The following is a 68,898-nucleotide window of genomic DNA, read 5'->3' on the forward strand; positions in this document are numbered from 1 at the left end:
CAACACATTCGGCAGCCACGTGCAGGATGGTGAGAGTCCTCAGGAGGAACTTCCGGGATCTGGTTCAGAGCCAGGGGCTGCTCGAGGAGCACAGATTTCTGCCAGCCTACAGGAGAAACAAAATCTCAAAGACATTTTAATTAGAGCCAAACTTCCTCCCCCTACACAACCCAAATCCAGAGCACTCACCTCTTTTTTCAAACACTTGGATTGGATATGCAGCCACCACAACAAAAATGTGTTTCCGTCTCTATGCAGGGGGAGCCCCCACTCTCAAAACTGCATTTATGTTATCACCTGCTCCACCTGTGGGATACAGTACGTTGGGGAGACTGGAAACACTCTCTTAGTTAGATTCACCCAACACAGACACAACATCACAAAACACAAAAACACAGACACTTACCTGGTCCAACATTTCATTTCCCATGGATGGGATTCAGTTAATGCAACGATCGTGCAGATGAATCCCAGATGGTCAACCCCAGAGAGAAGGAGACAGGAGAGAAATTGGATCTCCAAATTAGACACCCTCCATCCTAGAGGCCTGAATGAGAAAAAAACACCAATATTCTAATTAGAGACACTTAACCGTTCTTCCCTATTTCGGCCAGCAGAGGGAGTTGCTAAACAGTCCCTCTCCATCACCAGATTTTTTCACCCCCTGTAAATTCTTTTTCCAGAATCTATTTTCATATGGCCCTGCCCCAAAGATTTTTAATCCTAACCCTAACCAAATTGAACCTGAGAGCCCTAAACCTAATTAGATTGTGATTGAATAAAATAATTGATTCCATATTACCCAGAGGGGAGAGCGAGATCTGAGTCGGGACAGAAATGGTCCGTGCACGAGGGCTCCAGGCGTACAGCTTGGAACCCTCGCCCCAACCCTAACACCTAACCCGCCTGAACCTTCTGATTCTCTGCAGGGTCTCTGTCTCTTCCTTCCCCACCTCTCAAAAATCACTATGTCATCTCCAAAGATGATTTCTGCCATTTTTTGTTGATTCATGACTGAATTCAAAACTAATTTTTATCATTTTTTTCTCTCAAAGGGATTGTGCTCACCTCTACCATGGAAGCCTTAATTCTATTTTAGAAAAAGTAATATACACACAATTTTTTTATTAATTTTTTCTGGGTCATTACTGTTACAGCAATAATTGCATACTAGGAAGTTACTTGTTTTACAGAATGTTTGTATTTCGTTTTCCAAGAAAAAATGTTAGATATTGTATATTGATTCCCAATAGGTTTTAAGATGTTACAATTTAATTTTTTATATTTTTAAAAAAATGCTTTATTTTCATATGAAAACCAAAAATTACAATGCATGTGAACACAACGCTCCAAAGCTACAAGCTCCTCTGACCAGTGAAGGCCACCTTCTACCCAGCAACGCCTCCTGATTGGAAGAGTAGCCCAAATGCATTATGGGAAATGTGACATCATCCCACGAACTCTTCCCTCCATTTTGATGAGAAGACGCATGCATGGAGCTGATCCTCGTCAGTATGTTCGCTTCTCATGTTTTTTGTTAAGCCAGCCTGAAGAAGACTAAGTTTGTTCGAAACGTTGCAACCTTGGCTTGTATTATTTTTTTATTAAACCGAAGTTGATCGGTAAAATCACGTTTCCTAGTTTATTATTAGCATAGCCTCCCAGTATTAGCATAGCTTGTTAGCCACGTGTGACGGAGGTACCTTCTGCAACGGGCCGAATTACACAAGGACCACAGTAAGCCATGCCACCGCGCCCACACGACGACGGATGGATACTGGTGCAGTCCAGAGGAGGCAGACGGAGGGAACGGGCCTATGAACGCGACAGGCCACAGAACAGACGTGCAGCTGCGGATTTTTCCAGCTACGGACGCCGATCTTATGCGGACGTCACCAGGGAGGGAGCCCATTTTCTGGAGCCGGCCTTCTACGGCAGACAGCAGGTGAGACATCGCCCTGCACCGCAGCCGTTCTATAGCGGGCCGCGCTACCCATTTCAAAATGGCGCTCAACGTGCGCCAAGACCTAGACCACGCGGTCCCTCCAACCAAAATGGCCGCTACGTCTTTGTACCAGCAGGTGCTCGGAATGAAGCCCCCCCCCACAGGGTACAGTCTAATGACCCTGATTTTACAGAGAAGGTGCGTGTAATGAACAGACTGATTAAAGCTGTACACCACCTCACCAATGTGTCCAGAGAGGCTCATCCTCCCTCCCTGGACAAAATAACAAACAATCTAGCTACAATTATCAAACCAGCATCCCCAAATCTACAAACACAGACTTTGATTGACGGCAATGCTAGAAATTGGGCCTTCACTACCGTTCTCATCCTCAGAGAGCATTATCAAAAGAACATTGACTCTGAAATGCAAAAGCTCACCCAGTTTCCTTCACCGGACTGGAGAGGCCCCTTTGAAATAGCCACAACGTGGGCGAAACGTAATTTAGGCAGACGCCTGAGACAGGATACAATAGACCGTGCCCAGGCGGTCATCATTGCCAGGACGACAGAAACAGCACCTCCTGCTCCTCTTCCTGCTGCTGCCGTTTCTTCTCTCCCAACGCAGACAGCTGACCAGACAGCAGAAGAGGACCCACATGCTGTGATTGAGCTGGCTCCATCATCACCTCCAGTGAACCAGCCTCCCTCCACGAGACCACGGAGCCCAGCTGCAGCACAGCCACCCCCTTCACCACAAAGCAGCAGTCATCAGATCACCACGATCGCCCAAATCCACGCAGCGCCTCCACCTGCGCCAATCTCCCGGGTTTCAGTGGAGACCATGACAGAACCACAACAGGAGGACTGGTCACCTCTGTTTGACCTGGAGGAGGCAAGTGAAACAGAACTTTCTCCTCCCACATCCCCATCTCGTTTTTCTCCTGTAATCCCTCTTCCACCACGCATAAATCGCTCTCAAATAAGCTCTACGGCAGAAAGTGTCGTACGAGTTCTCGACATGCAGAAGGCTGACTCTGAAGCCGAAGAGGAAATCACTCTGGAGCCAGAACCAGCAGATGAGCAGATCACAGCGCTGAGCCAGAGAAAAGGAAGCCAACGCTCCTCCCACAGAGAAGGGAGTCCTCCTCCTCCTCCCATCCAAACCAGCACCATGGAGAGCAGAGGGTACCACACACTCACCCCTGCCACTCTCTCCAAGCTGAGATCCAGCGTGCAATCTCGCCTAGCCATCGAGCGAGCAGAGCAGACGACAACTTCTGCAGCAGAAATGCAGGTGTGTGCTCCAACACGACACGACAACACACCCCGCAAATTTACAGAGTGGCACCTGCACATACATCAGAAGAAGGTCATCATAGGAGACTCAAACATCAGCCGCCTCCCACCTTTCAAAGGTGGAAATGTACAATTGGACAGTTTTCCTGGCGCCAGATGGCATCATGCAGAATTTCTCCTGAAGACGGCCACCTTCCAGACGGAACCAGAGGTTCTCCTGCTATCCTTTGGCCTCAACAACAGATCCCAGAGGGATAAAAAAGCTCCAGTCAAAGAGATGATCAAAGCCCTGACGGTGGCAGGACAGAGATTCCCAGACGCCACGATCCTCGTCCCTCACGTCAGTTTTTCACCTCACCTTTCACCAGATGAAAAAGTCGTCCTTATCCATTTAAATCAACACATCCAAGAACTGACAGACTACATCCCCCCACTCAGTGGCTTCTTTGAGACCCAAACTGACAGCATCCACTGGACGGCAGCTACCGCGAAGAGGATTCTGGAACACTGGGCTTCGTGGTTAAACTGAAGCTCCCTCTAAGCCTCTCACAGAGGGAGGGGAAAGATGGAGTCATGAATCTATGTGATAACTTTGTTCTTTCTCTTACACAGCTTTCCCTGCTGAGCAGAGGTCTTACTTTCATCCCTTCCAAATGTAACAGTAAGAATTTGACCTTTCAATCCAGACATGATTTACAGGAGTACCATCGCAGAATTAAGTTAACTGTTCACTATAAGGACAAAAGCAGCATCCAACCTCAGCCATTCACACTGAAATCTGACTGGACACCCCCATCTGCTACTCTCCCACCACAAATTAACCGTTTAATAGACCAGGATATTTCATACTTTGAGAATGATTTTAAAATCATTCATAACACTCCAAATTTGAGTGGTGAGGAAACCAAAACTCTAAAAGAATTAGCCCAAAATAATGATATAGTTATTAAGCCAGCTGATAAGGGCAGTCTAACAGTAATTATGGATAAAAAAGATTATTTATATGAAGGTTACAGACAGTTAAATGATGTAACTTATTATCATAAACTCAATAAACCCATTTATTTAGATACAATCCCTCTAGTAGATACAATTATTAATAATTTACTGAAAAAGAAATTTATTAATAAAAAACAAAAAACTTACCTGCAGGGCAACTCGCAACCGAGGCCCAGACGTTTTTATATGTTACCCAAAATCCATAAGGATCCCCAAAAATGGACCGTTCCATCTAAAATTCCTCCTGGCAGACCCATTGTTTCAGACTGTGAAAGTGAAACCTATTATACAGCAGAATATTTGGATTTTTTTCTGAATCCGTTATCTAATAAACATGACAGTTACCTTAAAGATACATATCATTTTATTGAAAAAATTAAACAACTAGTAATCCCAGCAGACTCCTTTCTGTTTACTATGGATATTGATAGCTTATATACCAATATTGATCACAAAGAGGGCATTGACAGTATTAAAAGAATTTTTCAAAAATACCCGGACAAAAAACGACCAGATAAAGAATTCTCCAATTATTAGAGATTAATTTAAACAGAAATGATTTTGAATTTAATGGGGAATTTTTTGTTCAAATTAAGGGCACAGCTATGGGGAAGAAATTTGCACCGGCTTATGCCAATATTTCATGGCAGAGTGGGAATCATCTGCATTACAGAAATGTGCTTTAAAGCCGCTCTGTTATTACAGGTACCTCGACGACATCTGGGGCGTGTGGACGCACTCTGAGCAGGAGTTTGGAACCTTCCTGGGGACTCTCAACAGCCACAACCCTTCCATCAAACTAAAATCAACATGCCACGCCTCTTCAGTCGACTTTCTAGACACAACCACATTTAAGGGAAGTGACTTTCACACCACACACAAATTGGACATTAAAGTTTATTTTAAACCCACAGACACACATGCACTGTTACATAAAACCAGTTTTCATCCCAAACACACATTTGCAGGTCTGGTTAAATCCCAGCTGCTCCGCTTCCACAGAATCTGCACCCAACAGGCAGACTTTAAAAAGGCCACCAAAATTCTTTTTTCGGCATTATACACAAGGGGTTATTCCCGCACCTTTCTAAGAAAGTGTTTTAAGTCATTTCAACAAATTAAACCTATTGATACATCCCCCCTTTTACCCATCGTCACAACATATTCGGCAGCCACGTGCAGGATGGTGAGAGTCCTCAGGAGGAACTTCCGGGATCTTGTTCAGAGCCAGGGTCTGCTCGAGGAGCATAGATTTCTACCAGCCTATAGGAGGAAAAAAATCTCAAGGACATTTTAATTAGAGCCAAACTTCCTCCCCCTACACAACCAAAATCCAGAGCACTCACCTCTTTTTTCAAACATTTGGATTGGATTTGCAGCCACCACAACAAAAATGTGTTTCCGTCTCTATGCAGGGGGAGCCCCCACTCTCAAAACTGCATTTATGTTATCACCTGCTCCACCTGTGGGATACAGTACGTTGGGGAGACTGGAAACACTCTCTTAGTTAGATTCACCCAACACAGACACAACATCACAAAACACAAAAACACAGACACTTACCTGGTACAACATTTCATTTCCCATGGATGGGATTCAGTTAATGCAACGATCGTGCAGATGAATCCCAGATGGTCAACCCCAGAGAGAAGGAGACAGGAGAGAAATTGGATTCCAAATTAGACACCCTCCATCCTAGAGGCCTGAATGAGAAAAAAACACCATTATTCTAATTAGAGACACTTAACCGTTCTTCCCCTATTTCGGCCAGCAGAGGGAGTTGCTAAACAGTCCCTCTCCATCACCAGATTTTTTCACCCCCTGTAAATTCTTTTTCCAGAATCTATTTTCATATGGCCCTGCCCCAAAGATTTTTAATCCTAACCCTAACCAAATTGAACCTGAGAGCCCTAAACCTAATTAGATTGTGATTGAATAAAATAATTGATTCCATATTACCCAGAGGGAGAGCGAGATCTGAGTCGGGACAGAAATGGTCCGTGCACGAGGGCTCCAGGCGTACAGCTTGGAACCCTCGCCCCAACCCTAACACCTAACCCGCCTGAACCTTCTGATTCTCTGCAGGGTCTCTGTCTCTTCCTTCCCCACCTCTCAAAAATCACTATGTCATCTCCAAAGATGATTTCTGCCATTTTTTGTTGATTCATGACTGAATTCAAAACTAATTTTTATCATTTTTTTCTCTCAAAGGGATTGTGCTCACCTCTACCATGGAAGCCTTAATTCTATTTTAGAAAAAGTAATATACACACAATTTTTTTATTAATTTTTTCTGGGTCATTACTGTTACAGCAATAATTGCATACTAGGAAGTTACTTGTTTTACAGAATGTTTGTATTTCGTTTTCCAAGAAAAAATATATACTGTTTAGGATATTGTATATTGATTCCCAATAGGTTTTAAGATGTTACAATTTAATTTTTTATATTTTTAAAAAAATGCTTTATTTTCATATGAAAACCAAAAATTACAATGCATGTGAACACAACGCTCCAAAGCTACAAGCTCCTCTGACCAGTGAAGGCCACCTTCTACCCAGCAACGCCTCCTGATTGGAAGAGTAGCCCAAATGCATTATGGGAAATGTGACATCATCCCACGAACTCTTCCCTCCATTTTGATGAGAAGACGCATGCATGGAGCTGATCCTCGTCAGTATGTTCGCTTCTCATGTTTTTTGTTAAGCCAGCCTGAAGAAGACTAAGTTTGTTCGAAACGTTGCAACCTTGGCTTGTATTATTTTTTTATTAAACCGAAGTTGATCGGTAAAATCACGTTTCCTAGTTTATTATTAGCATAGCCTCCCAGTATTAGCATAGCTTGTTAGCCACGTGTGACGGAGGTACCTTCTGCAACGGGCCGAATTACACAAGGACCACAGTAAGCCATGCCACCGCGCCCACACGACGACGGATGGATACTGGTGCAGTCCAGAGGAGGCAGACGGAGGGAACGGGCCTATGAACGCGACAGGCCACAGAACAGACGTGCAGCTGCGGATTTTTCCAGCTACGGACGGACGCCGATCTTATGCGGACGTCACCAGGGAGGGAGCCCATTTTCTGGAGCCGGCCTTCTACGGCAGACAGCAGGTGAGACATCGCCCTGCACCGCAGCCGTTCTATAGCGGGCCGCGCTACCCATTTCAAAATGGCGCTCAACGTGCGCCAAGACCTAGACCACGCGGTCCCTCCAACCAAAATGGCCGCTACGTCTTTGTACCAGCAGGTGCTCGGAATGAAGCCCCCCCCCACAGGGTACAGTCTAATGACCCTGATTTTACAGAGAAGGTGCGTGTAATGAACAGACTGATTAAAGCTGTACACCACCTCACCAATGTGTCCAGAGAGGCTCATCCTCCCTCCCTGGACAAAATAACAAACAATCTAGCTACAATTATCAAACCAGCATCCCCAAATCTACAAACACAGACTTTGATTGACGGCAATGCTAGAAATTGGGCCTTCACTACCGTTCTCATCCTCAGAGAGCATTATCAAAAGAACATTGACTCTGAAATGCAAAAGCTCACCCAGTTTCCTTCACCGGACTGGAGAGGCCCCTTTGAAATAGCCACAACGTGGGCGAAACGTAATTTAGGCAGACGCCTGAGACAGGATACAATAGACCGTGCCCAGGCGGTCATCATTGCCAGGACGACAGAAACAGCACCTCCTGCTCCTCTTCCTGCTGCTGCCGTTTCTTCTCTCCCAACGCAGACAGCTGACCAGACAGCAGAAGAGGACCCACATGCTGTGATTGAGCTGGCTCCATCATCACCTCCAGTGAACCAGCCTCCCTCCACGAGACCACGGAGCCCAGCTGCAGCACAGCCACCCCCTTCACCACAAAGCAGCAGTCATCAGATCACCACGATCGCCCAAATCCACGCAGCGCCTCCACCTGCGCCAATCTCCCGGGTTTCAGTGGAGACCATGACAGAACCACAACAGGAGGACTGGTCACCTCTGTTTGACCTGGAGGAGGCAAGTGAAACAGAACTTTCTCCTCCCACATCCCCATCTCGTTTTTCTCCTGTAATCCCTCTTCCACCACGCATAAATCGCTCTCAAATAAGCTCTACGGCAGAAAGTGTCGTACGAGTTCTCGACATGCAGAAGGCTGACTCTGAAGCCGAAGAGGAAATCACTCTGGAGCCAGAACCAGCAGATGAGCAGATCACAGCGCTGAGCCAGAGAAAAGGAAGCCAACGCTCCTCCCACAGAGAAGGGAGTCCTCCTCCTCCTCCCATCCAAACCAGCACCATGGAGAGCAGAGGGTACCACACACTCACCCCTGCCACTCTCTCCAAGCTGAGATCCAGCGTGCAATCTCGCCTAGCCATCGAGCGAGCAGAGCAGACGACAACTTCTGCAGCAGAAATGCAGGTGTGTGCTCCAACACGACACGACAACACACCCCGCAAATTTACAGAGTGGCACCTGCACATACATCAGAAGAAGGTCATCATAGGAGACTCAAACATCAGCCGCCTCCCACCTTTCAAAGGTGGAAATGTACAATTGGACAGTTTTCCTGGCGCCAGATGGCATCATGCAGAATTTCTCCTGAAGACGGCCACCTTCCAGACGGAACCAGAGGTTCTCCTGCTATCCTTTGGCCTCAACAACAGATCCCAGAGGGATAAAAAAGCTCCAGTCAAAGAGATGATCAAAGCCCTGACGGTGGCAGGACAGAGATTCCCAGACGCCACGATCCTCGTCCCTCACGTCAGTTTTTCACCTCACCTTTCACCAGATGAAAAAGTCGTCCTTATCCATTTAAATCAACACATCCAAGAACTGACAGACTACATCCCCCCACTCAGTGGCTTCTTTGAGACCCAAACTGACAGCATCCACTGGACGGCAGCTACCGCGAAGAGGATTCTGGAACACTGGGCTTCGTGGTTAAACTGAAGCTCCCTCTAAGCCTCTCACAGAGGGAGGGGAAAGATGGAGTCATGAATCTATGTGATAACTTTGTTCTTTCTCTTACACAGCTTTCCCTGCTGAGCAGAGGTCTTACTTTCATCCCTTCCAAATGTAACAGTAAGAATTTGACCTTTCAATCCAGACATGATTTACAGGAGTACCATCGCAGAATTAAGTTAACTGTTCACTATAAGGACAAAAGCAGCATCCAACCTCAGCCATTCACACTGAAATCGGACTGGACACCCCCATCTGCTACTCTCCCACCACAAATTAACCGTTTAATAGACCAGGATATTTCATACTTTGAGAATGATTTTAAAATCATTCATAACACTCCAAATTTGAGTGGTGAGGAAACCAAAACTCTAAAAGAATTAGCCCAAAATAATGATATAGTTATTAAGCCAGCTGATAAGGGCAGTCTAACAGTAATTATGGATAAAAAAGATTATTTATATGAAGGTTACAGACAGTTAAATGATGTAACTTATTATCATAAACTCAATAAACCCATTTATTTAGATACAATCCCTCTAGTAGATACAATTATTAATAATTTACTGAAAAAGAAATTTATTAATAAAAAACAAAAAACTTACCTGCAGGGCAACTCGCAACCGAGGCCCAGACGTTTTTATATGTTACCCAAAATCCATAAGGATCCCCAAAAATGGACCGTTCCATCTAAAATTCCTCCTGGCAGACCCATTGTTTCAGACTGTGAAAGTGAAACCTATTATACAGCAGAATATTTGGATTTTTTCTGAATCCGTTATCTAATAAACATGACAGTTACCTTAAAGATACATATCATTTTATTGAAAAAATCAAACAACTAGTAATCCCAGCAGACTCCTTTCTGTTTACTATGGATATTGATAGCTTATATACCAATATTGATCACAAAGAGGGCATTGACAGTATTAAAAGAATTTTTCAAAAATACCCGGACAAAAAACGACCAGATAAAGAATTACTCCAATTATTAGAGATTAATTTAAACAGAAATGATTTTGAATTTAATGGGGAATTTTTTGTTCAAATTAAGGGCACAGCTATGGGGAAGAAATTTGCACCGGCTTATGCCAATATTTTCATGGCAGAGTGGGAATCATCTGCATTACAGAAATGTGCTTTAAAGCCGCTCTGTTATTACAGGTACCTCGACGACATCTGGGGCGTGTGGACGCACTCTGAGCAGGAGTTTGGAACCTTCCTGGGGACTCTCAACAGCCACAACCCTTCCATCAAACTAAATCAACATGCCACGCCTCTTCAGTCGACTTTCTAGACACAACCACATTTAAGGGAAGTGACTTTCACACCACACACAAATTGGACATTAAAGTTTATTTTAAACCCACAGACACACATGCACTGTTACATAAAACCAGTTTTCATCCCAAACACACATTTGCAGGTCTGGTTAAATCCCAGCTGCTCCGCTTCCACAGAATCTGCACCCAACAGGCAGACTTTAAAAAGGCCACCAAAATTCTTTTTTCGGCATTATACACAAGGGGTTATTCCCGCACCTTTCTAAGAAAGTGTTTTAAGTCATTTCAACAAATTAAAACTATTGATACATCCCCCCTTTTACCCATCGTCACAACATATTCGGCAGCCACGTGCAGGATGGTGAGAGTCCTCAGGAGGAACTTCCGGGATCTTGTTCAGGACCAGGGTCTGCTCAAGGAGCATAGATTTCTACCAGCCTATAGGAGGAATAAAAATCTCAAAGACATTTTAATTAGAGCCAAACTTCCCCCCCTACACACCCAAATCCAGAGCACTCACCTCTTTTTTCAAACACTTGGATTGGATATGCAGCCACCACAACAAAAATGTGTTTCCGTCTCTATGCAGGGGGAGCCCCCACTCTCAAAACTGCATTTATGTTATCACCTGCTCCACCTGTGGGATACAGTACGTTGGGGAGACTGGAAACACTCTCTTAGTTAGATTCACCCAACACAGACACAACATCACAAAACACAAAAACACAGACACTTACCTGGTCCAACATTTCATTTCCCATGGATGGGATTCAGTTAATGCAACGATCGTGCAGATGAATCCCAGATGGTCAACCCCAGAGAGAAGGAGACAGGAGAGAAATTGGATCTCCAAATTAGACACCCTCCATCCTAGAGGCCTGAATGAGAAAAAAACACCAATATTCTAATTAGAGACACTTAACCGTTCTTCCCTATTTCGGCCAGCAGAGGGAGTTGCTAAACAGTCCCTCTCCATCACCAGATTTTTTCACCCCCTGTAAATTCTTTTTCCAGAATCTATTTTCATATGGCCCTGCCCCAAAGATTTTTAATCCTAACCCTAACCAAATTGAACCTGAGAGCCCTAAACCTAATTAGATTGTGATTGAATAAAATAATTGATTCCATATTACCCAGAGGGAGAGCGAGATCTGAGTCGGGACAGAAATGGTCCGTGCACGAGGGCTCCAGGCGTACAGCTTGGAACCCTCGCCCCAACCCTAACACCTAACCGCCTGAACCTTCTGATTCTCTGCAGGGTCTCTGTCTCTTCCTTCCCACCTCTCAAAAATCACTATGTCATCTCCAAAGATGATTTCTGCCATTTTTGTTGATTCATGACTGAATTCAAAACTAATTTTATCATTTTTTTCTTCAAAGGGATTTCTCACCTCTACCATGGAGCCTTAATTCTATTTTAAAAATAATATACACAATTTTTTTAATTTTTTGTATTATTAGATATTATACTAAATTATTTTTTACAAATGTTTGTATTTCTTTTCAGAAATATTACTGTTTGGATATTGTATATTGATTCCAATAGTTTTAAGATTTACATTTAATTTTTTTTTTTTAAAATGCTTTATTTCATATGAAAAAAAATTACAATGCATTGAACAACCTCCACTACAGTCTTACCATGAGCACTTTACCCAACGTCTGATTAGATAGCCAATGCTTATGAAATGTATCATCTTCCTCCATTTTGATGAGAAGACGCATGCATGGAGCTGATCCTCGTCAGTATGTTCGCTTCTCATGTTTTTTGTTAAGCCAGCCTGAAGAAGACTAAGTTTGTTCGAAACGTTGCAACCTTGGCTTGTATTATTTTTTTATTAAACCGAAGTTGATCGGTAAAATCACGTTTCCTAGTTTATTATTAGCATAGCCTCCCAGTATTAGCATAGCTTGTTAGCCACGTGTGACGGAGGTACCTTCTGCAACGGGCCGAATTACACAAGGACCACAGTAAGCCATGCCACCGCGCCCACACGACGACGGATGGATACTGGTGCAGTCCAGAGGAGGCAGACGGAGGGAACGGGCCTATGAACGCGACAGGCCACAGAACAGACGTGCAGCTGCGGATTTTTCCAGCTACGGACGCCGATCTTATGCGGACGTCACCAGGGAGGGAGCCCATTTTCTGGAGCCGGCCTTCTACGGCAGACAGCAGGTGAGACATCGCCCTGCACCGCAGCCGTTCTATAGCGGGCCGCGCTACCCATTTCAAAATGGCGCTCAACGTGCGCCAAGACCTAGACCACGCGGTCCCTCCAACCAAAATGGCCGCTACGTCTTTGTACCAGCAGGTGCTCGGAATGAAGCCCCCCCCCACAGGGTACAGTCTAATGACCCTGATTTTACAGAGAAGGTGCGTGTAATGAACAGACTGATTAAAGCTGTACACCACCTCACCAATGTGTCCAGAGAGGCTCATCCTCCCTCCCTGGACAAAATAACAAACAATCTAGCTACAATTATCAAACCAGCATCCCCAAATCTACAAACACAGACTTTGATTGACGGCAATGCTAGAAATTGGGCCTTCACTACCGTTCTCATCCTCAGAGAGCATTATCAAAAGAACATTGACTCTGAAATGCAAAAGCTCACCCAGTTTCCTTCACCGGACTGGAGAGGCCCCTTTGAAATAGCCACAACGTGGGCGAAACGTAATTTAGGCAGACGCCTGAGACAGGATACAATAGACCGTGCCCAGGCGGTCATCATTGCCAGGACGACAGAAACAGCACCTCCTGCTCCTCTTCCTGCTGCTGCCGTTTCTTCTCTCCCAACGCAGACAGCTGACCAGACAGCAGAAGAGGACCCACATGCTGTGATTGAGCTGGCTCCATCATCACCTCCAGTGAACCAGCCTCCCTCCACGAGACCACGGAGCCCAGCTGCAGCACAGCCACCCCCTTCACCACAAAGCAGCAGTCATCAGATCACCACGATCGCCCAAATCCACGCAGCGCCTCCACCTGCGCCAATCTCCCGGGTTTCAGTGGAGACCATGACAGAACCACAACAGGAGGACTGGTCACCTCTGTTTGACCTGGAGGAGGCAAGTGAAACAGAACTTTCTCCTCCCACATCCCCATCTCGTTTTTCTCCTGTAATCCCTCTTCCACCACGCATAAATCGCTCTCAAATAAGCTCTACGGCAGAAAGTGTCGTACGAGTTCTCGACATGCAGAAGGCTGACTCTGAAGCCGAAGAGGAAATCACTCTGGAGCCAGAACCAGCAGATGAGCAGATCACAGCGCTGAGCCAGAGAAAAGGAAGCCAACGCTCCTCCCACAGAGAAGGGAGTCCTCCTCCTCCTCCCATCCAAACCAGCACCATGGAGAGCAGAGGGTACCACACACTCACCCCTGCCACTCTCTCCAAGCTGAGATCCAGCGTGCAATCTCGCCTAGCCATCGAGCGAGCAGAGCAGACGACAACTTCTGCAGCAGAAATGCAGGTGTGTGCTCCAACACGACACGACAACACACCCCGCAAATTTACAGAGTGGCACCTGCACATACATCAGAAGAAGGTCATCATAGGAGACTCAAACATCAGCCGCCTCCCACCTTTCAAAGGTGGAAATGTACAATTGGACAGTTTTCCTGGCGCCAGATGGCATCATGCAGAATTTCTCCTGAAGACGGCCACCTTCCAGACGGAACCAGAGGTTCTCCTGCTATCCTTTGGCCTCAACAACAGATCCCAGAGGGATAAAAAAGCTCCAGTCAAAGAGATGATCAAAGCCCTGACGGTGGCAGGACAGAGATTCCCAGACGCCACGATCCTCGTCCCTCACGTCAGTTTTTCACCTCACCTTTCACCAGATGAAAAAGTCGTCCTTATCCATTTAAATCAACACATCCAAGAACTGACAGACTACATCCCCCCACTCAGTGGCTTCTTTGAGACCCAAACTGACAGCATCCACTGGACGGCAGCTACCGCGAAGAGGATTCTGGAACACTGGGCTTCGTGGTTAAACTGAAGCTCCCTCTAAGCCTCTCACAGAGGGAGGGGAAAGATGGAGTCATGAATCTATGTGATAACTTTGTTCTTTCTCTTACACAGCTTTCCCTGCTGAGCAGAGGTCTTACTTTCATCCCTTCCAAATGTAACAGTAAGAATTTGACCTTTCAATCCAGACATGATTTACAGGAGTACCATCGCAGAATTAAGTTAACTGTTCACTATAAGGACAAAAGCAGCATCCAACCTCAGCCATTCACACTGAAATCGGACTGGACACCCCCATCTGCTACTCTCCCACCACAAATTAACCGTTTAATAGACCAGGATATTTCATACTTTGAGAATGATTTTAAAATCATTCATAACACTCCAAATTTGAGTGGTGAGGAAACCAAAACTCTAAAAGAATTAGCCCAAAATAATGATATAGTTATTAAGCCAGCTGATAAGGGCAGTCTAACAGTAATTATGGATAAAAAAGATTATTTATATGAAGGTTACAGACAGTTAAATGATGTAACTTATTATCATAAACTCAATAAACCCATTTATTTAGATACAATCCCTCTAGTAGATACAATTATTAATAATTTACTGAAAAAGAAATTTATTAATAAAAAACAAAAAACTTACCTGCAGGGCAACTCGCAACCGAGGCCCAGACGTTTTTATATGTTACCCAAAATCCATAAGGATCCCCAAAAATGGACCGTTCCATCTAAAATTCCTCCTGGCAGACCCATTGTTTCAGACTGTGAAGTGAAACCTATTATACAGCAGAATATTTGGATTTTTTTCTGAATCCGTTATCTAATAAACATGACAGTTACCTTAAAGATACATATCATTTTATTGAAAAAATCAAACAACTAGTAATCCCAGCAGACTCCTTTCTGTTTACTATGGATATTGATAGCTTATATACCAATATTGATCACAAAGAGGGCATTGACAGTATTAAAAGAATTTTTCAAAAATACCCGGACAAAAAACGACCAGATAAAGAATTACTCCAATTATTAGAGATTAATTTAAACAGAAATGATTTTGAATTTAATGGGGAATTTTTTGTTCAAATTAAGGGCACAGCTATGGGGAAGAAATTTGCACCGGCTTATGCCAATATTTCATGGCAGAGTGGGAATCATCTGCATACAGAAATGTGCTTTAAAGCCGCTCTGTTATTACAGGTACCTCGACGACATCTGGGGCGTGTGGACGCACTCTGAGCAGGAGTTTGGAACCTTCCTGGGGACTCTCAACAGCCACAACCCTTCCATCAAACTAAAATCAACATGCCACGCCTCTTCAGTCGACTTTCTAGACACAACCACATTTAAGGGAAGTGACTTTCACACCACACACAAATTGGACATTAAAGTTTATTTTAAACCCACAGACACACATGCACTGTTACATAAAACCAGTTTTCATCCCAAACACACATTTGCAGGTCTGGTTAAATCCCAGCTGCTCCGCTTCCACAGAATCTGCACCCAACAGGCAGACTTTAAAAAGGCCACCAAAATTCTTTTTTCGGCATTATACACAAGGGGTTATTCCCGCCCTTTCTAAGAAAGTGTTTTAAGTCATTTCAACAAATTAAAACTATTGATACATCCCCCCTTTTACCCATCGTCACAACATATTCGGCAGCCACGTGCAGGATGGTGAGAGTCCTCAGGAGGAACTTCCGGGATCTTGTTCAGGACCAGGGTCTGCTCAAGGAGCATAGATTTCTACCAGCCTATAGGAGGAATAAAAATCTCAAGACATTTTAATTAGAGCCAAACTTCCCCCCCTACACCACCCAAATCCAGAGCACTCACCTCTTTTTTCAAACATTGGATTGGATATGCAGCCACCACAACAAAAATGTGTTTCCGTCTCTATGCAGGGGGAGCCCCCACTCTCAAAACTGCATTTATGTTATCACCTGCTCCACCTGTGGGATACAGTACGTTGGGGAGACTGGAAACACTCTCTTAGTTAGATTCACCCAACACAGACACAACATCACAAAACACAAAAACACAGACACTTACCTGGTCCAACATTTCATTTCCCATGGATGGGATTCAGTTAATGCAACGATCGTGCAGATGAATCCCAGATGGTCAACCCCAGAGAGAAGGAGACAGGAGAGAAATTGGATCTCCAAATTAGACACCCTCCATCCTAGAGGCCTGAATGAGAAAAAAACACCAATATTCTAATTAGAGACACTTAACCGTTCTTCCCTATTTCGGCCAGCAGAGGGAGTTGCTAAACAGTCCCTCTCCATCACCAGATTTTTTCACCCCCTGTAAATTCTTTTTCCAGAATCTATTTTCATATGGCCCTGCCCCAAAGATTTTTAATCCTAACCCTAACCAAATTGAACCTGAGAGCCCTAAACCTAATTAGATTGTGATTGAATAAAATAATTGATTCCATATTACCCAGAGGGGAGAGCGAGATCTGAGTCGGGACAGAAATGGTCCGTGCACGAGGGCTCCAGGCGTACAGCTTGGAACCCTCGCCCCAACCCTAACACCTAACCCGCCTGAACCTTCTGATTCTCTGCAGGGTCTCTGTCTCTTCCTTCCCCACCTCTCAAAAATCACTATGTCATCTCCAAAGATGATTTCTGCCATTTTTTGTTGATTCATGACTGAATTCAAAACTAATTTTATCATTTTTTTCTCTCAAAGGGATTGTGCTCACCTCTACCATGGAAGCCTTAATTCTATTTTAGAAAAAGTAATATACACACAATTTTTTTATTAATTTTTTCTGGGTCATTACTGTTACAGCAATAATTGCATACTAGGAAGTTACTTGTTTTACAGAATGTTTGTATTTCGTTTTCCAAGAAAATATATACTGTTTAGGATATTGTATATTGATTCCAATAGTTTTAAGATGTTACAATTTAATTTTTTATATTTTTAAAAAATGCTTTATTTTCATATGAAAACCAAAATTACAATGCATGTGAACACAACGCTCCAAAGCTACAAGCTCCTCTGACCAGTGAAGGCCACCTTCTACCCAGCAACGCCTCCTGATTGGAAGAGTAGCCCAAATGCATTATGGGAAATGTGACATCATCCCACGAACTCTTCCCTCCATTTTGATGAGAAGACGCATGCATGGAGCTGATCCTCGTCAGTATGTTCGCTTCTCATGTTTTTTGTTAAGCCAGCCTGAAGAAGACTAAGTTTGTTCGAAACGTTGCAACCTTGGCTTGTATTATTTTTTTATTAAACCGAAGTTGATCGGTAAAATCACGTTTCCTAGTTTATTATTAGCATAGCCTCCCAGTATTAGCATAGCTTGTTAGCCACGTGTGACGGAGGTACCTTCTGCAACGGGCCGAATTACACAAGGACCACAGTAAGCCATGCCACCGCGCCCACACGACGACGGATGGATACTGGTGCAGTCCAGAGGAGGCAGACGGAGGGAACGGGCCTATGAACGCGACAGGCCACAGAACAGACGTGCAGCTGCGGATTTTTCCAGCTACCGGGACGCCGATCTTATGCGGACGTCACCAGGGAGGGAGCCCATTTTCTGGAGCCGCCTTCTACGGCAGACAGCAGGTGAGACATCGCCCTGCACCGCAGCCGTTCTATAGCGGGCCGCGCTACCCATTTCAAAATGGCGCTCAACGTGCGCCAAGACCTAGACCACGCGGTCCCTCCAACCAAAATGGCCGCTACGTCTTTGTACCAGCAGGTGCTCGGAATGAAGCCCCCCCCCACAGGGTACAGTCTAATGACCCTGATTTTACAGAGAAGGTGCGTGTAATGAACAGACTGATTAAAGCTGTACACCACCTCACCAATGTGTCCAGAGAGGCTCATCCTCCCTCCCTGGACAAAATAACAAACAATCTAGCTACAATTATCAAACCAGCATCCCCAAATCTACAAACACAGACTTTGATTGACGGCAATGCTAGAAATTGGGCCTTCACTACCGTTCTCATCCTCAGAGAGCATTATCAAAAGAACATTGACTCTGAAATGCAAAAGCTCACCCAGTTTCCTTCACCGGACTGGAGAGGCCCCTTTGAAATAGCCACAACGTGGGCGAAACGTAATTTAGGCAGACGCCTGAGACAGGATACAATAGACCGTGCCCAGGCGGTCATCATTGCCAGGACGACAGAAACAGCACCTCCTGCTCCTCTTCCTGCTGCTGCCGTTTCTTCTCTCCCAACGCAGACAGCTGACCAGACAGCAGAAGAGGACCCACATGCTGTGATTGAGCTGGCTCCATCATCACCTCCAGTGAACCAGCCTCCCTCCACGAGACCACGGAGCCCAGCTGCAGCACAGCCACCCCCTTCACCACAAAGCAGCAGTCATCAGATCACCACGATCGCCCAAATCCACGCAGCGCCTCCACCTGCGCCAATCTCCCGGGTTTCAGTGGAGACCATGACAGAACCACAACAGGAGGACTGGTCACCTCTGTTTGACCTGGAGGAGGCAAGTGAAACAGAACTTTCTCCTCCCACATCCCCATCTCGTTTTTCTCCTGTAATCCCTCTTCCACCACGCATAAATCGCTCTCAAATAAGCTCTACGGCAGAAAGTGTCGTACGAGTTCTCGACATGCAGAAGGCTGACTCTGAAGCCGAAGAGGAAATCACTCTGGAGCCAGAACCAGCAGATGAGCAGATCACAGCGCTGAGCCAGAGAAAAGGAAGCCAACGCTCCTCCCACAGAGAAGGGAGTCCTCCTCCTCCTCCCATCCAAACCAGCACCATGGAGAGCAGAGGGTACCACACACTCACCCCTGCCACTCTCTCCAAGCTGAGATCCAGCGTGCAATCTCGCCTAGCCATCGAGCGAGCAGAGCAGACGACAACTTCTGCAGCAGAAATGCAGGTGTGTGCTCCAACACGACACGACAACACACCCCGCAAATTTACAGAGTGGCACCTGCACATACATCAGAAGAAGGTCATCATAGGAGACTCAAACATCAGCCGCCTCCCACCTTTCAAAGGTGGAAATGTACAATTGGACAGTTTTCCTGGCGCCAGATGGCATCATGCAGAATTTCTCCTGAAGACGGCCACCTTCCAGACGGAACCAGAGGTTCTCCTGCTATCCTTTGGCCTCAACAACAGATCCCAGAGGGATAAAAAAGCTCCAGTCAAAGAGATGATCAAAGCCCTGACGGTGGCAGGACAGAGATTCCCAGACGCCACGATCCTCGTCCCTCACGTCAGTTTTTCACCTCACCTTTCACCAGATGAAAAAGTCGTCCTTATCCATTTAAATCAACACATCCAAGAACTGACAGACTACATCCCCCCACTCAGTGGCTTCTTTGAGACCCAAACTGACAGCATCCACTGGACGGCAGCTACCGCGAAGAGGATTCTGGAACACTGGGCTTCGTGGTTAAACTGAAGCTCCCTCTAAGCCTCTCACAGAGGGAGGGGAAAGATGGAGTCATGAATCTATGTGATAACTTTGTTCTTTCTCTTACACAGCTTTCCCTGCTGAGCAGAGGTCTTACTTTCATCCCTTCCAAATGTAACAGTAAGAATTTGACCTTTCAATCCAGACATGATTTACAGGAGTACCATCGCAGAATTAAGTTAACTGTTCACTATAAGGACAAAAGCAGCATCCAACCTCAGCCATTCACACTGAAATCTGACTGGACACCCCCATCTGCTACTCTCCCACCACAAATTAACCGTTTAATAGACCAGGATATTTCATACTTTGAGAATGATTTTAAAATCATTCATAACACTCCAAATTTGAGTGGTGAGGAAACCAAAACTCTAAAAGAATTAGCCCAAAATAATGATATAGTTATTAAGCCAGCTGATAAGGGCAGTCTAACAGTAATTATGGATAAAAAAGATTATTTATATGAAGGTTACAGACAGTTAAATGATGTAACTTATTATCATAAACTCAATAAACCCATTTATTTAGATACAATCCCCTAGTAGATACAATTATTAATAATTTACTGAAAAAGAAATTTATTAATAAAAAACAAAAAACTTACCTGCAGGGCAACTCGCAACCGAGGCCCAGACGTTTTTATATGTTACCCAAAATCCATAAAGATCCCCAAAAATGGACCGTTCCATCTAAAATTCCTCCTGGCAGACCCATTGTTTCAGACTGTGAAAGTGAAACCTATTATACAGCAGAATATTTGGACTTTTTTCTGAATCCGTTATCTAATAAACATGACAGTTACCTTAAAGATACATATCATTTTATTGAAAAAATTAAACAACTAGTAATCCCAGCAGACTCCTTTCTTTTCACTATGGATATTGATAGCTTATATACCAATATTGACCACAAAGAGGGCATTGACAGTATTAAAAGAATCTTTTCAAAAATACCCAGACAAAAAACGACCAGATAAAGAACTTCTCCAATTATTAGAGATTAATTTAAACAGAAATGATTTTGAATTTAATGGGGAATTTTTTGTTCAAATTAAGGGCACAGCTATGGGGAAAAAATTTGCACCGGCTTATGCCAACATATTCATGGCAGAGTGGGAATCCTCTGCACTACAGAAATGTGCTTTAAAGCCGCTCTGTTATTACAGGTACCTCGACGACATCTGGGGCGTGTGGACGCACTCTGAGCAGGAGTTTGGAACCTTCCTGGGGACTCTCAACAGCCACAACCCTTCCATCAAACTCAAATCAACATGCCACGCCTCTTCAGTCGACTTTCTAGACACAACCACATTTAAGGGAAGTGACTTTCACACCACACACAAATTGGACATTAAAGTTTATTTTAAACCCACAGACACACATGCACTGTTACATAAAACCAGCTTTCATCCCAAACACACATTTGCAGGTCTGGTTAAATCCCAGCTGCTCCGCTTCCACAGAATCTGCACCCAACAGGCAGACTTTAAAAAGGCCACCAAAATTCTTTTTTCGGCATTATACACAAGGGGTTATTCCCGCTCCTTTCTAAGAAAATGTCTTAAGTCATTTCAACAAATTAAACCTATTGATACAGCCCCCCTTCTACCCATTGTCACAACACATTCGGCAGCCACGTGCAGGATGGTGAGAGTCCTCAGGAGGAACTTCCGGGATCTGTTCAGAGCCAGGGGCTGCTCGAGGAGCACAGATTTCTGCCAGCCTACAGGAGAAACAAAATCTCAAGGACATTTTAATTAGAGCCAAACTTCCTCCCCCTACACAACCAAAATCCAGAGCACTCACCTCTTTTTTCAAACATTTGGATTGGATTTGCAGCCACCACAACAAAAATGTGTTTCCGTCTCTATGCAGGGGGAGCCCCCACTCTCAAAACTGCATTTATGTTATCTCCTGCTCCACCTGTGGGATACAGTACGTTGGGGAGACTGGAAACACTCTCTTAGTTAGATTCACCCAACACAGACACAACATCACAAAACACAAAAACACAGACACTTACCTGGTACAACATTTCATTTCCCACGGATGGGATTCAGTCAAGCAACAGCCGTGCAGACGAATCCCAGATGGTCAACCTTTGAGAGAAGGAGACATGAGAGAAATTGGATTTCCAAATTAGACACCCTCCATCCTAGAGGCCTGAATGAGAAAAAAACACCATTATTCTAATTAGAGACACTTAACCGCTCTTCCCCATTTCGGCCAGCAGAGGGAGTTGCTAAACAGTCCCTCTCCATCACCATATTTTTTCACCCCCTGTAAATTCTTTTTCCAGAATCTATTTTCATATGGCCCTGCCCCAAAGATTTTTAATCCTAATCCTAACCAAATTGAACCTGAGAGCCCTAAACCTAATTAGATTGTGATTGAATAAAATAATTGATTTCATATTACCCAGAGGGGAGAGCGAGATCTGCGTGGGGACAGAAATGGTCCGTGCACAAGGGCTCCGGGCGTACAGCTTGGAGCCCTCACCCCAACCCTAACACCTAACCCTAACCCTAACCCTAACCCTAACCCTAACCCTAACCCTAACCCCCTCCATTTTGATGAGAAGACGCATGCATGGAGCTGATCCTCGTCAGTATGTTCGCTTCTCATGTTTTTTGTTAAGCCAGCCTGAAGAAGACTAAACTTGTTCGAAACGTTGCAACCTTGGCTTGTATTATTTTTTTATTAAACCGAAGTTGATCGGTAAATCTTGTTTCCTAGTTTATTATTAGCATAGCCTCCCAGTATTAGCATAGCTTCTTAGCCACGTGTGACGGAGGTACCTTCTGCAACGGGCCGAATCACACCAGGACCACAGTAAGCCATGCCACCGCGCCCACACGACGACGGATGGATACTGGTGCAGTCCAGAGGAGGCAGACGGAGGGAACGGGCCTATGAACGCGACAGGCCACAGAACAGACGTGCAGCTGCGGATTTTTCCAGCTACCCACGCCGAGACGGACGCCGATCATATGCGGACGTCACTAGAGAGGGAGCCCATTTTCTGGAGCCGACCTTCTACGGCAGACAGCAGGTGAGACATCGCCCTGCACCGCAGCCGTTCTATAGCGGGTCGCGCTACCCATTTCAAGATGGCGCTCAACGTGCGCCAAGACCTAGGCCACGCGGTCCCTCCAACCAAAATGGCCGCTACGTCTTTATACCAGCAGATGCTCGGAATGAAGCCCCCCCCCACAGGGTACAGTCTAATGACCCTGATTTTACAGAGAAGGTGCGTGTAATGAACAGACTGATTAAAGCTGTACACCACCTCACCAATGTGTCCAGAGAGGCTCATCCTCCCTCCCTGGACAAAATAACAAACAATCTAGCTACAATTATCAAACCAGCATCCCCAAATCTACAAACACAGACTTTGATTGACGGCAATGCTAGAAATTGGGCCTTCACTACCGTTCTCATCCTCAGAGAGCATTATCAAAAGAACATTGACTCTGAAGTGCAAAAGCTCACCCAGTTTCCTTCACCAGACTGGAGAGGCCCCTTTGAAATAGCCACAACGTGGGCGAAACGCAATTTAGGCAGACGCCTGAGACAGGATACAATAGACCGGGCCCAGGCGGTCATCATTGCCAGGACGACAGAAACAGCACCTCCTGCTCCACTTCCTGTTGCTGCTGCCGTTTCTTCTCTCCCAACGCAGACAGCTGACCAGACAGCAGAAGAGGACCCACATGCTGTGATTGAGCTGGCTCCATCATCACCTCCAGTGAACCAGCCTCCCTCCACGAGACCACGGAGCCCAGCTGCAGCACGACCACCCCCTTCACCACAAAGCAGCAGTCATCAGATCACAACGATCGCCCAAATCCACGCAGCGCCTCCCCCTGCACCAATCTCCCGGGTTTCAGTGGAGACCATGACAGAACCACAACAGGAGGACTGGTCACCTCTGTTTGACCTTGAGGAGGCAAGTGAAACAGAACTTTCTCCTCCCACATCTCCATCTCGTTTTTCTCCTGTAATCCCTCTTCCACCACGCATAAATCGCTCTCAAATAAGCTCTACAGCAGAAAGTGTCGTACGAGTTCTCGACATGCAGAAGGCTGGCTCTGAAGCCGAAGAGGAAATCACTCTGGAGCCAGAACCAGCAGATGAGCAGATCACAGCGCTGAGCCAGAGAAAAGGAAGCCAACGCCCCCTCACAGAGAAGGGAGTCCTCCTCCTCCTCCCATCCAAACCAGCACCATGGAGAGCAGAGGGTACCACACACTCACCCCTGCCACTCTCTCCAAGCTGAGATCCAGCGTGCAGTCCAGACTAGCCGTTGAGCGAGCAGAGCAGACGACAACTTCTGCAGCAGAAATGCAGGTGTGTGCTCCAACACGACACGACAACACACCCCGCAAATTTACAGAGTGGCACCTGCACATACATCAGAAGAAGGTCATCATAGGAGACTCAAACATCAGCCGCCTCCCACCTTTCAAAGGTGGAAATGTACAATTGGACAGTTTTCCTGGCGCCAGATGGCATCATGCAGAATTTCTCCTGAAGACGGCCACCTTCCAGACGGAACCAGAGGTTCTCCTGCTATCCTTTGGCCTCAACAACAGATCCCAGAGGGATAAAAAAGCTCCAGTCAAAGAGATGATCAAAGCCCTGACGGTGGCAGGACAGAGATTCCCAGACGCCACGATCCTCGTCCCTCACGTCAGTTTTTCACCTCACCTTTCACCAGATGAAAAAGTCGTCCTTATCCATTTAAATCAACACATCCAAGAACTGACAGACTACATCCCCCCACTCAGTGGCTTCTTTGAGACCCAAACTGACAGCATCCACTGGACGGCAGCTACCGCGAAGAGGATGCTGGAACACTGGGCTTCGTGGTTAAACTGAAGCTCCCTCTAAGCCTCTCACAGAGGGAGGGGAAAGATGGAGTCATGAATCTATGTGATAACTTTGTTCTTTCTCTTACACAGCTTTCCCTGCTGAGCAGAGGTCTTACTTTCATCCCTTCCAAATGTAACAGTAAGAATTTGACCTTTCAATCCAGACATGATTTACAGGAGTACCATCGCAGAATTAAGTTAACTGTTCACTATAAGGACAAAAGCAGCATCCAACCTCAGCCATTCACACTGAAATCTGACTGGACACCCCCATCTGCTACTCTCCCACCACAAATTAACCGTTTAATAGACCAGGATATTTCATACTTTGAGAATGATTTTAAAATCATTCATAACACTCCAAATTTGAGTGGTGAGGAAACCAAAGCTCTAAAAGAATTAGCCCAAAATAATGATATAGTTATTAAACCAGCCGATAAGGGCAGTCTAACAGTAATTATGGATAAAAAAGATTATTTATATGAAGGTTACAGACAGTTAAATGATGTAACTTATTATCATAAACTCAATAAACCCATTTATTTAGATACAATCCCTCTAGTAGATACAATTATTAATAATTTACTGAAAAAGAAATTTATTAATAAAAAACAAAAAACTTACCTGCAGGGCAACTCGCAACCAAGGCCCAGACGTTTTTATATGTTACCCAAAATCCATAAGGATCCCCAAAAATGGACCGTTCCATCTAAAATTCCTCCTGGCAGACCCATTGTTTCAGACTGTGAAAGTGAAACCTATTATACAGCAGAATATTTGGATTTTTTTCTGAATCCGTTATCTAATAAACATGACAGTTACCTTAAAGATACATATCATTTTATTGAAAAAATCAAACAACTAGTAATCCCAGCAGACTCCTTTCTGTTTACTATGGATATTGATAGCTTATATACCAATATTGATCACAAAGAGGGCATTGACAGTATTAAAAGAATTTTTCAAAAATACCCGGACAAAAAACGACCAGATAAAGAATTACTCCAATTATTAGAGATTAATTTAAACAGAAATGATTTTGAATTTAATGGGGAATTTTTTGTTCAAATTAAGGGCACAGCTATGGGGAAGAAATTTGCACCGGCTTATGCCAATATTTTCATGGCAGAGTGGGAATCATCTGCATTACAGAAATGTGCTTTAAAGCCGCTCTGTTATTACAGGTACCTCGACGACATCTGGGGCGTGTGGACGCACTCTGAGCAGGAGTTTGGAACCTTCCTGGGGACTCTCAACAGCCACAACCCTTCCATCAAACTAAAATCAACATGCCACGCCTCTTCAGTCGACTTTCTAGACACGACCACATTTAAGGGAAGTGACTTTCACACCACACACAAATTGGACATTAAAGTTTATTTTAAACCCACAGACACACATGCACTGTTACATAAAACCAGTTTTCATCCCAAACACACATTTGCAGGTCTGGTTAAATCCCAGCTGCTCCGCTTCCACAGAATCTGCACCCAACAGGCAGACTTTAAAAAGGCCACCAAAATTCTTTTTTCGGCATTATACACAAGGGGTTATTCCCGCACCTTTCTAAGAAAGTGTTTTAAGTCATTTCAACAAATTAAAACTATTGATACATCCCCCCTTTTACCCATCGTCACAACATATTCGGCAGCCACGTGCAGGATGGTGAGAGTCCTCAGGAGGAACTTCCGGGATCTTGTTCAGGACCAGGGTCTGCTCAAGGAGCATAGATTTCTACCAGCCTATAGGAGGAATAAAAATCTCAAAGACATTTTAATTAGAGCCAAACTTCCCCCCCCTACACCACCCAAATCCAGAGCACTCACCTCTTTTTTCAAACACTTGGATTGGATATGCAGCCACCACAACAAAAATGTGTTTCCGTCTCTATGCAGGGGGAGCCCCCACTCTCAAAACTGCATTTATGTTATCACCTGCTCCACCTGTGGGATACAGTACGTTGGGGAGACTGGAAACACTCTCTTAGTTAGATTCACCCAACACAGACACAACATCACAAAACACAAAAACACAGACACTTACCTGGTCCAACATTTCATTTCCCATGGATGGGATTCAGTTAATGCAACGATCGTGCAGATGAATCCCAGATGGTCAACCCCAGAGAGAAGGAGACAGGAGAGAAATTGGATCTACAAATTAGACACCCTCCATCCTAGAGGCCTGAATGAGAAAAAAACACCATTATTCTAATTAGAGACACTTAACCGTTCTTCCCTATTTCGGCCAGCAGAGGGAGTTGCTAAACAGTCCCTCTCCATCACCAGATTTTTTCACCCCCTGTAAATTCTTTTTCCAGAATCTATTTTCATATGGCCCTGCCCCAAAGATTTTTAATCCTAACCCTAACCAAATTGAACCTGAGAGCCCTAAACCTAATTAGATTGTGATTGAATAAAATAATTGATTCCATATTACCCAGAGGGGAGAGCGAGATCTGAGTCGGGACAGAAATGGTCCGTGCACGAGGGCTCCAGGCGTACAGCTTGGAACCCTCGCCCCAACCCTAACACCTAACCCTAACCCTAACCCTAACCCTAACCCTAACCCTAACCCTAACCAATTTATTGAAATATTAAAGCAAAATTAAAATATAGCCCAAACCCTAATCAAATCCTTTACAAATCAATACATTTTATAAATAATTAGTTTAAAACATCACAATTTAAAGATGGGATTGTTAAAAACATGCAATACAAAATAAAGATCCTAAAAAGATATATGTGTGTATATATGTATGTGTATATACATGTAAAGGGGTAAAAATGGCTTAAATAACAGTTAAATTGATTAAATTTTAAAATCCTTAACATTTTCTTTTGCGAAATTAATATATTAACTAAGTTTACATTTTAAAGACATTTAAATTTCATTTGGTAATTGATTGGTATATTAAATAAATTTAAAAAGTAACTTTAAAATGAAGGGCAGGAATAAAATGAAACAGTAAAAAATACAAGCTGGAAAATACTAGGGGGTGGAGCCCAGACCCTATATATACAGAGAGGCTGAGCAGGGCTCATTTCTGCTCTGCTCTTTGAAGGGAAAACATCTCTCCAAGTGCCAGCAAAACTAACCAGACTGAAACGCGTGCTTTATAGGCCTGAGGAAAGAACTACATGAAAAGAAATTTATTAATGAAAAACAACTTCAGTATTTAAAAGGAGATGTGGAACCACGGCTGAGAAGATTTTACATTCTACCCAAGATTCACAAGGATCCTAAGAATTGGACGGTACCTTTCAAAGTGCCTGCTGGACGACCTATCGTTGCAGATTGTGGGAGTGAAACTTACCAAACAGCAGAATATTTGGATTATTTCTTGAATCCCCTGTCTGTCAAACATCCTTCCTACATCAAAGATACATATCATTTTGTAAACATCATTAAAACCTTGACTATTCCTAGCAACTCTTTCTTTTTTTCTATTGATATTGAGAGTCTATATACAAACATTGACATTTCGGCCGGCATGAGATCAATCAAAAACATTTTTATTAAATATCCGGATGAAAATCGACCTGATGGGGAATTGCTAAATTTATTGGAGATTAATTTGAAAAGAAATGACTTTGAATTTAATGGGGAGTATTTTTTACAAATTAAAGGAACAGCAATGGGGAAACGATTTGCTCCATCTTATGCAAACATTTTTATGGCTGATTGGGAGGAAAAAGCACTACAAAAATGTAAAATAAAACCTTTGGTATATCTAAGATACCTTGATGATATTTTTGGAATCTGGACAAACTCTAAAGAAGAATTTTTGACCTTTATAAAAATACTGGATACACATGATTCATCCATTCACTTGAAATACACTTTTCATGAACGATCAATTGATTTTTTGGATACAACCGTTTACAAAGGAAACTCCTTTGAACAATCTGGTAAATTGGAAGTCAAAGTTTTTTTCAAAGACACAGATACACACTCTTTATTATTCAAAACAAGTTTTCACCCACAACATACACACAAGGGGCTAGTAAAGTCACAACTACTCCGATTCAGACGTATTTGTACCCAGGAAGAAGATTTTAGGGGTGCAATGAAAGTATTATTCTCTGCCTTGAGACATAGGGGATATTCCAGATCATTTCTACGACGTTGTGTAAAAACTCTTAAGGATTCTGAACAAAAACAAAATAATGTACAAGAAATAATTCCACTAATTACAAATTTTTCTACAGGAAGTAAAAAAATAAATCATATAATAAAAAATAACTTCAAACAAATTATTACGGACCAGGGATTGCTGAGAAAACATCAAGTCATTTCAGCATATAGACGGAATAAAAATCTAAGGGATTATTTGGTAAAAGCAAAAGTACAACCTTTGCAACAGAGCCAAACACATACAAACCTTCAAGACCATTTTATTAGGTTACAATACATTCAAAATAGAGTAAACAAAAACATTTTCAAAATTCCCGAAACATTTACTTTAAAATCAAAAAATTGTGTCTATGTCATTTTTTGTGCAAAATGCAAACTTCAATATATTGGAGAAACTAAAAACTCTATTTCCACAAGATTAACACAACACAAATACAACATTATAAATAAAAAAAACACAGACACTAATTTGGTTAAACATTTTATTTTACATGGATGGCACAACGTCAAGATTTCAGGCATACAAAATAATTCCAATTGGACTGACACAGAAAGAAAGAAAAAAGAGAGACAATGGATATATTTATTAAACACAAAAGAACAAAATGGTTTAAATATGAAAAGAAATTATCCTTTTATCTAGCCCTAATCCTAAATTACTCCATTTGATTGGATCTTCTTAACCTGGCCCCTTGAATCAGATCCTAATCCTAACCTAATCCCTTAATCTGATCCTAACCCTAACCAAATTGAGCATAAAGCCCTAACCCTAACCAAATTGAGCATAAAGCCCTAACCCTAACCAATTTATTGAAATATTAAAGCAAAATTAAAATATAGCCCAAACCCTAATCAAATCCTTTACAAATCAATACATTTTATAAATAATTAGTTTAAAACATCACAATTTAAAGATGGGATTGTTAAAAACATGCAATACAAAATAAAGATCCTAAAAAGATATATGTGTGTATATATGTATGTGTATATACATGTAAAGGGGTAAAAATGGCTTAAATAACAGTTAAATTGATTAAATTTTAAAATCCTTAACATTTTCTTTTGCGAAATTAATATATTAACTAAGTTTACATTTTAAAGACATTTAAATTTCATTTGGTAATTGATTGGTATATTAAATAAATTTAAAAAGTAACTTTAAAATGAAGGGCAGGAATAAAATGAAACAGTAAAAAATACAAGCTGGAAAATACTAGGGGGTGGAGCCCAGACCCTATATATACAGAGAGGCTGAGCAGGGCTCATTTCTGCTCTGCTCTTTGAAGGGAAAACATCTCTCCAAGTGCCAGCAAAACTAACCAGACTGAAACGCGTGCTTTATAGGCCTGAGGAAGACCTGAAAACAGGTTGAAACGTTGCCGCTGAAGCACGCTCTTTTCATTTGTATTGAACACTTTTCTTTTTTTTCTTTTTTTACTTTTTTCACAATTTTTTGTTCTATTTTCTTTTTCAAAAAAATAAAAAAAGCACACAAAAAAATAAAACTTATAAAAACAGACAAAAAAACATACATTTCATTGACATCTGATTAAATTAGAATAACAAAGGTGAAATTAAAAGACACATGGACAGTGACTGGATTCTGGTCCGTCCACGGCGGGGAAGGAAACGGGCCTTCCAACAGAACCAATGGGGACGTAGTAGCGAGATCCGCTTAGGGATGGACCGCGCACCGCCCAACTTCCGCGGAAGGGGGGCCACAGCCTTTCGACCTAACCCTAACCCTAACCCTAACCCTAACCCTAACCTTAAAGATACATATCATTTTATTGAAAAAATTAAACAACTAGTAATCCCAGCAGACTCCTTTCTGTTTACTATGGATATTGATAGCTTATATACCAATATTGATCACAAAGAGGGCATTGACAGTATTAAAAGAATTTTTCAAAAATACCCGGACAAAAAACGACCAGATAAAGAATTACTCCAATTATTAGAGATTAATTTAAACAGAAATGATTTTGAATTTAATGGGGAATTTTTTGTTCAAATTAAGGGCACAGCTATGGGGAAGAAATTTGCACCGGCTTATGCCAATATTTTCATGGCAGAGTGGGAATCATCTGCATTACAGAAATGTGCTTTAGAGCCGCTCTGTTATTACAGGTACCTCGACGACATCTGGGGCGTGTGGACGCACTCTGAGCAGGAGTTTGGAACCTTCCTGGGGACTCTCAACAGCCACAACCCTTCCATCAAACTAAAATCAACATGCCACGCCTCTTCAGTCGACTTTCTAGACACGACCACATTTAAGGGAAGTGACTTTCACACCACACACAAATTGGACATTAAAGTTTATTTTAAACCCACAGACACACATGCACTGTTACATAAAACCAGTTTTCATCCCAAACACACATTTGCAGGTCTGGTTAAATCCCAGCTGCTCCGCTTCCACAGAATCTGCACCCAACAGGCAGACTTTAAAAAGGCCACCAAAATTCTTTTTTCGGCATTATACACAAGGGGTTATTCCCGCACCTTTCTAAGAAAGTGTTTTAAGTCATTTCAACAAATTAAAACTATTGATACATCCCCCCTTTTACCCATCGTCACAACATATTTGGCAGCCACGTGCAGGATGGTGAGAGTCCTCAGGAGGAACTTCCGGGATCTTGTTCAGGACCAGGGTCTGCTCAAGGAGCATAGATTTCTACCAGCCTATAGGAGGAATAAAAATCTCAAAGACATTTTAATTAGAGCCAAACTCCCCCCCCCTACACCACCCAAATCCAGAGCACTCACCTCTTTTTTCAAACACTTGGATTGGATATGCAGCCACCACAACAAAAATGTGTTTCCGTCTCTATGCAGGGGGAGCCCCCACTCTCAAAACTGCATTTATGTTATCACCTGCTCCACCTGTGGGATACAGTACGTTGGGGAGACTGGAAACACTCTCTTAGTTAGATTCACCCAACACAGACACAACATCACAAAACACAAAAACACAGACACTTACCTGGTCCAACATTTCATTTCCCATGGATGGGATTCAGTTAATGCAACGATCGTGCAGATGAATCCCAGATGGTCAACCCCAGAGAGAAGGAGACAGGAGAGAAATTGGATCTACAAATTAGACACCCTCCATCCTAGAGGCCTGAATGAGAAAAAAACACCATTATTCTAATTAGAGACACTTAACCGTTCTTCCCTATTTCGGCCAGCAGAGGGAGTTGCTAAACAGTCCCTCTCCATCACCAGATTTTTTCACCCCCTGTAAATTCTTTTTCCAGAATCTATTTTCATATGGCCCTGCCCCAAAGATTTTTAATCCTAACCCTAACCAAATTGAACCTGAGAGCCCTAAACCTAATTAGATTGTGATTGAATAAAATAATTGATTCCATATTACCCAGAGGGGAGAGCGAGATCTGAGTCGGGACAGAAATGGTCCGTGCACGAGGGCTCCAGGCGTACAGCTTGGAACCCTCGCCCCAACCCTAACACCTAACCCTAACCCTAACCCTAACCCTAACCCTAACCAAATTGAGTACATAGCCCTAATCCTAACCAGATTATTGAAATATTAAAGCAAAATTATAATAAAGCCCTAACCCTAACCAAATCCTTTACGAATCAATAAATTATATAAATAATTAGTTTAAAAACATCATAATTTAAAGATGGGATTATTAAAAACATGCAATACAACATTAAGATCCTAAAAAGATGTATATATAAATATATAGGGATAAAAATTGGGTTAAGTAACAGTAAAATTGATTAAAATTTAAAATCATTACTATTTTCTTTAACAAAATCAATATAATATTTAAGTTTACAATTTAAAGGCATCAAAATTTCATTTGGTAATTGATTGGGATATTAAGTTTAAAAAGTAACTTTAAAATAAAAGGCAAAAATTAAATGAAACTGTGAAAAATAGAAGCTGGGAAAATACAAGGGGTGGAGCCCAGAGGCTATATATACAGAGAGGCTGAGCAGGGCTCATTTCTGCTCTGCTCTTCGAAGGGACAACATCTCTCTTAGTGCCAGCAAACCCAGCCAACTTGATCAGCGTGCTATATAGGCCTGAGGAAGACCTGAATACAGGTCGAAACGTCGCCGCTTAAGCACGCTATTTTCTTTTATTGAACGCCTTTCTTTTTTTCTTCTTCTTTTTCTTCTTTTTATGACATTTTTTTCTTATTTTCTTTCACAAAAAATAAAAAACACCCAAAAAAAACTTGAAAATACAAAACTAAAAAACATAAATTTCATTTACATTTGATTAAAATTAGAATAACAAAGGTGAAAATAAACTAAATATGGACGGTGAGTGGATTCTTGTCCGCCCACGGAGGGGAAGGAAACAGACCTTCCAGCAGGACCCCAGGAGACAACACAGTTATGCCCGCATTGGGATGGACCGTGCACCGCCCAACTTCCTTGGAAGGGGGGCTAAAACCTCACGACCTAACCAGCCTGCGCCTCCCTTTGCTGGGTATCGCTACCACGAACAACAGTCTCGCTCCTATGCATCAGTGGTCCGAAATGGCCCGAGGAGAAACCAAAATGCAGTACATTTTGGTAGACCTGGACAACAGGACATTCGGAGACCAGAACAAACCGACCCACGTTTCAGACAGTTGGTCCGCAAGATGCATATGGTGATAAAAACTGTTCACCACTTGCAAAATGTTGCTCCTAAGCCTGGAAAGAACGAGCCAAAGATGATCTCCCGTATGGTTGATGTTCTGTCCTCTATGATCAAACCTGCAGCTCCAACAGACGACACCATGGATTTAATCAGAGGCAATGCTAAGAACTGGGGTTATAATACCTTAGTGATCTTGGAGGATCACTACAAGACAAGTCTTAAGCACCAGATGCAGGATTTGAAAACAGACCTGGTTACAAACTGGAGGCCGGCCTTTGAAGTGGCCACAAGATGGGCCTACAGAAACCTGCCACGTATGTCATCTAGTGTAGTGGATCATGTAGAGGCACTCATTACTTCTACTATGGAGGACAGTGAACAAGAAGTAAGAGCAGTGCCCGAGCAAAGAACATTTGCTGCACAGGTGGAACCACCAAGACATGAAAGAAATAAAAACAGGACTGCAGTTACTGGAAAGAAAACCTGCACTCGAGCAGTTGCTACCATGACAGAACAAGTCATACAAGAGGAGGACTTGGAAATTCAATCCCTCCCAGAGGAAATTCCATCACCTGAGAGAGTTCGTTGGAATAGACGCCACGTGCAAGAAGACAGCAACGCAGTCATCATGGAAGTCTCCAACCTTCAGGATGTCTCTGAAAACAGCAGCAGTCCACTTGAAAAGAGACCTCCTCGAGTAAGAAGACGCAGGGAAACACCAAACATTTCTGAGGAAGAGTCAATCACTTCTGACTTCGAAGAAGTAGAAAACATACAACAGACTCTACTAAGTAGGAGCACATCTCCAAATGTGCAAAGAGTGTCGGCCATAGTCCATGCTTCTTTTGATGTCTCTCATGATGATTCCCAAGCGGGGAATTCGGAGGATCTTTTTTCCACACCCAGGCCGCACTGCTATAAAGTTAAAAGACATCCGAACTCTGATCGTAAAATGATTGACTGGGACTTGAGCATACGGAAAAAGTGGCTGATACTGGGAGATTCCAACCTATCTAGGATTCAGGAACACCAGGTCCGGGACCTACAGGTTGAGAGTTACCCCGGAGCCAATTTTCGTCATGCTCAAGCACTGATGGAAAAATCAACCAGCCATGTGATTGTGGAGAAAGTGGTCCTGTCTTTTGGTATTAACCATAGGGGACAAAAGGCCAAACAGACCACAATCAAGCAAGCACAGGCTGCATTGAGAACTGCTAAAAAACAGTTCCCATATGCAGAAGTGTGGATACCAGTCTTGAACTTTTCCGAGGACCTACGTCATGCAGAACGAAAAACTCTGCATTTGCTCAATCAACACATCAGAAGGAACTTCCCATACATTCCCCCTCTTCCGGAATCAGACTTTGAAACAGAACCAGACGATGTGCATTGGACTCGAACAACAGCTCGAGCAATGCTTAAACATTGGGCAAGTTATTTAAACTTGACATCCCCATAAGTCTTTTTGAAGAGGGGACAAAAGGTTCTACACCACTTTTCCTTCAGAATGTTCTAGTTTTAGCTGAGAATTTCACTCTAACCCAGGCTCAGTGGAACCTTCTGAATAGAGGACTAACCTTTGTTCCCACTATCACAAAAAGTATATTTAACACAACCCAACTTCAATATGATATTCAAAACTATCATAGAAAACTAAAATTAGCTGCATATTTTGTGGATAAAAATGATACTAACCAACAACAACAAAAATTTATGCCCACTTCTATTTGGACCCCTGACAATGACAAATTGCCTCCAGAAATCAAAACTTTAATTAAGAAGGATGAAAAGGACTTCTACAAACACTTTAAAATGCAAGATGAAAAACCAAACTTATCATTACAGGAACAAAGGGCACTTAAACAATTAACCCAAAATAAACATATAATTATCAAACCTGCTGATAAAGGTAGTACTGTAGTAATATTAGATAGAGACCAATATATAATGGAGGCAAAAAGACAGTTAAATGACAGAAAATATTATGAACAACTGAGAAAACCTATCTATCTAAACACAGTGCCCAAGGTACATAAAATTCTGGCCCAACTACATGAAAAGAAATTTATAAATGATAAACAACTAAAATATTTGAAGGGAGATGTAGAACCACGACTGAGAAGATTCTACATTCTACCCAAGATTCACAAGGATCCCAAAAATTGGACGGTACCTTTCAAAGTGCCTGCGGGACGACCAATCGTAGCAGATTGTGGGAGTGAAACTTACCAAACAGCAGAATATTTAGATCATTTTTTGAATCCCCTGTCTATCAAACATCCCTCCTACATCAAAGATACATATCATTTCATAAGCATCATTAAAACCTTGACTATCCCTAAAAACTCGTTCTTTTTTTCTATTGATATTGAGAGTCTCTATACAAACATTGACATTCAAGCAGGCATGAGATCAATCAAAAACATCTTTATTAAATATCCAGATGAGAATCGACCTGATTGGGAACTACTACAATTATTGGAAATCAATTTGAAAAGAAACGATTTTGAATTTAATGGGGAATATTTTTTACAAATTAAAGGGACAGCAATGGGGAAACGATTTGCTCCGTCTTATGCAAACATTTTTATGGCTGATTGGGAGGAAAAAGCACTACAGAAATGTAGAGTAAAACCTTTGGTATATCTGAGATACCTTGATGACATTTTTGGAATCTGGACCAATTCTAAAGAAGAATTTTTGACATTTATAAAAGTACTTGATACACATGATTCATCCATTCGCTTGAAATATACCTTTCATGAACATTCTATTGATTTTTTAGACACAACTATTTACAAAGGAAACTCTTTTGAACAATCCGGTAAACTGGAAGTTAAAGTTTTTTTCAAAGACACAGACACACATTCTTTATTATTCAAATCAAGCTTTCATCCACAACATACATACAGGGGGTTGGTAAAGTCACAACTACTCCGATTTAAGCGTATTTGTACCCAGGACATAGATTTTAGGGTTGCTGTGAAAGTATTATTCTCTGCCTTGAGACACAGGGGATATTCCAGATCATTTCTACGACATTGTTTCAAAACTCTCAAGGATTCTGGACAAAAACATAATGATGAAAAAGAAAAAATCCCATTGATTACAAATTTTTCAACAGGAAGTAAAACATTAAATCATAAAATAAAAAATAACTTCAAACACTTTATTACGGACCAGGGATTACTGAAAAAACATCAAGTAATCTCTGCGTATAGACGGAACAAAAGTCTAAGAGATTATTTGGTGAAGGCAAATTTACAACCCTTACAACAAAACCAAAAACATACAAACCTTAAGGACCAATTTATTAAATTACAATACATTCAAAATAAGGTAAACAAAAAAATTTTCAAAATTCCCCAAACTTTTACTTTGAAATCGAGAAATTGTGTCTATGTCATATTTTGTGCCAAATGCAAAATTCAATATATTGGAGAAACTAAAAACTCAATTGCCACAAGAACTGCACAACACAAATACAACATTATAAACAAAAAGAACACGGACACTAATTTGGTCAAACACTTTATTTTACATGGATGGCATAATGTAAAGATTGCAGGTATACAAAACAATTCCATTTGGACTGACAAAGAAAGAAAGTCAAAAGAGAGACAATGGATATATTTATTGAACACAAACGAACCAAATGGTTTAAACATGAAAAGACATTATCCATTATCATAAAGTCCCATTTTGCAGTTTCAATGATTAGTCCCCTTAATTTTGTCGAGCCCCTAATTAGTAATTTAATCACTTACCTTATAAATTACTTACCTTGAATGAATAACTTACCTTGATTGGATCTTCTTAACCTGGCCCTTTAAATTAATCCTAACCAGAGTAATTAGCCCTAACCCTAACCAAATTGAGTAAATAGCCCTAACCCTAACCATATTGAGTATATGACCCTAATCCCTTAATTTAGTCGAGCCCCTCATTAGAAAATTACTTACCTTGTAAATCACTTACCTTGAATAAATTACTTACCTTGATTGGATCTTCTTAACCTGGCCCTTTAAATTAATCCTAACCAGAGTAATTAGCCCTAACCCTAACCAAATTGAGTACATAGCCCTAATCCTAACCAGATTATTGAAATATTAAAGCAAAATTATAATAAAGCCCTAACCCTAACCAAATCCTTTACGAATCAATAAATTATATAAATAATTAGTTTAAAAACATCATAATTTAAAGATGGGATTATTAAAAACATGCAATACAACATTAAGATCCTAAAAAGATGTATATATAAATATATAGGGATAAAAATTGGGTTAAGTAACAGTAAAATTGATTAAAATTTAAAATCATTACTATTTTCTTTAACAAAATCAATATAATATTTAAGTTTACAATTTAAAGGCATCAAAATTTCATTTGGTAATTGATTGGGATATTAAGTTTAAAAAGTAACTTTAAAATAAAAGGCAAAAATTAAATGAAACTGTGAAAAATAGAAGCTGGGAAAATACAAGGGGTGGAGCCCAGAGGCTATATATACAGAGAGGCTGAGCAGGGCTCATTTCTGCTCTGCTCTTCGAAGGGACAACATCTCTCTTAGTGCCAGCAAACCCAGCCAACTTGATCAGCGTGCTATATAGGCCTGAGGAAGACCTGAATACAGGTCGAAACGTCGCCGCTTAAGCACGCTATTTTCTTTTATTGAACGCCTTTCTTTTTTTCTTCTTCTTTTTCTTCTTTTTATGACATTTTTTTCTTATTTTCTTTCACAAAAAATAAAAAACACCCAAAAAAAAACTTGAAAATACAAAACTAAAAAACATAAATTTCATTTACATTTGATTAAAATTAGAATAACAAAGGTGAAAATAAACTAAATATGGACGGTGAGTGGATTCTTGTCCGCCCACGGAGGGGAAGGAAACAGACCTTCCAGCAGGACCCCAGGAGACAACACAGTTATGCCCGCATTGGGATGGACCGTGCACCGCCCAACTTCCTTGGAAGGGGGGCTAAAACCTCACGACCTAACCAGCCTGCGCCTCCCTTTGCTGGGTATCGCTACCACGAACAACAGTCTCGCTCCTATGCATCAGTGGTCCGAAATGGCCCGAGGAGAAACCAAAATGCAGTACATTTTGGTAGACCTGGACAACAGGACATTCGGAGACCAGAACAAACCGACCCACGTTTCAGACAGTTGGTCCGCAAGATGCATATGGTGATAAAAACTGTTCACCACTTGCAAAATGTTGCTCCTAAGCCTGGAAAGAACGAGCCAAAGATGATCTCCCGTATGGTTGATGTTCTGTCCTCTATGATCAAACCTGCAGCTCCAACAGACGACACCATGGATTTAATCAGAGGCAATGCTAAGAACTGGGGTTATAATACCTTAGTGATCTTGGAGGATCACTACAAGACAAGTCTTAAGCACCAGATGCAGGATTTGAAAACAGACCTGGTTACAAACTGGAGGCCGGCCTTTGAAGTGGCCACAAGATGGGCCTACAGAAACCTGCCACGTATGTCATCTAGTGTAGTGGATCATGTAGAGGCACTCATTACTTCTACTATGGAGGACAGTGAACAAGAAGTAAGAGCAGTGCCCGAGCAAAGAACATTTGCTGCACAGGTGGAACCACCAAGACATGAAAGAAATAAAAACAGGACTGCAGTTACTGGAAAGAAAACCTGCACTCGAGCAGTTGCTACCATGACAGAACAAGTCATACAAGAGGAGGACTTGGAAATTCAATCCCTCCCAGAGGAAATTCCATCACCTGAGAGAGTTCGTTGGAATAGACGCCACGTGCAAGAAGACAGCAACGCAGTCATCATGGAAGTCTCCAACCTTCAGGATGTCTCTGAAAACAGCAGCAGTCCACTTGAAAAGAGACCTCCTCGAGTAAGAAGACGCAGGGAAACACCAAACATTTCTGAGGAAGAGTCAATCACTTCTGACTTCGAAGAAGTAGAAAACATACAACAGACTCTACTAAGTAGGAGCACATCTCCAAATGTGCAAAGAGTGTCGGCCATAGTCCATGCTTCTTTTGATGTCTCTCATGATGATTCCCAAGCGGGGAATTCGGAGGATCTTTTTTCCACACCCAGGCCGCACTGCTATAAAGTTAAAAGACATCCGAACTCTGATCGTAAAATGATTGACTGGGACTTGAGCATACGGAAAAAGTGGCTGATACTGGGAGATTCCAACCTATCTAGGATTCAGGAACACCAGGTCCGGGACCTACAGGTTGAGAGTTACCCCGGAGCCAATTTTCGTCATGCTCAAGCACTGATGGAAAAATCAACCAGCCATGTGATTGTGGAGAAAGTGGTCCTGTCTTTTGGTATTAACCATAGGGGACAAAAGGCCAAACAGACCACAATCAAGCAAGCACAGGCTGCATTGAGAACTGCTAAAAAACAGTTCCCATATGCAGAAGTGTGGATACCAGTCTTGAACTTTTCCGAGGACCTACGTCATGCAGAACGAAAAACTCTGCATTTGCTCAATCAACACATCAGAAGGAACTTCCCATACATTCCCCCTCTTCCGGAATCAGACTTTGAAACAGAACCAGACGATGTGCATTGGACTCGAACAACAGCTCGAGCAATGCTTAAACATTGGGCAAGTTATTTAAACTTGACATCCCCATAAGTCTTTTTGAAGAGGGGACAAAAGGTTCTACACCACTTTTCCTTCAGAATGTTCTAGTTTTAGCTGAGAATTTCACTCTAACCCAGGCTCAGTGGAACCTTCTGAATAGAGGACTAACCTTTGTTCCCACTATCACAAAAAGTATATTTAACACAACCCAACTTCAATATGATATTCAAAACTATCATAGAAAACTAAAATTAGCTGCATATTTTGTGGATAAAAATGATACTAACCAACAACAACAAAAATTTATGCCCACTTCTATTTGGACCCCTGACAATGACAAATTGCCTCCAGAAATCAAAACTTTAATTAAGAAGGATGAAAAGGACTTCTACAAACACTTTAAAATGCAAGATGAAAAACCAAACTTATCATTACAGGAACAAAGGGCACTTAAACAATTAACCCAAAATAAACATATAATTATCAAACCTGCTGATAAAGGTAGTACTGTAGTAATATTAGATAGAGACCAATATATAATGGAGGCAAAAAGACAGTTAAATGACAGAAAATATTATGAACAACTGAGAAAACCTATCTATCTAAACACAGTGCCCAAGGTACATAAAATTCTGGCCCAACTACATGAAAAGAAATTTATAAATGATAAACAACTAAAATATTTGAAGGGAGATGTAGAACCACGACTGAGAAGATTCTACATTCTACCCAAGATTCACAAGGATCCCAAAAATTGGACGGTACCTTTCAAAGTGCCTGCGGGACGACCAATCGTAGCAGATTGTGGGAGTGAAACTTACCAAACAGCAGAATATTTAGATCATTTTTTGAATCCCCTGTCTATCAAACATCCCTCCTACATCAAAGATACATATCATTTCATAAGCATCATTAAAACCTTGACTATCCCTAAAAACTCGTTCTTTTTTTCTATTGATATTGAGAGTCTCTATACAAACATTGACATTCAAGCAGGCATGAGATCAATCAAAAACATCTTTATTAAATATCCAGATGAGAATCGACCTGATTGGGAACTACTACAATTATTGGAAATCAATTTGAAAAGAAACGATTTTGAATTTAATGGGGAATATTTTTTACAAATTAAAGGGACAGCAATGGGGAAACGATTTGCTCCGTCTTATGCAAACATTTTTATGGCTGATTGGGAGGAAAAAGCACTACAGAAATGTAGAGTAAAACCTTTGGTATATCTGAGATACCTTGATGACATTTTTGGAATCTGGACCAATTCTAAAGAAGAATTTTTGACATTTATAAAAGTACTTGATACACATGATTCATCCATTCGCTTGAAATATACCTTTCATGAACATTCTATTGATTTTTTAGACACAACTATTTACAAAGGAAACTCTTTTGAACAATCCGGTAAACTGGAAGTTAAAGTTTTTTTCAAAGACACAGACACACATTCTTTATTATTCAAATCAAGCTTTCATCCACAACATACATACAGGGGGTTGGTAAAGTCACAACTACTCCGATTTAAGCGTATTTGTACCCAGGACATAGATTTTAGGGTTGCTGTGAAAGTATTATTCTCTGCCTTGAGACACAGGGGATATTCCAGATCATTTCTACGACATTGTTTCAAAACTCTCAAGGATTCTGGACAAAAACATAATGATGAAAAAGAAAAAATCCCATTGATTACAAATTTTTCAACAGGAAGTAAAACATTAAATCATAAAATAAAAAATAACTTCAAACACTTTATTACGGACCAGGGATTACTGAAAAAACATCAAGTAATCTCTGCGTATAGACGGAACAAAAGTCTAAGAGATTATTTGGTGAAGGCAAATTTACAACCCTTACAACAAAACCAAAAACATACAAACCTTAAGGACCAATTTATTAAATTACAATACATTCAAAATAAGGTAAACAAAAAAATTTTCAAAATTCCCCAAACTTTTACTTTGAAATCGAGAAATTGTGTCTATGTCATATTTTGTGCCAAATGCAAAATTCAATATATTGGAGAAACTAAAAACTCAATTGCCACAAGAACTGCACAACACAAATACAACATTATAAACAAAAAGAACACGGACACTAATTTGGTCAAACACTTTATTTTACATGGATGGCATAATGTAAAGATTGCAGGTATACAAAACAATTCCATTTGGACTGACAAAGAAAGAAAGTCAAAAGAGAGACAATGGATATATTTATTGAACACAAACGAACCAAATGGTTTAAACATGAAAAGACATTATCCATTATCATAAAGTCCCATTTTGCAGTTTCAATGATTAGTCCCCTTAATTTTGTCGAGCCCCTAATTAGTAATTTAATCACTTACCTTATAAATTACTTACCTTGAATGAATAACTTACCTTGATTGGATCTTCTTAACCTGGCCCTTTAAATTAATCCTAACCAGAGTAATTAGCCCTAACCCTAACCAAATTGAGTAAATAGCCCTAACCCTAACCATATTGAGTATATGACCCTAATCCCTTAATTTAGTCGAGCCCCTCATTAGAAAATTACTTACCTTGTAAATCACTTACCTTGAATAAATTACTTACCTTGATTGGATCTTCTTAACCTGGCCCTTTAAATTAATCCTAACCAGAGTAATTAGCCCTAACCCTAACCAAATTGAGTACATAGCCCTAATCCTAACCAGATTATTGAAATATTAAAGCAAAATTATAATAAAGCCCTAACCCTAACCAAATCCTTTACGAATCAATAAATTATATAAATAATTAGTTTAAAAACATCATAATTTAAAGATGGGATTATTAAAAACATGCAATACAACATTAAGATCCTAAAAAGATGTATATATAAATATATAGGGATAAAAATTGGGTTAAGTAACAGTAAAATTGATTAAAATTTAAAATCATTACTATTTTCTTTAACAAAATCAATATAATATTTAAGTTTACAATTTAAAGGCATCAAAATTTCATTTGGTAATTGATTGGGATATTAAGTTTAAAAAGTAACTTTAAAATAAAAGGCAAAAATTAAATGAAACTGTGAAAAATAGAAGCTGGGAAAATACAAGGGGTGGAGCCCAGAGGCTATATATACAGAGAGGCTGAGCAGGGCTCATTTCTGCTCTGCTCTTCGAAGGGACAACATCTCTCTTAGTGCCAGCAAACCCAGCCAACTTGATCAGCGTGCTATATAGGCCTGAGGAAGACCTGAATACAGGTCGAAACGTCGCCGCTTAAGCACGCTATTTTCTTTTATTGAACGCCTTTCTTTTTTTCTTCTTCTTTTTCTTCTTTTTATGACATTTTTTTCTTATTTTCTTTCACAAAAAATAAAAAACACCCAAAAAAAACTTGAAAATACAAAACTAAAAAACATAAATTTCATTTACATTTGATTAAAATTAGAATAACAAAGGTGAAAATAAACTAAATATGGACGGTGAGTGGATTCTTGTCCGCCCACGGAGGGGAAGGAAACAGACCTTCCAGCAGGACCCCAGGAGACAACACAGTTATGCCCGCATTGGGATGGACCGTGCACCGCCCAACTTCCTTGGAAGGGGGGCTAAAACCTCACGACCTAACCCTAACCCTAACCCTAACCCTAACCCTAACCCCTAACCCTAACCCTAACCCTAACCCTAACCCTAACCTCTGGTCTTCGAAGGGACAACATCTCTCTTAGTGCCAGCAAACCCAGCCAACTTCACCAGCGTGCTATATAGGCCTGAGGAAGACCTGAATACAGGTCGAAACGTCGCCGCTAAAGCACGCTAATTTGGTTTCAATTTTGCACTTGTCTTTTTTTCTTTTTTCTTCTTTTTTTACAAACCTTTTTTTTTTGCTTTCATTCGGCTGTTTTATTTTCTTTCACAAAAAATAAAACACACACAAAAAAATTAAAAACATTATAAAAACATACAAAAAACAAATTTCATTTACGCCTTATTACATTATAATAACAAAGGCGAACCTGAAAAACAAAACATGGACACTGAATGGATCCTTGTACAGCCACGGAGGGGAAGGAAACATACCTTCCAACGGAACCTGAGGGGACGTAGCAATGATGCCCGCTTAGGGATGGACCGTGCACCGCCCACCTTCCGTGGAAGGGGGGCCAGAACCCATCGACCTACCCCTAACCCTAACCCTAACCCTAACCCCTAACCCTAACCCTAACCCTAACCCAACCCTAACCCTAACCCTAACCCTAACCCTAACCCTAACCCCTAACCCCTAACCCCTAACCCTAACCCCTAACCCTAACCCTAACCCTAACAGAGCTCATTTCTGCTCTGCTCTTTGTAGGGACAACATCTCCACAAGTTCCAGCCAATTTAGCCACAGTGATTTGCGTGCTGTATAGGCCTGAAGAAGACCTTATTAGAGGTCGAAACGTTGCCGCTATAGCACGCTAATTTTGGTTTCTATTCAATACTGCTCTTTTTATTCTTTTTTTCTCTTTTCTTCTTTTTTTATATATTTTTTCAAAAACCTTCTTTGCTCTAACTTGACTGTCTTATTTTCTTTTACGAAAAATAAATTAAAAATACAAAAAAATTAAAACATTACAAAAAACGTACAAAAAAATAATTTTTATCCACGCCTTATTAAATTAAAATAACAAAGGTGAACCTGAAAACCAAAACAATATGGACGGTGAGTGGATACTTGTCCGTCCGCGGAGGGGAGGGAAACGAACCTTCCAAAACCAGAGGAGACTTGGCAATGATGCCCGCTTGGGGATGGACCGTGCACCGCCCAACTTCCACGGAAGGGGGGCCATAACCCTTCGACCTAACCCTAACGCTAACCCCTAACCCCTAACCCTAACCCTAACCCAGCAGGCCAGTGCTAAGAAAATACAATCGTATTTCTCCAAACCCCAACCCTAACCCAACCCTAACCCTAACCCCTAACCCCTAACCCTAACCCTAACCCTAAAACTTTATTAAACCATCCAGTCCGACAGAAGACACCTACAAAAAAATCTACAATAATACTGCTCAGTGGATGCAAAACACTATTCTCATATTACAGCAACATTACTCTCTGGCAATAAATTCTTCTCCAATCAATGCATTTAATCCACTAGCCCTACAGATAGCCACCGGCTGGGCCCGAAAGCGCTACGGGCCAAAATTGACTGCAGAAACTCTCACTTCTGTCAACACCATTCTTCAGACCATACCATCTTCGGATGGTTGTGATGTCCAACCCCCAACTCCGGGGGACTTGGAGAATTTTCCACCTTTGCCTGCAGCTAAAGCACCCCAGACACTGGTACATTTCTTCAGGCCTCTTTCTTCACCAGTATCCTCATGCCACCAGAACAATCTAACTGTTGAACCATCATATGCTTCCAAACTCACTCCCAACAGGCAACCACCAGCTAGAAGTGGACCCATAAAAGTCTCAACCTCTCTTCTACCAGCCTCTTCAGCAACCTCCACTATGCTGCCTCTGCCTCTTATTAAGGGACCAACTCAGAGGTCTCCACCATCATCTATCCCTCCCTTATTGCCTACTATCACCCCCAGACCACAAAGAACCTCAGAGATTTCCAGGAAAGACTCCTCAACCCAGGAGGACCGCCCTGAAGAAAACTCCATGGTTCCCTCCATTTCTGTCTCATTTAACCAGACACCTCAACCTTGCTCCAAGGTGGCGTTTCCGCTTCTACCACAGGTACATCCACCTCCACGCTCACCCATGCAAATCCAAACTTCACAACCTGTTCTTTTGAAACTGCATTCAAATGTTTCAGTTTTCACTTCTGATGAAATTTATCCATCTTCTCAGCAGTCTGAGGGGACTGGCTCCCCAGGCTATCCGGCTGGGTGGCACCCTCCCTCCCTAAAAAATACACCCCTGCAAGGGGAGGAGACGGCAAAAATGATGAGAGGGAATGTGAAGGTCAAACAAGACCACCAAACAACCCAATCTGAGCCCTCCTCAACCAATCAGGTTGGGACGACGCTGCCCAGCTGCATCCCAGATCAGTCTACCTTGGTTCCCCTTCCTTCTTTGGAACCAACCTCACTACTAGGCCTTTCAAACATGGATTACTCTTCTCACCAGTTTTCTTCTCAGCCCCCACAGACCCCTACACCTTCGTCCCCTCAAACTTCTTCTTGTGAACCAACTCCGGCTCCTCTTTCTCATTCTGATCCTCCACATCCACCTGAATCAGGTACCTCACCTATACTAGAGGTCTCATACTTACAGGACAACATTTCGCAACAAAACCCCATTTCTGTCTACCACAGGACCCTTGGCCCCGTGACCACGGAACCCAGGCCTAAGCTATCTGTTTTCACCCTATCTAGTCCAATCACTTCAAAGCTCTTTGCCCCCACTTACCATCAAGCACGCCCCAATCGCAAAATTCAATCATGGTCTTTCAAGCCGCGGAAACCAGTCCTGATTCTGGGGGACTCAAACATTAACAGGATTCCTCAACACAACTATAGCCAGATCCAACTGGACAGTTATCCTGGGGCCACGACCTATCATTTTCTAAAGGTTTGTGAAAAGACCCCCCCAAACCCACAGGTTAAAATAGTTATATTCTCCGTGGGAATTAATAATAAGGATCAGGACCCCAAGCAGACCTCCATCAAACAATTGAAGGGCCTCTTCCGACAGGCTAAGTCGACCTTCCCTAATGCAGACCTTTACTTTCCCATCATGAACTTTTCGCCCCACCTAAGCCCAGTTCAACGCCACAACCTTAAACTCATCAATAACACCATGACCATAACGGTTCCTTTCCTCACAGAAATCCCCCATGATACATTCTATACAGAGAAGGACAACATACATTGGACCTCTGAAACAGCCAACCTCATTTTTCATAACTGGATCCAGCAACTAAATTTACATTAAATTCACAGGCCCAACCGGTACCTCACACCCCTAGACACCCAGAGTGGGACCTGGGCTGGGACTCCCAATCCTCAATTCTCAATCTCTCCACCCTCTTTACACCGTCAGATTCTCAACGCCATCTTCTTGAAAGGGGGCTCACTTTTATCCCTCGACCCATCCACTTTGATCGGGAGGAACTTCAGAGGGACCTCTGTCTCTACCACAGGAGATTAAAACTCATTGACCACTTTTCCAACAACCCTACTGCCTATCAACATATCCCATTTACACACCCATCCAATTGGGAACCGCACGACTCTGGTCTTCATCCCAATACACTTAGACTACTGCAGACTGACCGGAGGGCCCTAGCACGCTACCATTTCCCAGCAGATGTCTCAGACAATCTATCTGGGGAGGAGCGCAGGGCCCTGACCCAAATCATTCGCAACCCCAACATCATCATCAAACCAGCAGATAAAGGCTCCAAAATTGTAATCATGGACCGGCACCAGTACCTCTATGAAGCCAACCGCCAACTTCAAAACTCCAAATATTATAAACTCATAGCTGACTCATTACAACCACAAACCCAGGTCACTCTCAGGAATATAATTCAAACACTGTATATGAAAAAACACATAACGGCCAAACAACGCGACTTTCTCTTTGGACCTGATATCCCAAGACCCCGCTACTTTTACTTACTCCCCAAAATACATAAAGAACCTCCCTCCTGGACGGTTCCCTTTGAAGTTCCTCCTGGCAGACCAATAGTTTCCGACTGCAATAGTGCCACCTATAACATCTCCCAATACATTGATCATTTTTTGGGCCCCCTATCCATACAACACCCAAGCTATATCAAAGATACCTACCATTTTCTGGACATCCTACGGCCCATGATCGTCCCAAAATCATCTTTCCTCTTCACTATAGATGTAGACAGTCTTTATACCAACATAGACACTCACCTTGGCCTACGTACAGTCAATAACACATTTATTAAATACCCTAATCCTAAACGCCCGGACAAAGAATTATTACAACTTATTGAACTTTGCTTAAACAATAATGATTTCTTATTCAATAATCAATACTACCTCCAGATCACCGGGACGGCCATGGGCCAGAGGTTTGCCCCCTCTTATGCTAACCTTTACATGAGCGAGTGGGAGCAGGAAGCCTTAACCAAATGCCCAATCAAACCAACCCTCTACCTCAGATACCTAGACGATATATTTGGTATTTGGTCTCATTCCCTCTCTCAATTTACAGAATTCTTCAATATTTTAAATAACCATCCCCACATCCATTAAACTCAAACATACCATTGACGCCCATCAAATAAACTTCCTGGACACCACCGTCTTTTTCCAAATCACCAACAGTACGCACTATACTCTACAGACCAAGGTTTACTTCAAGCCCACAGACACGCATTCACTTCTGCATAAAACCAGTTATCACCCTAGGCACACCTTTAAAGGTCTTATAAAATCTCAAATCATCGGTTTTTATCGAATCTGTTCCAACCCCATTGACTTTCACTCTGCAACCAGTATCCTTTTTAAAAGCCTCCGGACCAGGGGCTACTCAAAACGCTTCCTGAGATCCATAAAATCATCAACCTTGGCTTCCCTTACTCCCACTCGCTCTCAGTCCACCCCATCCCCTGCCCAGGTCCCAGAACCCGGCCCTCGTTCATTTTCTTTATCATGTCCCCCATCTTCTACTTCACAACTGGTACCATTTGTATCTACATTTTCTCACAAATCAACAGATCTCCATCATATTATCAAACGGAATTTCACCTCTTCACAGGCTCACCATCCAGCATTCAACAATCTCAGAATTATATCAGCCTTTCGAAAACATAAAAGCCTTCAATCTCTTTTAGTCACATCCCTTTACAGTGAAAACAAAAGCACACGCCAACCACAACTAAATCACCATTACAAACTCAGAAAAATCATCCGTAATACCAGAACCGGCTCATTACATCCAATTTCAGGCCCACTATCCATAAACACAACAAATGTTGTTTACATTATCACCTGCACCCTTTGTAATAAGCATTATATCGGAGAGACCAAACATTCAATTCAAACACGCTTAAATCAGTATCTTTATAATATCAGGGGAGGTCGACTCACCACCCACCTGGTTTCTCACTTTACATCCCACCCCACAACTCACCTAATAATTTCTGGACTAGAGCATAACGACAGATGGACATGTGCACAGAGAAAAAGAGCGGAAAACATCTGGATCCGGAGGCTTGGGACAATGGCCCCGGATGGCCTAAATGAAGATTGAAACCTTCACAACTGACCACTCCGGGGGCTTCCGCTCCCCGCCACGGTGTTAATTTTGCGCTGGCCCCCTACCCCATCTCCACACGCACGCCCCCTTTTTTAATTTTATTTATTTTATTTTTTAATTTTTTTTTCTGTTATTTATCATCAGTTATCCCTTTCCTTACCAGTTTCTTCACAGCTTATAGCTCAACTGGTAAAACGCCTGACATGATTATTGGCATCCAGACTTTTAGGGTTCACATCCCCTCTCCCCCTTAGTCTAAAAAATATGCATACTATTTTATTTCCTGTTATATTCTTCCCTCTCTTTTAAGGTTCTCCAAGATTTTATGGTTGTCTGTTTTTATACTAACCCCTTATGAATTACTTACTTTTAGCATGCTGTACATATATTTTGTCTTGTGTGTTCATATTGATTTTAGCACTTTTTACAATTTATAGCACTTTTTATACTAACTTTTTATAGCACTTATCTTGGAAAACCCCTTTTATCTTTCCACTAAACAAAAACAAGTTTTTCTTAAATAAGATACATCTACCTTGCTTAAACCCCCCCCCCCCCCTTTTTTTGTCACTGGGATTATTATTATTCCTCAATAAAGTACTTTTTTATATTTTTATACATATATATATATATTTTTTAACGTTTTATTTATTTATTTATTTATTTTATTTATTTTTTATTATTTTTTTTCAATATGAAGTGAATTAGAGGGATTTCTGTTTCTTAAATCTCCACCAGGTCTTTGTAGCACACCCTGGAAAAAACTGGCCTTCCACCCAGGAAACCCAGGATCAAACCCCAGTGGAAGGTCTACTTTTATTTGTGTTCAGCCAGTTGGCCAGTGCAAATAAATATAACCCTAACCCCAACCACTAAACCCTAACCCTTTTCTAACCCTAACCACAGTAACCTTCCAAATTTCACTCCAACAGGTACTGACATTCACAGGGTCAATTACAAAGTACCCAAGTACATACATAAGGGAGATACTTGCGATTGCTGGGCCCAAACACCACACAGCACATCTCAAATCACCAGACACCATACACTACTGACGAGGCACCTGTGGCTGTCCGTTACCTCGACTGAACAGGAGTGAGTGTGCAACCCCCACCCCCTAGAGATCTCAAGGCCGCCAGGCTGACCTCTTTGGGGCTCCAGTTTCGCTTCGCGAAACTGTCGCAAACACCTAACCCTAACCCTAACCCTAAACCTATTCTGAGAGGATTTTTGGCAATCAGACCAGGACTTATGGACAAAGGATTTTTATTCCATCCAAGCTCTCATGTACAAGGGATATACAAACAAATTCCGCTCAGTTCAGCACCTGAAGAAGGACCATAAAGTCCGAAATATCGTGCACAAGCTCTGAGTGACAAGTGATGCCAAGTGGAGCCCTAAAAGGAAAAATATCCTGCAAAGAAAAGGCTACTTACCTGAGGAAACAAAAGAAATGTTCCTGCAAAGAAGAAAGAAGAGGAGACAAAATTGAACATACAAGTTGTCCAGGGACGTGAGAGCCCAATTTTTGAATATGTAAGTCCTTTCATCCTAATTTTTGAGTGTGGGGCAAAGAATTCTGGTTTTCTGGACGGGGGAATGGCCTATGCATTTTGAGTTTCACTGCCTTTGGCGGTGAGATTCTAATTTTCTAAACCTGACACGCTCGTGCCCCTCTGTCGGTCTGGTGCTGGAGTTCGGAGCCCCAATTCCATGCTGAGAAGAAAAACAACTTTCTCTCAGACATGATGTTGGACTTTACATGCTTTCCAAGTCATCCTTTCCTAATCTTAACCTCAGTGAAGAAGTGAGAAAAACCTATTCTGAGAGGATTTTTGGAGGAAAAATGACTGAAGAGGAAAAAGAAAATTGTTTGTGCAAGCTGGGTGATTTCCTTAACTGTTTGGACCTCATCTTGGTGAGGGGGGGTGTGCTCCCACTCCTAAAAACAATATGTGAGAATATACTTCAAAGAGCCATAAAGCTACGGACAATTTCGGAAGAGCATGGATCCACAGCCATTCAGAAGCAAAACAAAGGCTAACTCCGCCCACCTGCTCTATTTAACTGGACCTGCTTCTTTCAACTCACTCACTCACCTCACAGTCCTGTCATATGGAGACACAATAAAACAGAAGGCAATCAGACCAGGATTTATGGACAAAGGATTTTTATTCCATCCAAGCTCTCATGTACAAGGGATATACAAACAAAATTTGCTCAGTTCAGCATCTGAAGAAGGACCAGGAAGTCCGAAATAATGCATTATTCTGGGCAACAAGTGACTCCAGGAGGAGCCTGAAGATTATCCTGCAAAGAAAAGACAAGGCTACTTACCTGGGGAAATAGAGGAAATGTCCCTGCAAAGAAAAAAGAAGAGGAGACTAAATTGAAAATACAAGTTATCCAGGACGATGAGAGACTAATTTTTGATCATGTAAGTCCATTTATTCTAATTTTTGAGTGTGGGGCGGATGACTCTGGCTTTATGGACGGAAGGAAGGCCCATGCACTTGAGGTTTTCTCATTTCTAATCTTCAACCCCTAACCCTAACCTATCCTAATCCTAACCAGATTTCAACACCCACCCCCCCCCACCCCCCATTGCCACCTTTACGATTCTTAATCCTAGCCCCAACCGTTCCGCACTACACAAAAATAACTGGATTGGACTTGTCCGTACCATGGCATCCATACTACATAGCCATAGGACTTGTCCCTTTGCATCTTAATTTATTTGCATCTTAATTTTACAAAATCTGCTCCACACGCCACACCACACACAAATAACTGGACTGGACAGGTCTGTTCCATTGCATCCATACTACATACTTACAGAATCTATCTTTTTACACCACACTATTTTTAGTATACCAGACTCACGGGAATTATCCCTTTGCACCCCATTTTTATAGTTCACCAAACCACTCTTCCATTTCTCGTTTCAAAACACTTCTCTGCCCCCTCTCCTCCTTTCCCTTCCCTTCTTAGATTCTCCCCTAACTACCCTTAGTAGACTCTTCATCCTGCTAAGTATCCTAGTTTTTAACCAAGGATTTATACAGAACGAATATCACTATTTTCTCACAGATGAAACTACCCTAAGTCCTTAGACCACACCACACTTAGTAACTCCATTCTTTATTCACATGGTACCTGTATGACGTCAGTTGCCTCGACTGAATAGAAGTGAGAGTGCCACCCCGCTTCCCTTCTATGTCCCAAGTCCGCAAGGCTGACATAGCTTGGCTTGAGTTTTGCTTCGCGAAACTCTCGCAAAACACCTAACCTTAACCCTAACCCTAATGGCACAGATATATTAATATTGAAATTCCTTCTGATTTGGAAAAGTTTCTTCCAAAAATGGTTAAATCTCTGATTAACCATTGATTTAAAGATCTCTGCATTTGGTCAATGTTTTCCATTTTGGTATTTTCTTCGTTTTGTTTTTTATTTTAATTCTAAAATAAATCACTTCATGTTAAAAATACATAAAATTCAAAGTCAGAATTCTATCATCAATAAAGTTGAATTTGTTTTATTGCTTTCACTCATTTGAAAAATAATTTTAAAATGGTGTGCCTAATAGGTAATGTTTAGAAAAAAATGATGACGTGCAGATTCATAGACGTCAATGACTCACGATGCATAATTTCATCTGTCAGAATGTTTTGCCAGACCATCAAAGCAAGCACTCACATTATGTTCGTTTGGAAGTCATGAATTTTATTTGGTTTAAGTTACAAAGTTACAGGAAAAAAAGAAAGAGAAAAACCCCATAAGATTTAAAACCCATAATGCAGTGCTTCTCAAATCTTTTTATCAAGCCCCCCCCCAAGCATCCTGGGGGGCGCGCCCCACTATTTGAGGTGCACTGCCACAATAGAGCAGACCTGTGTTGGTCTTTGATATCATCTAAATTCCAAAAAGTCAATGTAAAATAAATGAATGAAGCTGATTTTATTGAGATGAAAGAATTGCCCTCTCCCGCATTAATAACCACATTAAATGCTTATACTGTTTTCCACCTGATTTGGGTCTAGGTAGGGATATTTGCACCGTAGCTCTTGGTTTCCTGTCTGGATGATGTTACTGAGCTCTGCGAGTTTCTCCTGGAAATTTTTAATCTTCTGGCGGGGTGCGTGCTCAGTGAAATCCTTAAAATCGAAGTCAGGAAGGTAATTCTGTGAATACGAAAAATAATCATTAAATCAAGTTATAGTGATAGCTAGATATTTATGTCAAGTTTAATTTCTTGCTAATTTACACCTTAAACTCTGATTTTTTTATTTTTTTATTTGGAGATTAATGACAACGTTTAAAATGCAGATGTGCATTTTCAGTAAAAAAAAACGCACTTAAACTTAATTTGTTACTAAGCCTTTGCACAGAAATCATCCAAAGATGCTTTGTTTCTTCATCAGTCCTGACGAGCACATAAGCAACAGGTATAGAAATACAAATACACACATCTGCTGGCTGTTTTTAATATCTGTGGTGCATTGATGCTTGTTTGGTCAGATGTGAAAACTAGAAGCTCCTATTCCTCCACTCTTTTGTGTTGAATTATTGAAAGATTAGAATTAGACAACAGACAAAAATATTGCTCACTGAATTAGTCAGATGAGTAAAAAAACATATTTAACCCTCAACAAGAGAGTGAGAGCAAACCTTTAAAGGGTTGACCCCAACCGAAAAACTCTTATGGTTACTGGAGTTGATGAGTGGATGCGTGCGCCTCTTAGTTGATAATATCATAACATTTCTATCATTATGCAATTTTACCTCCTTTTGGGCTCTAATGTCTAATCCGTTTTCCACACACCATGTGCCTTGAAATCACAGGGTTGTGTCAGTGTAGCAAAGGGATTTTATTTTTAATGAACATTCTCAAAACGTCACAGTGATGATTTGATTTTGAAATTATTTTGAGTCAACACATCATAGTAATAAATATGTTAAATATTTTATTCGAGAAATTAGTTCCAAACTGTTGCATGTTGTGCAGGGAAGGTAATTAGTGCGACACACCCTCCATTCACCACTAGGCCACTGCCCTTCCCTGTTCAGTTGGAGTGAGTAGTGCAAGCTGGGGAGTTGTGTTTTCTGCAGTCTCCCAATATTCTAAGTTAGCTGTTAAAAACTGGTATTCGCTTCTTAAATACACTGACCAAAAATATAAACGCAACACTTTTGTTAACAATATTTCAGAGAACTGGTTATTTTGTGTATTTGGAAAATGTTTCACATCTTTGAGTTCACATCATAAAAAATGGGAGCACTAATGCTGTGTTCTTTTGCTGTGTTTTAAAGGTTGGGTTACACCATTTTGTTTTATCCTGTTGGAGACTGTTTTATTTTAAATGCTGTTTTATTTACCAAATATGTGTCTTCTTTTTGTGTTATTGTTGGGCAATGTGTGTGTATTTATTTGTGTAAATTGCAAAATTGTTAAACCTTTTGGATGAATGCACATTTTCAGTTGGAGTGATCAGTCTGAGAAGGGACCTGTACTTGTACTGTCCACTGATGCCATTTTCGTTTGTGCTGTTTTAAAGGCATTAAAGACGCAGTAACTAGACTTGAGTCTTGTCCTCTTTACTGTGGATCTACGACCAAAATGAATCCGTTACATCAGGAAGGGCATCGGGCATATAAATCTCAGCCAAACCACCTATGTGAATCACTGAAACCTGATTCCTGACCCCTGAATTGATATGCCAAAAGGTGAACAAACTGGCAAAGGGAATTTGGATCACTCACCTTTTCAGGAGTTGGCGCGCTGAGCAGCCAAACAGTTTCCATGCTTTTTACTGCAATTCTATAGTCTGGTAAGGCTTTCAGGAGTTCAAGAAGAGCGTCTTTGTCTTCGATCTTCCCTTTCTCTGTGGGAGGGGCCACCTGCATTGTGGAAGGGCCATTTGGCATCCATCCATAAAAGTCAAACTAGAGAAAATATAGCATAATGTTAAAGAAAATTGATTTTAGAAGATTGTTATTGTTTATTGATGAAGGGAATGTTTTTGGACATTTCATAACTTTTTTTGTTCAAAATGTCTTTATTGTGTTTTTCAAACCTTTAACAACATAATTGTATAACTTTTATAACTATAAGTGGAAATCCTGGTTTTGATGCTTGTACAGGAGAACAATTGAACAGAAACATTGGCCACTCCTCACTAAGTTTAGGATGTAACCATTGTTTATCCTAGGCACTTTAACATTGGGAGTGGGTCATCTAGACCCACTAGACAGAGCTCTGAACCTTTTTTCTTCAATGATTTGTGATCTTCACTGGTGTCCATGGATCACATGAAATCCTCTCCACCTTTGTCATGGTAGGAGAACACCTTAATGGAAGGGGAGGTTGATCTAAAATAGCACAAGGGTTAAGGGATCTCTTCCGCTCTTGTCTGTATTCGAAATTTTAAGTTTCCTGCGGATGTTTAGAAGTATGGAGACATAAAATTTCTAAAAACAAAAGAACAAGTTTAAAGTGAAAAAGACTCACTTGACCAAAATTCACAGCTGCATGCTGTGCAGAGCAAGTGAACATCACCATAGTGACATACTTGACCAGGTCAACCAGGGAGGTGATTTCTTTTGGGATTCCTGAGGATTTCAGAAGAATAACTGGATCAGTTAGGCAATCAGACAAGAACCCTTTAATTTTTGTTTATTAGTCAAATTGCATGAACTTAGAGAACTCTTTTTTTGCTTAAGTTAGGGCAAAAGCAATTTAAAATTCTATGTGTCACTCACACACTGGTGGTTGGGGTGCTGCCAGTGATGCATGGCACAACCATGCAATGTGTTTGCCCAAGGACACTAGCATGTTTTTTGAGAATCCAGGATCCAAACCCACAGCCCTTTCGTGGGGAAAAACTCTACCCCAGAGCCACATCCTCCTTTTTCTCTGTCTTCAATCTTTTTTGTCATTGTAAAGAATGGCTATACACTCTTCTGTTTTTTTCTATTTGTATTTGTTAGTTCTTAACATGCATTTACTCAGTTTGAGGAAATTCAAGTGTAATGTTTGTTTGTGTCCTATTGAAATGATTCCCACCAGACTTTTCCTGGTCAAAACATCCATGTTGAAAGATGTCTTTAATCCAGTCCTGCAGCTCTTCGTCGTTCTTCACCAAGTCATCATTTTTATAATAGAGCCCAAGAATGTCATTCACAAACCTTTAAGAAAATTAAAACACTCAGTAAAAGTTATCATAACTGCTGCTTAAGGAAAAACGGGAAAACATCCCAAAATATCAGACATTTTAGGTAAAGAGTAAATATAATCACTGGTGCATGCAGTCCCACAGTTTGCGTCCATCATCTCTGTAGTAGAAGTTTGGCACATCCTCCAGATCTCTCTCCTTGATGTCATCAGGGAAGCAGAGAGAAGCGTAGGTCATCGTTTGGAGAGCTCTCTGAACGATGGTGTTGATACCGTCTTTACCTGCTGCTGAATTCTGCACAACAATCAAAGTAAAGTCAGAGATTTCTGTCAGCCTGAACTTCTTGTCCCATGGCTTTTTCTGTACAGACCTCCGTCAGAATTCCATTATCTGATACAAGAAGAGTTCGAGCCCCATTGTTGATCTGCAGAGTGTCTAGTGTGTGGCGGACAAGAAGCTGAAAGAGACAAATGTTTTCATGTCCTTTGTTCATATCATGTACTCACAGTTATTTGTGCACAGTGATGCATCAGCTTTAGGTACCTTGTAAATAGGGTGAACACTGGGGAGGTTCCTGTTCAGGGAAACAATGAAAACCTCAGCCAGGAGGTGAGTGCGAAGCAGGTGATAGTCGATCTCATGCAGGTTGAATTCTGCACTTCTCACAAACGTCTTTGCCAGCAGCCAGTCATATTCGGAGTCAGTGGGGAGAAAGATGGGATTGTTTTCTCCTTCCTGCTTCAGCTGCAGAAAAGGTTTAATATATATGTGGCTTAAAATTGATCATGTTTCTATAGTTAGGTTATAAAAAACAGTTTTTCATATGTGACTGTCCACCTTTCTCTTCTTTGTAGAGTTTTGCAGGGAAGATAATCTGAAACTTTTTGAACCAAAGTATTTTTCTATTTTTTTCAATCTTATTCAGCTCATTTTTTTTAAATCTTTTGTCAAGATTTGAAATTAATTTTGAGGTAAAAAATAATAAGAATAAGAATAAAGGTCAAAATCCAGACAAACGCACACAAACATGTATTTGTCTTTATTTGTCTTCTGTTATTGTTAACTGGAAAAAAACTGCAGCTCGAGTTTCATCTGAGCTTTTGCTTACCTGGATGGCAATGGGCATCATATTATCATTCTCATCCTTGTGGAGCAAAACCAGGGGAGCAGCCAAGAACTGCTCTTTATCGTTGATGGTACTTGTTGACACATCTTCCAGAATCTTGTAGTCACACAGGAATATGTTTCCCTTCTGTTGGGAAATGGTGAACGAATGGAGAGGACGCAGGTGAAAGCTCAACAGGTGTATGGAGATTTCTCTGCTCTGTTTGTTACGGTTTATATATGCATTTAAAATCAGTCTTTTATGGGTGGCTTTTATCCACAGCAACTTACAAAATGAACAAAACAAGCAAGAATGTGAGACATTGAACGTAAAGAAATGGAGCGTCCTGTTTGATGGAGTCAAATAGACAGGACTGAACACAAAAGGGCTGATCTTTAACAATCAAAACAGACTGAAAATGGTTGGACAAATTACATATCCATAAAAATAAAATTAATTTTTCTACCATTTTATCCCTTTTGGGGTCACAGGGCTCTCTGAGCCTATCCCTGCCACTTGTGGGCAAAGGCAGGGGACACCCTGAACAGGTTGCCAGTCTGTTGCAGGGCCACAATCACACACCATGCACTCTCACACTCACACCCAGGGACAATGTAGAGTTGCCAGTTGACCTATGAAGCATGTTTTTTGGTTTAGGGCCCCCAGCTGGGACTTGAAACGCAGGCCTTCTTGCTGTGAGGCAAGAGCGTTAACCACTGTGTCACCATGCAGCCTAAACATATAATAGATGTATAAAAAAATTATATTCAAAATATATAAGTATGAGAGTTTAAAGTATGAGATTTTAAAATACATACAAAATGAGAAAATGCAATTAGGTTAAAATTACATAAAATAATTCATACATTATGTCTATAAATATTTGATACCAATGAAAGTCACTTGGCAGAAAATCTCACGAAACTTTCAACAATAAAAAACAAGTGAAACCTTTCCCAGTCAGACTACATGTCAGAACAGTTACCTGCATCTCAGAGTTCAGAGTGAATAAGCCATTGCTGAAGACCATTTCATCAGTGACAGGAAAGTTTCCAGGCAGAGCTTTGATGCGTCTGATCACCATGGGGTTGACCCCGTTTAGAAATTGGTAGCCAAAGAAGTCGTCCTCCTTCCAATGGTTCATGACGTACTCTGGAAAACAAGGTGCTTTGACTTTGGTGAGGTGAAACTCTTGGATTATAAGTACTCCTTCACACAATCTGAACTTCATATTATCTTTTGACCAACAACAGCAAAAAATAAACCTTTAATTGTGTACACTGGTTTAATAAAAAATAGCTTTAATAGGCAGAAATGTGACAGTACCAGATGTTGGAGTCATGTGATGCTTGTGGAGATCTTCAATTTGACTCATCTCTGTAAAGTTGTCAGCGTGCATACCTTTGGTTAATTCCAGCTCCACCACACTACATGGCCAACAAAAAATTACAGTCACTTCTTGAGTTAGAAACAATGTTCATATGCTGGGGGATTATTTGAGAAGCAGCTATATGAAACAAGGACCATACCCTGCAACCGCAAGGGGTTCACGCTTCGTAATTCTTGTTATAAGGTCGCACTTGCCAAGGTGTAGAGATGCTGCAGATTCTGCATCTATGCAACTTGGCCATTTGCTTTTGTAAGTGCTCCAGCTGCAGCAAAACAGAAAAAAACGTATGTAACCTACGTCAACACAAAGAAAAACAGACTGTAATTGTAATTTAAACTAATACAAAGCGCTATAAAGTGTCAGTCCCCATCATGCACTATTCCAAACTTATAACCACCAGAGGCAAGGTGGGGTACAGTGTCTTGATACTAATATTTATTATTATTATGAATTATATTTATCTGTGCTTTTTCCAAATGCTCAAAGCATTTACAATGTGTCAATTATTTTCGTTCACTCCTCACTCATACTTGGTGTTGGCGTGGCTGCTAATTCCTGCCTATTTCCTGATCATAACCGGGTTAGGGTTAGTAAGAGTGGTAAGAAGGATCAGCTATCCTCATACCAAGACCCCCACCGAAGGCAAGGCAGCAGTGGTTGCCATGGTCCCCCAGACAGGCATAGCAGATTAATAAAATCCACCCAATAGTCGGCCAACCCAGACTAGGGCCAGACAAACTGCCATAGGGGCCCTCAATGTCAGCAAGTAGGGGGGCACAGGAGCACAAAGAATACAAGCTCCAGCCCTTTCACCATGCCAGAGTGCCCAGCACAGGGCCCTCCAGCCACAGACAGGTGGAACACCACCAACCAGGAGTTCTGAGCATCTCCCCAACCCAACTCCAAAGGAGACCCGCACCATGCTCCACGCAACCACATCATCAGGAAGTCCAGTAGAGAGAAAGGCAGGGCTACCCACCCCTGGTGGGGAGGAGGATGCCCAAGAGAAGTTGGGGTCCCCTGAGAGTGGGACCTCAGGGGACCCCCTGAGAGTCAATTCCAAGATGGCGCCGCTGGGTCAGGTGTGCTTCCGGTCTATTGCTCTGTTTGAATGCGAGTGTGAAAGCTTGTCTACAAGAGAACTGAACGTTTGAGTCTTATGAAAAGCAAGGCTGGAATACGGCATAACATTCCAGAAGAGCTGAGAAGAAGATACAGAGGGACCCGTGCTGTGGCGCAGAGGAGAAAAAGGGCCATCACCAAGAAAGAACACAGCTGGAGATATAAACCACCAGTCCCGTCAGTGATCATGGGAAATGTAAATGCCTTGGCAAATAAGGCAGATGAACTCCTTGGGTCAGTCGGTTGTCAAAGGATATATCAAGAGTGCTGTCTGTTCATGCTAACAGAGACTTGGCTAACAGCCAACACAACCGACAACAACATGGAGCTACCCGGCTTCTCTTTGGCACGCGCTGACAGAGATACCGGGGCGTGCGGCAAAAGTAAAGGAGGCGGCCTCATAATGTACATCAATAACAAGTGGTGTAACCCTGGACACTTCACTGTTAAAGAGATCATCTGCTGCAGACACTGAGAACTTTTAGCCGTTAGCATTCGGCTGTATTACCTACCACAGGAGTTTACGCATGTCCTGGATGTCTGTGTTGACATTCCTCCAGAGCTCACGCAGAAACAGCGATAAAGGTGGCTGTTCATACGGTCATGGAACTACAAACACGATACCCACAGGCACTTGTGGTCATCTCAGGGGACTTTAATCACATCTCCCTGGATTCCCCGTTGTCATCTATGCAGCAGTACGTGAACTGCCCAACTCGCATTGACAGGACGATTGATTTGTTTTATTGCAACATCAAAGATGCCTATCAGGCCACAACCCTCCCCGCTCTAAGCAGATCAGATCAGGTTTTGATCTCCTTACAGCCTACAGACACAGCTTTGAGGCATTAAATTCTAGCGTGAGGAGGTGGACACCTGAGGTGGAAGAGGAGCTCAGGGACTGTTTTGGAAGCACTGACTGGACCGTCTTGCTGGATCACTATGGGGAGGACATTGACGGAGCATCTTAATGCATAACAGACTATATGAACTCCTGTATGCAAATAACAAACCCTGGATAACAAGTAAAGTGAAAGTGATTCTTAATAAAAAGAACAGAGCTTTCAACAAAACAGATCAGGAGGACATGAAAAGGTTGCAGACAGAACTGAGGAGCTGCTGGAAGGAGGATGAAAAATACCTACAAGGACAGGATGGAGAGGAAACTGAGAAAAACAACATCAGGGAAGTCTGGGAAGAAATGAAAACCATCACATGGAGCAAGAAGGCAACAAAAGTAGAGAAAAAGCCAATGAGCTGATTACCTTTTTTAAGAGGTTTGACATTTCACTCCCCACTCCCCCCACTTCCAATACCAGCCCAGTCCATGCTACACCTATCACAGTGCCCCTCCCACTGCCTGTCCTCCCCCCTCAGCCAGAGGAGGGCCCAGCTGCTCAGGCTGCTGCTTCATCATTAATCAATCCTCCACGCAATCCTCTACTTACTACACTATTCTCACCTGGATGAAGGAGGCGGCGCTGTGAGGATGCTTTTCTTTGATTTCTCCTGTGCCTTTAACACCATCCATCCTCACCTGCTGCAGGAGAAGCTCACCAGGATGACTGTACAACCATTCTTGGTGTCCTGGTTCATGGACTATCTGACCAACAAGGCAGCAATATGTCCGCATGGGGGGGTCTGTCTCCAGCTGCAGTGTAGGGGCACCACAGGGGACTGTGCTGTCCTCTTCTTTTCATGCTGTATACGTCCGACTTCCGCTGTAACACATCAACCTGCCACATGTAGAAGTTTCCGGACGATACAGCTATTGTGGCTTACATCAAAGGGGAAGAGGAGGGGGAGTACAGGCGGCTGGTGGAGGACTCTGTGGCCTGGAGCGGGGAGAATCAGCTGCAGCTGAACATCCAGAAGACCAAGGAGATGGTTCTGGATTTCAGAAGGAAAGCCCGAACACCTCAGCCCGTGCACATAGAGGGAGAAAGCATGGAGATGGTATAGACCTACAAGTACCTGGGGTTTATGTTGGACCACAAACTGGACTGGACTACCAACACGGACCAGCTCTACAAGAAGAGCCAGTCCAGGCTGGACTTTTCCCAGAGGCTGCGCTTCTTTAACATCTGCACTAAACTACTCCACATGTTTTATCAGTCAGTGGTAGAGAGTGCTCTCCTCTATGCTGCTGTGTGCTGGTGCAATACCAGCAAGAAGAACATCTGCAGGCTTAACAAGATCATCAAGTGGGATGAAGCTGGATCTTTTGGAGGAGGTGGCAGAGCAGAAAACTCTGAGCAGGTTCAGGGCCATCATGAGGAATCCCTCACATCCCCTACATGAGGCCTTCACCAGCGGTGGGAGTACATTCAGGAACAGACTGCTGTCCCAGCACTGCTCCAGAGAAAGACTAAAGCAATTGTTTGTTCTTCGTGCCATCAGGCAATATAATTCCCTGGCAGGGCATCTTAGAAGCAATTTCTTGTAATTCTTGTTTTAATTTATTTATTTTTATTTTCTTACCCACTGATTTTAAATTATTAATCTTTTTATCTATTAATCTTTTTAGTCTATTGCTATTTTTTTTCAATTTTTATTGTTTTTAATATAAGTACGTTTTTTCTGAGTGTGAGCAGATGGCCATTTTTAAATTTCTCAGGGATTATTAAAGACCTATTCTATTATATTCTATTTTATTCTATTGTAAACATGGCCCGACCAGGCTCACCCATTGTTGAAATTTTGGACAGGTCCAGCACTCGCAAACAAGGATCAGAACCCACACCTTTAGGGACATAGACATCTCCAGGCTCAGATGTGATGTGATCACCAGCGCATGGCCTTGCCAGATACTCAGGAGTCCCTGGCCGCCTAGGCCAGATAGCCAGCAGGAATAAAGTAGGGGACAGAAGATCAGAGGTCCTGCCTTCCTTGTGTAGTGTGTGTGTTGGAGTGTATTGTGTTTGTGAGGTAAGAAGATGTGCGTAATAAAAGGCGCTGTTAAAATTGGTGTGTGGCGTTCTGTGAGGAATTCCCCTGTTTGCTGGCAGTGACGTCCAAGAACCACCCCCACGAAAGGGCCCTTTGGTGCTTTTAAAATCATAAGGGGAGGGGAGGGGCTCAAAGCATTAAAAAAAAGAGGGACCCCTGCCAGATGGCCCCACTCCCAAGGTGCATCGCAAGTTGATCCCTTCCCCTTGGTGTACAGAGAATGAAGGGAACTTCGGGACAGCTATTTGTTTGACCCCCAATATTGACCCCACCCCCCAGGCTTTGGGTCCAATGTCTCCTCAGCCCGGGGTTATCATTGCAAAGAGTGCTGAACCCATTTAACATAACAATAATTATACATATAATAATACAAAACATAAAAGAAAACAATATGATATATACAATAATTATGTATATATTATGTTAACTGAATTTTAGTAAAACAAATCTTACATAAAAAGTCAATTAATCCTCTCCATTTGCTTCACAAAACAAAAATAAGAAAGTGAATATTTGTCATTTGTGTATGTGTGATAGGCACTTACCAATAGATTTTTCTTCGTTCATCAATTTCCTCTCGACACACTTTACGAAGTTCAGAATTCATGCTCAACAAAGCTGAAACACAAAAAGACAACAAAAAAGCATTTGAACATAATCAAAAGAGCAACATTTAAAATATTGCTCTCTCTTCAACTAAATGAGAGGATTTAAGAGGATGAACAAACCTGTTTCCTCTTGGAACAAGTACATGTTCTGGCCAGAGAACCATTGATAGCCACCGAAAGTGTAGACATGCCCAGAGGGAGACTTCACCTCCACCTTTTCAGGCTTCCAAGTGTATGGAATGAGGCCGTGATGAAACCTTTCAATACTTATCATCAACAGGTCTCCAATGTCCTTAGTGCACTTCACAGTGATTTTAAACACCTGAAAAAATAGTCGAACAGACAAAGAGTTCAGCAGCAACATCTATATATATAGATGTTGCTATATAGATATTCTACAATTATTTTTATAAGGCACATGAAACAGCTTGGAATGAAAAAGAGTTTCACACTCACAAATTTGTTCAAGGGCCTAAATGGTGTAGAGCTTTCTACTCTGTCACTCTCCCCCTCTTTGCCCACCAGAGTCGTGTACAGTGATCCGATCACAGTGTAACACCAATCGTCTTTGATGTGGATGGTCACTTCATACTGAACAGCCATTTTCTGACTTACAGGTGGATGTGTCCTGAAAAAACAAAAAACACCAATAACTGACAAGCCTGCACTTTTCAAAAGAATCATTTCATACCTGGGTCTAAGACGAAGATGCTCCTGTGAAAAACTACTCAACAGATGCAGAACATCAACTCTGCTTTGCTCTTTTATACACAACCTTACAGGGTGTGTCTGTCACTGTGAACTGTCACCTACAATATTGAAACTATGAACAAGTTTAAACGAGTCACTTGACAACCCATAGAATCACTAGGTTCCTGTAAATGTTATGGGACATAGTGCATTCTCTGGAGAGGTGAAGCCATTTGTTTATTTTTTTGTCACATTGGGTTAAGCACACATACAATGTTCTCCTCATTTCAGTACATCCTGAAATGATCATCTGGTGTTGGTGTATGCTTCTTATGACTGAATGGAAAATGAACCCGTTAGCCATCACCGTTCTGTCTGTGATGGAATAAATGCTGGTCTCCAATAGACGTCGTCTCTATTATACGCCTGTACGGCTGCCACATTTTTGAAGTCAACACCAATTTTTTGTGAATATACAGAGCTACAAATTAATATCTGCTCCAAATATCTGTTATCAGCCTTACTAACTGCTAAAAACCAGAATCGTCTTGAAAAAAACATATCGGTCGATCTCTATTAGGTCCCCACTCACCCATCCCATGGACTCCTCTCTTTCCTAAATTCAGGCAGCTGATATCTGCAGAACAGTGAAACAGCACGATAGGTCATGAATCCATCCCTGCAGTCCACTGTCTGCACGAAGGGTTTGGAATAATCAGGCAGTGATAATGTGGTAGTGTTGATTAGATCTTGTTTAAGGTTACTAAATGCTTTTTTTGCCTCTGGGGTCCACTGTATCTTATCAGTCATGTCCATTTGTTTGGCGTAAATTAGGTCAAAGAGGGGTTCAGTGACAGATGCATAGTGTGGGATCCAAGCACAGTAGTTGCACAACTCGGAAAAAGACATTGTTTGGTTTTGTTTATGGCTTGAGGGTTTCTACTCAAACTTGTTTTTCTAGTCAAATGGATTTGTTTCCCTGTAGCTGTCATGGTGTGACCTAGGTATGTGACTTCTTCCTTTATCGGTTGCTGTTTTACCTGGCTTATTTTATTTCCTGTTTTGTGGAGGTGGTGCAACAGTACAAGGGAATCTTGTTTACAGCTTTCTTTATCTTCACTCCCTAGTAGGTCATTTACATACACTATTAGCTGGCTTTTCTGGGATAACTGTAGATCAGACAAGCAGGTCACCATGGCTTGTGTAAAAATAGTGGGAGACTCTGCAAAACCTTGGGGCAGCCTGGTATAAGCAAATTTAATACCATTGTAAGTAAGTGCAAACCAGAACTGAAAATATGGATGTATTGTGACGGAGAAAAATTAATTACTCAGATCTACCACTGATAAAGAAATTATGGTTTGACTGCTCAACTGCTCACTGCTCACTGTGTGTGGTGTTCTGATGTTAATTGGGCTCTGGTCTGCACAGCTTTTTTTACTGTTCTTAAATCTTGGGACATACGCCAGTATGTTTTGTTTGTTTCTGTACAGGGAAAATAGGCTTGTTACAGGGGGTGTCGGGACATGGGTGTGTCATGGCACACTTTAGAGATTTATATTAGTGATGATGTTTTCATCCACAGCACTCACGAAGGACTGGCAAAATAACTATGTCCATTAAAACCTGTTTGTTTCTGGCAATAGAGGAGAAATCCAATGTAGAAAACCAGCAGGCACCAGTTAGTGCATCAAAGAATCAAGAAGACCTCACCTTGCTTTGCTCCTCCACAAGCAAGGAAGACAAATCCACTGAATGAATGGGATTTGATAAAAAAAGGCTTTAGCTCCAAGTTGCAACGGTAGTCATCACTGAGAGAGTCTCAATTACTCCCCTCGGTAAGATAACTACATTGGTTTGGCTAAAGTACCAATCACCGTAAGTGGAGGACCCCACACGCCCATAGAACCCACCATAACCAGGACATTCACTATCCCTTTCTGCACCAGTTCCAAAGCTAGTGAGACCAGAGTCCAGCAGGGAGCTCAGACTCTGATGGCTCAGTATGTCACCCAGACCTGATCACTAGTCAGGAGATCAATCAAATGCAGAGTACAAATTTCACATACCTAGATGTGTGACAGCTAACGCCCCCACACACTCACGCACATTCAAAGCATTTAGATAACTTAAAGGAAGTATATGCTACCTAGCAGAATTCCCCTAAAACGGTCGGACTTGCAACAGAAGAACATTCCTGCTCCAACTCTAAAAATGTGTTGACAAACATGCACGGTGGTTTACCCATTCTTCTGCAGAAACTCAGAAGTTCCTTATCCACAAAGCTGTCATAAAGGGCAAGCTGTAACCTGCAGGTGTTTTTTTTTTCTTTGCCTCTTGTGTTAGTGAGGTGCCCTTTTTTCTGTAAATATTATTTAAAATTGACAGAGAAGCATGGCAAAGGAGAGGTTAACCTGAGAATCAAGCCTTCTTTTTATCCCCATTATTTTTTCTTTCAATTTTAGACCTCTCACGGTGGCGCACATAGCTGCAGTAGCCTGGTGTTTGAATGGTTGTTGGCATGTTCTGATGATTTTCATGCACATTTTTCAATTCAATTCAATTCAATTCAATTTTACTTGTATAGCCCAAAATCACAACAACAGTCGTCTCTATGGGCTTCGAATCGGTAATTGAAAAAGTGAAACATTAACTCAAAAGGATCATGAATACGTAGGGTTCAATAGGAAAATACTAAAATGAACTAACAAACTGACTAAGCGATACTGACATCCCTGCCCTTAGACCTTCACGTTAAGGAAAAACTCCTAAAAAAACGGATTCTGAAAAAATTAAGAGACCTCAGGGGTGTCCACATGAAGGAGGGATCCTACCCCAGGACGGACAGGCGATTTATCAGAACTCTTAGAAAATAATGAACTTATCTCTATCTACAACTACATATATACAAAGTCCAGATGAAGAGCTTCATCCAGATGGAGTTGGAGGGATAGTCGGTGGCGCGAGTCGAGCCGGAGACAGGATCCATAACCAGTTGTAGGAGCAGAAGCAGAGACGAGGTACACGGTCAGGAACAGGAGCACGGATGAACCAACTGGAGTCTGGAAGAACTCCCACTCCCCAGGAGGGGAAAGAGGAACAATACATGACTCACTGCACCAAACAGAAGCATGGAGAACTAAATGATAAATAATGATCAAGATCATAGAGAAGAGAGGAAGGGTAGAGCACCATAGTTACCCCAGCTTCAACTTCTAGCAGCTACTAACAACTAATAGTTATTGTTATTAATTTTAATTTAAACATATTAACATTAAGTTAAATAATCTCTGAATACTAGCTAGTCTGATAATAGGCCTGTCCAAAGAGGAATGTTTTCAGTCCAACATTGTGTGCACATTCGTTCTGGTTAATTACACCTACAGCTGACAAGCATCTCTTAAAATTAGATTACATTATGATGGAAGTTTAGCAAGCCAGTTTATCTGCTTGCATAAGATTCATGCTGCATGATTAGACCCTGTCTTTACAGAAAAGAGGGGCAGATATATATTATGCATGTATGAAATAATGAATCAGCTAAAAGAACTGGCTGCACCATTTTGCTCGTGCTGTAGCTGTTCGGAAATAGATTTCTAATAAAGAGTCGTTTGACGGGGGGTGGTCTCTTTGCCTGTGCTGGGGGGGGGTTGGCGGGGGTCCTGCTTGGGAGGAGAGGTCCAGCGGCGCTGGGCGGGCTGCCCGTCTACACCTGGGGCTGGGATCAGCTCTTCCCTGGCTCTGGGACGGGGCAGGGCAACCCTCTTGGGGCCCCCGGTCACTCTGGGTGTCATCCCCTGGGGCTGCGGGGTCTGGGGGGGGGCTTGTCGGCCCAGTCCTGTGGGGGGGGCTTTCTGGGGGGGGTCCCACTATCGGTACAGGACCTTGGGGGTTGACGGGTCAGGGTCTCTGCTAAGGCAATCGGCGGTTGCCCCGGCCGGTTGGCGGCCTCGGTCAGAGCTCTCCCAGCGTTTGGGGGTGGGGGCCTGGGCTTGCTCCTGGGGGGGGGGGGGGGGGGGGGGGCTTACTGGCTCCTACCTTTCTGTGTGGGGTGGCTGGTGCTGGGCCTGGGGCGTCGGCGCCTCGGGGATGGGGTCCTGGGGCTGGGGGTCCTGGGCGCATTGCTGGGGGGGGGGGCTGGGGGGGCTGTTTGACCACCGGGGGACAGTTTACCAGCTGTCCCCAACTTACCCCTTTCCTCATATAATATCATATTAGGGTGAGGGGGTGGAGGGTTTAGACAGCATTGAGCCTTGGGGGGGGGTACTTGGCAGTGGTCCCCCTCCCATGGTTGCCGTATGGAGTGGGCCCCCCCTCTCTCGGTTTTATTTGCAACTTAGAGATGTAGGGCCCTTGGTGGGGAGGGTGATGGGACATCACTGTGAGTAATCAGGAGATGTCCCCTCAGGGCCCTACCCGCCAATTTCAACTGTTCCCCCTTAGTGCAAACATCCTTTAATCCTCAAAATATACATTCAAACATAAACACACACATACGCACAAACACACCCTCACTAACAC

General features: G+C 42.1%; 4 protein-coding genes and 1 long non-coding RNA gene across 7 annotated transcripts; 3 read left to right on the plus strand and 2 right to left on the minus strand.

The window, feature by feature from the left end:
- Positions 1-1,237: 1,237 nt before the first annotated feature.
- On the plus strand, positions 1,238-7,035 carry LOC111948851. The gene is made up of 2 exons (XM_023963781.1): positions 1,238-3,904; positions 6,454-7,035. Exon 1 carries the CDS (start codon positions 1,745-1,747, stop codon positions 3,770-3,772), a length of 2,028 nt encoding a protein of 675 aa, XP_023819549.1. The 5' UTR covers positions 1,238-1,744; the 3' UTR covers positions 3,773-3,904; positions 6,454-7,035.
- A 5,149-nt stretch (positions 7,036-12,184) lies between these two features.
- LOC111948853 lies at positions 12,185-17,321 on the plus strand. 2 transcript variants are annotated; one of them, XM_023963786.1, is made up of 2 exons: positions 12,185-14,616; positions 17,162-17,321. In XM_023963786.1, exon 1 carries the CDS (start codon positions 12,457-12,459, stop codon positions 14,482-14,484), a length of 2,028 nt encoding a protein of 675 aa, XP_023819554.1. In that variant the 5' UTR covers positions 12,185-12,456; the 3' UTR covers positions 14,485-14,616; positions 17,162-17,321. The 2 variants fall into 2 exon arrangements, with proteins under 2 accessions (XP_023819554.1, XP_023819552.1); XM_023963784.1 differs by lacking the exon at positions 17,162-17,321 and adding an exon at positions 15,659-16,029.
- Positions 17,322-21,571: 4,250 nt separating this feature from the next.
- Positions 21,572-21,957, minus strand: LOC111948857. 2 transcript variants are annotated; one of them, XR_002874855.1, is made up of 3 exons: positions 21,917-21,957; positions 21,700-21,816; positions 21,572-21,616 (listed from the first exon to the last, which is right to left on the minus strand). It is a non-coding gene; the product is annotated as an uncharacterized LOC111948857 (long non-coding RNA). The 2 variants fall into 2 exon arrangements; XR_002874854.1 differs by having other exon boundaries at positions 21,700-21,842; positions 21,917-21,956.
- LOC111948856 (uncharacterized protein KIAA1522-like) lies at positions 21,842-24,438 on the plus strand. Its single transcript, XM_023963791.1, has 2 exons — positions 21,842-22,945; positions 23,576-24,438. The coding sequence occupies exons 1-2, from the start codon at positions 22,733-22,735 to the stop codon at positions 24,170-24,172; spliced, it is 810 nt and encodes a 269-aa protein (XP_023819559.1). The 5' UTR covers positions 21,842-22,732; the 3' UTR covers positions 24,173-24,438.
- A 28,605-nt stretch (positions 24,439-53,043) lies between these two features.
- On the minus strand, positions 53,044-64,460 carry LOC101174158 (arachidonate 15-lipoxygenase B-like). Its single transcript, XM_011493768.3, has 15 exons — positions 64,379-64,460; positions 64,144-64,315; positions 63,808-64,009; positions 63,625-63,697; positions 59,148-59,270; positions 58,945-59,045; positions 58,604-58,770; positions 57,622-57,765; positions 57,057-57,257; positions 56,884-56,970; positions 56,638-56,807; positions 56,405-56,526; positions 55,850-55,950; positions 55,102-55,284; positions 53,044-53,522 (listed from the first exon to the last, which is right to left on the minus strand). Exons 2-15 carry the CDS (start codon positions 64,288-64,290, stop codon positions 53,343-53,345), a joined length of 2,001 nt encoding a protein of 666 aa, XP_011492070.1. The 5' UTR covers positions 64,291-64,315; positions 64,379-64,460; the 3' UTR covers positions 53,044-53,342.
- Between the last annotated feature and the right edge of the window lie 4,438 nt (positions 64,461-68,898).

The sequence above is a fragment of the Oryzias latipes genome, chromosome 2, assembly GCF_002234675.1.
Source record: "Oryzias latipes chromosome 2, ASM223467v1".
Classification (NCBI taxonomy): Eukaryota; Metazoa; Chordata; class Actinopteri; order Beloniformes; family Adrianichthyidae; genus Oryzias; species Oryzias latipes.

What these genes read in the sequence shown, in the direction of transcription:
- LOC111948851 (XM_023963781.1), top strand. Translation starts at nt 1,745, where the DNA reads ATGCCACCGCGCCCACACGACGACGGATGGATACTGGTGCAGTCCAGA.
- LOC111948853 (XM_023963786.1), top strand. Translation starts at nt 12,457, where the DNA reads ATGCCACCGCGCCCACACGACGACGGATGGATACTGGTGCAGTCCAGA.
- LOC111948856 (XM_023963791.1), top strand. Translation starts at nt 22,733, where the DNA reads ATGCCACCGCGCCCACACGACGACGGATGGATACTGGTGCAGTCCAGA. An exon ending in CCTTCTACGGCAGACAGCAG is followed by an intron (nt 22,946 to 23,575) that starts GTGAGACATCGC and finishes CTCCCAACGCAG; the next exon opens with ACAGCTGACCAGACAGCAGA.
- LOC101174158 (XM_011493768.3), bottom strand. Translation starts at nt 64,290, where the DNA reads ATGGCTGTTCAGTATGAAGTGACCATCCACATCAAAGACGATTGGTGT. An exon ending in GAACCCCTTGCGGTTGCAGG is followed by an intron (nt 59,046 to 59,147) that starts GTATGGTCCTTG and finishes TTGGCCATGTAG; the next exon opens with TGTGGTGGAGCTGGAATTAA. An exon ending in CTGTGGGACTGCATGCACCA is followed by an intron (nt 56,527 to 56,637) that starts GTGATTATATTT and finishes ATTTTCTTAAAG; the next exon opens with GTTTGTGAATGACATTCTTG.